At 41.1% G+C, this 60948-nt stretch overlaps 1 protein-coding gene across 1 annotated transcript; it reads right to left on the minus strand.

Annotated features, from left to right (window-relative positions):
- Positions 1–11572: 11572 nt before the first annotated feature.
- LOC133122809 (CD109 antigen-like) lies at positions 11573–57020 on the minus strand. Its single transcript, XM_061233042.1, has 35 exons — positions 56941–57020; positions 51130–51253; positions 48713–48949; positions 48284–48409; positions 46549–46585; positions 45416–45497; positions 44867–44951; positions 44208–44349; positions 43106–43233; positions 40034–40261; positions 39510–39561; positions 38722–39383; positions 35596–35790; positions 35164–35265; positions 32863–32925; positions 31806–31982; positions 31381–31533; positions 28490–28570; positions 28201–28267; positions 27142–27232; positions 26327–26441; positions 25736–25849; positions 24784–25002; positions 23639–23780; positions 22655–22831; positions 22266–22347; positions 21581–21815; positions 20503–20674; positions 18233–18423; positions 17167–17322; positions 15146–15211; positions 14151–14287; positions 13681–13837; positions 12594–12696; positions 11573–11760 (listed from the first exon to the last, which is right to left on the minus strand). Exons 1-35 carry the CDS (start codon positions 57018–57020, stop codon positions 11573–11575), a joined length of 5166 nt encoding a protein of 1721 aa, XP_061089026.1.
- Positions 57021–60948: the final 3928 nt, after the last annotated feature.

Consider the following 60948-nt stretch of genomic DNA (forward strand, 5'->3'; position numbering starts at 1 on the left):
AACAGAAGATTGTTCCATTTTACTGGCAAAAATCTGCCATTTCCACCACCCTGTTGCCCTCTGACGCAAACGACCATGTAAATTAAAATATATTTCACATCTCTATTCTCACATCCTGGGATACAGAACACCAGTGTGTACTAGCAAAGAGGTCTTGTTATTTATTTTTTTTAGGCTTTCTCACGTCCTCGTTGCTATGGTTCATTTTGTTCTTCCTCGCTTAAGTAAACCTACAGCAAATTATTGATTTACTACATCAAATTATTATGATGGATGCATAAACTAAGGAGAATATATTAGGTGGGAATATTGTATTAAACGAAAGGAAAAGGGTAACTGTTTTGGCCATAGTTTCTGGAATCAACTTCATATGGCGCATTGGCATGGTCACTGGTGAGGTGCTTGGCGCACTGGATGTAGCTATTGAATGTCGCCATTTTGATCAAGTCCAATACGGCAGCCAGGTTGACATAACAGGTTGTCATGTTTTGAGATTTACCAAGGTATCAGCATACATCAGAATCAGTATTTTTATATGCAGTACTGTGCAAAAGTTTTAGGCAGGTGTGAAAAAACGCTGTAAAGTAAGAATGCTTCCACAAATAGAAATGTTAATAGTTTATTTTTTTATCAATTAACAAAATGTAAAGTGAGTTAACAGGAGAAAAATCAAAATCAATTCAATAACAATTCATTGGCCTCCACTGGCCTCCTATTGCCGCACGCATCCGTTTCAAGGCCCTAGTGCTGGCATTTCAGGCTGCTAAGGGGACTGCCCCACCTTACATACAATCCTTGATCACTCCCTACTCCCCAGCTAGACCACTCCGGTCTGCCAGCTCTGGTCGCCTTATGGTTCCCTCTCTGCGTGCACCTGGCGATCGAGCTGCACGTTCACACCTGTTTTCCGTTCTGGTTCCTCAGTGGTGGAATGACTTGCCTACCACTGTCAGGACAGCAGAATCCCTCCCCCTATTTCGACGCAGACGCAAAGCCCACCTTTTCAAACTCTACCTTAGTCCTCCCTCCTGATTTCCCCCGCCCCTCCTTTCTGATATCCCTATCCTTGTCTAACCCCCCAAAAAAATAAATAAATAAATAAATAAAGTTGCACTTATGATGACGACTATGTTTAGAACAGCATTCCATGTGTGTTTTCCTAATTCTGGATGTGATGCTTTGACTTATGGTAGAACCTATGCACTTGTAAATCGCTTTGGATTAAAAGCGTCTGCCAAATGACAAAAATGTAAAATGTAAAAAAATATAGTCAGGAGTGTGATTAACCAATTATACCAAACAGGAGCTCATCATGCTTACTTCCCTTCGCAATCAGAAGATGTCCAGCAGTACCATCAGCTCAGAACTGGCATAAAACAGTGGCAGCCAGGTACACCCATCTACTGTGCGGAGAAGTGGTCTTCATGGAAGAATTGCGGCCAAAAAGCCATACCTCCCACGTGGAAGCAAGGCCAAGCAACTCAACTATGCACAAAAACACAGGAACTGGGGTGCAGAAAAATGGCAGCAAGTTCTCTGGACTGATGAGTCAAAATGTGAAATATTTGGCTGTAGCAGAAGGCAGTTTGTTTACCAAAGGGCTGGAGAGCGGTATAAGAATGAGTGTCTGCAGGCAACAGTGAAGCATGGTGGAGGTTCCTTGCAAGTTTGGGGCTGCATTTCTGCAAATGGAGTTTGGTCAGAATGAATGGTCCCCTCAATGCTAAGAAGTCCAGGCAGATACTTATCCATCATGCAATACCATCAGGGAGGCATCTGATTGGCCCCAAATTTATTCTGCAGCAGGACAACGACCCCAAAAATACAACCAATGTCATTAAGAACTTCAGCGTAAAGGACAAGCAGTCCTAGAAGTGATGGTATGGCCCTGATCTCAACATCATCGAGTCTGAAGAACTGTGGCTAGTTCTCCAAGATGTTTGGAACAACCTACCTGCCAAGTTCCTTCAAAATCTGTTTGCAAGTATACCTAGAAGAATTGATGCTGTTTTGAAGGCAAAGAGAGGTCACATCTGTTATGTTCCTGTGTTCTGTGTGTTAGTTCATCATTGTTTATTATCATTATTCTTGTCATTTATTATTTTTCATATTCATGTCTGGTGTTCTGTTTATATTCATTAGTCTTTGCACTCATCTTCCCCTGTGATGTCTGAGTCTAAATGTTTACTAGCCCAGTCACTCCCTTGTCTGCGTGCCCCAATATTCGGGTGTTTATGGTAGTTCCGGGGTTCAATCTTCCTTCCAATCTTGCATTTCTTACTTTCTGCTTTCTCTCCATTTCATGTTTGTACATAGCACTAATATACTAATCCCAACTAACATAGAATTTGTACAGTACTAATTATACTAACACACTAATATGTTTGTCAAAATAACAAACTAACATTCACTAGTTTTGGGTATTTGTAATTTAAATCACTTAACTAACTTACTAACTCATCTCCAGTTTCAATTCTGTTCTGTAACTCTGCCTCCCTATTCTATCACTGATTACTTGCTTAGTTTCAGCGAAGTATTCGCACCTGTCTCTCTGTATCTCTGCATCTCCTGATTCTCTGCAATTGTCTACTATCTAGTCCGGAGCTGTTTGTATTACATGTGTGTCTTTGTGAATCCAGTCCGTGTTTTTGTTTCCCCCTCGTTATTGTCCTATTACCCTTTCATGTGTCTCACCTGATGTTTATTTGTTAGACCGCCCTCACTCCCATGCCCCGCCTAGTTTGTCTCATTCCCCTGTGTATTTATACCTGTCCTTTTCAGTTGCATGCTGCTAGTTCGTCTTGTCCTGTTTTGAGTCCTGAGCCCTTCATCCCTTCCCCCAGTTCTAGCCTCCTTGCTTCCTTGCCCTTGTTTCCTAGTCCTTGCCTTTGTGTATTTTTGTGGATTTCCTGTTTTGACCCCTGCCTGCTTCCCTGGACTATTCTTTGTGTGCTGTGGATTTCTGTACCTCTGCCTTATTGGATTGACCCCCCGGTTTTTGACCCTGGCCTGCTTTTTGACTACGCTCTGTCTGCCCCTTCACCTGCTAGTAAACCTGTCATTTTCCACACCCTGTGTCTGCTTCTGGTTCCCCCGGCCGTAACAACATTGATTTGATTTTGATTTTTCTTCTGTTTATTCACTTCTTCTGTTCATGCATTTTGTTAATTGATAAAAAATAAACTATCCAAGTCATCCAAGTCAAATATGTTTTTACTACAGCAAGCTTTTAAAAAATAGTATTAAAATGTAATGCTTTTTCCACATCGGTCTTCCAAATCGTATATTGCAATAATCACAGTCATGCCTTAACAGGATGAACCATCCAGCAGCACCAGCAACATTTTAAAAGTAAATACGCTGGGCTCCTATTTCTCTTGTGCTGAAACATTTTAATTATTTAGCCTAACTAAAAACATTGAGTCATTTTGATCACTTAGCCCAAACTAAAACCATTAACCAGAGATATCTTCGGCATGTATTTATGATAGCATGCCAAATCAGACATTCTGCATAATGTAATTTTTGTCATAAACAGCAGATTAACACATCCTATAACAGTTATAGTTAGCTGGCATACATATTTATGACTGTTTATATAGGATTCATTACATTGTTAGGCAGTGCTTGTAAAGTTGTTATCAGTGCAAATAAATATTTTAAGTAACTGTTATAAAGTTGTGATATTCTCATGTAGTACCCTTCATAGAAATCCTGTTAGTCACAGGATACTAATAATAAATTAGCTTGAGGGGTTTAAGCCTCCTGTTTCATTCAGGTATCCGCAGCTCTAATGACGTAATGTCTGCACTAACTTCATGACCTGAGTCAGCAGTTTCAGAGCTGAGGTAATAAACTGTTTGCAACTGCATGGAAAACTTCATCTCACACCCACCTCCAAACAGTTAGGTTATTAAAGGACACTATATAGTGTATTGTCTATGTGTGAACGTATGTGTTCCCTGTACGTTCATTCACGCTGACATTGAAGACTACAATACACTCCAGAGTGATGAGATGCAGACAAAAGGCCTTTTGTATGACTTGTACAGTAGTACAGTCAGCCACAGTTGCTGCTTATGCTCAAGACTCCTGTTAAGTTCAGCACGTCTCCAGACTATGCTCGTAACATGAGTAAGTGAGGTCAGCTGCACACTGTAAATTATAAAAGAGAGCATGTCATTATTTAATGCATAATTATAGTGGGGTTTTCTCGGTAATCTATGATTTTACTGTCCGTCAGAGCTCGCAAGAGCCAACTCAGCTTGTGAGAAAGCACCTAAATAAGTCTTCGGGGGACTGATTCACATACATTCACAGACGGGAAACATGGAGAGTTGGGAGAGAGAGGATAGAGATGAGTTGCAGGGGTGGGGGCTATTAGCATTTTTCGTTTGAGATTCACAATCTTTTCACTTCACTAATGGTGATGTTCCACCAAGTGTGAACAACAATTTCTGTTGGAATATGTATCTTTGTAATCTTGTGTTTGGGAAAGAGAGTGAGGTAGAAGAATCATCACATCTCTCTCTCTCCCTCCCTTCTTCTATCTCCCTTTCTCTCTCTCTCTTTCTCAAAGAAGAACAGAGTTGTGAGGGAGGTATGTATGGAACAAATTAGCGCGTTCCATCTGTAGCTCCCCCCTGTCCTTTACAGACCAGAGAGGCTAGAAGGGCACCTGTGGATCAAAATTTAAAAAAATTCACCGTGTAACCCCCCCCAAACACGCACACACACACACACAGAATCAGGCCTGAAGAATTTATGAAGGGGCTGAAACAGATGATATACAGTGGCGGGAGTTACAGTGGCTCTGACTCCACTGACCCCCCTTTCCATCCAGATGGCCCCCTGATGTGCAGCTCCCAATAATTTCTAGTGTATTTCCAAATGGAAACCATGCATCTCTTGAGCCTCCTCAGGCTGTGGGTTTGGGGATTAGGAAATCTGAGCCAAAATGGCTGTCTTACCTCACTTAATCCCATTCATTCAGGCAATTCCACATCTCTGTGTTTTACCGCGTCATAGAGAAAGAAAGAGATTCCCTGGAAGTGGAAAAGCACCAGTGTTGTAAGCTTTGGCTTTTTCAATCAGACTGAACAAATTCTCCTCGCTGATTTCACACGGACAAGTCAACTGCCATTTCAGCTTTTTTTCATTAAATGAATAACACATCATTTGTATGGTAATAGCTAAATGGGATTCTTCCTGAGCAGGAAAAGTCATGTCTGGATTTGTGTTATGTCTTTTTTTCTGGAGGGTATTTCAGATGTGTATTGTTGAAGGGATTAGGCCATTATGGCTGTGTGACATCATGGTTTTGGCTTTTGTGGCAGACAGATTACATCACTGATTTTTATATCAGCCTGGTAAACCTGCTATCCTCACTTTATTGCCCAATCTCAGTCTAGTTACGGTCTTCAGTTTTGTTAAACAGCTTCATCCTGGCTGCTCTTCGCTACTACTCTTTTTTTGGGGGGGCCACTGCCAACTGCTTACAGTAATATGTTACTTTTTTTAAATTAAATACGAAAATGTCTCTGTAAAATGTAATCTTTTGGAAAATGAATATTTAGAAATCTCAAATGTGTTCTTTTATACTAACACACACAAAAATATTAACATATATATAATAAAGTCTAGGGTGCCTAAGACTTCTGCACAGTACTGTATATACAACTGTTCCTCTCCCTCTTCCCATTTTATTTTAGTTACATTTTAGAAACACGCATGCATATACACAGGCACAGACAGACAAATAGAAAGATACCGTAGGCATTTTATAACGAAATTTCAGAACTGATTTAAGCCTGCCATCTAGTGGTTGAAGGTGAGAACTGTCAATATGTGAACCTGTCTGTGTTTTCCAGTCAAAAAAGTGCGATCCCGGATGAGGAAAGGGGGGCTTGATTTTGATGCTGGGGTGGGTCACAAGGGACACGTTTTTTATAATACTGTGCAGTAAAAAAGGCACATTTGCTGTTTTAGGGCTGGGGCCATTTGCTTCAGCACATGTTGCTGTACACGTGTCTGATACAAACAAAGACATGCAGCCATCAATTTTGTGAATGACCCAGCATAAATACATCCATCCATCCATCCATTATCTGAACCCGCTTATCCTGATCAGGGTTGCACGGGGGCTGGAGCCTATCCCAGCATACATTGGGCGAAAGGCAGGAATACACCCTGGACAGGTCGCCAGTCCATCGCAGGGCACACGCACCATTCACTCACACACTCATGCCTACGGGCAATTTAGACTCTCCAATCGGCCTAACCTGCATGTCTTTGGACTGTGGGAGGAAACCGGAGTACCCGGAGGAAACCCACGCAGACACGGGGAGAACATGCAAACTCCGCACAGAGAGGCCCCGGGCGACGGGGATTCGAACCCAGGACCTCCTTGCTGTGAGGTGGCAGTGCTACCCACTGCACCATCCGTGCCGCCAGCATAAATACACTTTACATATAATCTTTACATTTTGGCGGTGTGGTGGGGGTGAGTTAGAGCTGGTCAAGCCATATAGAACTGGTAAACCAGCTACCAGCTGTTTCAAAATCTAGCTTTAGCTTGGGTTTTTTCAGCAAGGTACATACAGTAGATGTCTGGCGAGTTTAGCTTAGCTGAACTGGGGGCCCGTCTTTCCTCTCTAGAAATGACTCTGTCAGACAAGTGTATTTGCTTTTTCCACAGTGTTTCTTATAACTGTATGCAGGTATGTAATAGTGCCATTACTGACTGACTGACTCAAACTGGTGGAGTTTACTGTGAGTGCTCAAATCGCTTTAAGTCATTTGAACAATAGTTGTCTTCCCTTTTTTTGTTTTATTTGTTTTCCTTGCCAAAATTTTGAAAGATGGTTTTAAAGGTAACAGTAAATCGAATATAAAACAAATAAATTCCCCCGTGTCAACAATGTGACAGTAATACCATTAGCCGTAGCTGAGGTTTCCTGCCCTGGCATTGAATTTCACAATGGGGTAATCAGAGGAAATTCAGCATTCTGCCAGTTCAATTTGCAGTTCAGCCACAGGGTCACAAACACAATTGTTCTTTTAAAAAATAAAATGAAAAAAGAATCCTTTTTTTTCTCCTATGTCCTATTCGATATGTAGGCTTGTCTTGTCTCTCTAATTTCCTTTGTCAGCCTGGGAGACCATAGAAAAGCCTGCACTCTCCACTGAAGTGCATGCAGCTAGCTATTGTTTTACTTTATTGTCCACCGGCTGGACCACACACAGTCATTGGCCGCAAGAGTAGGCTGACTGCACTTACGGGATTGACCAGTAGAGGTAGCTAGAATGCGATAAGATGGGTCCCAATGACTGTGACCCTCCTCTCCCTGGGTAACACAGTAGCCCCACAGGATAGGTTATAATTGGCCACCACTAAATCACCATAATCACAATGTATTGTGTCACAGGCTATTTTATCCCAAAAAGAGAGAGAGGGAGGAGCTTTGGTGGTAAAGAAAGTTGATTAGGGATACATCACACAATACCCCATACAGCAGAATAAAACGTTCACACAATAGACACGAACAAAACTGAGTTTCATTGAATTTATTGATGTAATTGCATTAGGCATTTAATCTTGGGCTTGGAATTTGGAGGCAGGCCACACCTGTTTATGGAGCAAGGTTATTGAGAGGAGACAAATTAAAAATACAAAATAATGAAATTACATTAAGGTGAGGTATAGGGATTGCTGGAAAGTAAAAGTAGAGTATAGTGGGTGTCATTTTAAACTCATGAGAAAAAACTGCTTGTTTTTCCGTTAAGGTAGGGACCGAACGATCATTTCCCTCCAATCATCTTAAAAGAAATCCATTTCAAACTCCAGCAGATTTTGTCTTTTGAATGCAAACTCCATCTTTAACTGGGAAATTATCATTCCTGAGTCCTGAGACCCTTGCTGTTCAAGTTTGGCTTCTGGGTGTAAAGAATAGTCATTTTTCATTTGGCCCAAAATTAAATAAAAGAACAGTGCTTCGGGCATTCTTTTCTGTACCCCAAACAAAAAACACATTTTGGAGAACCCCATCCCATTTTGCTCCAACCCACTAACATGAGGGAACATGGCAAAAACTGGGACATTCCTCAAATAAATTACTATTGAATGTTCTGTCATGAAACAAAAGGCGAGAGAGAGAGAGAGAGAGAGAGAGAGAGAGAGAGAGAGAGAGAGAGAGAGTATGTATGGAAACAAATAGAGCGGTAGGTTCCATCTGTTACCCCAGCACCCTTAGCATCTGGTTGAGTACAACTGATCCCCTCCCAGCCATAACCAGGACCGACAATTTTATGAAGGAGCAGACAGACACAGGTGGTATACATAAAACTATGGTACATATAAAAACTGCAGGGAATGTCATTTCTCTTCTGTTGTTTCCCCAATCTCATGTTGATAATATAATAGCCTTGTTGCATGGCCTTTCTGAAAACAGACCCGGGTCTGAACTGAACGCAAGCCTTCGATGTCTCTACAGGTCAGCAGTACCAGGAACATTATCGTGGCAGTGACCAAACACTTCTTTGAAGAGAATATGTGGAACATTAGTCACAGAGATAACTGCAGTGGCCACCATGTCAACTTAAAAACACCCTTCCCTGGTGGGGAAAGGTCAAATCGGTCCCACCACTGGGTACGCTCAGTCATGCATGGCTGAAATCGCAAGAATAAAAGGCCCACATTCATATTGCGTTTATTGTATTATATTGCAAACAATTACATAAAATTAGGTTAGATGTTTTAACCGATCAAATTAAAGACTGAGGTGAATCAATAAGCTTGGTTTAGTTTGCTGGCCGCAGGTTTTTAAATTCTTTAAAAATGTTTCCTGTCAACTTACTGACACAATGCAGGCTTGGCTCATTATCATTTTGTAGTTGAATGCTTCCTACATTATCTACCAAATGGCTACTTTTCAGGCCAGGGGTCCACACTTTCACTAGCTAGGTACCTGTTGCTTTGCCTCAGTCTTGAATTTGTTCACTTACTCTCTTTATGTAATTGTTCACAAAATGCATAATGGCAATATGGGACTTTTATTCTCCATTGCATGTATATCTATTTCTGACTTGGCTTAAGAGGGTAAATTATCCTACTAAACATGACAAGTACTAATTTACAAAAATTAAAAATCTGGTATTCTGATTGTGCTTGGAACGAAAACCAGCACACAAAGGGGACCCCCAGGCATTTTCTTCATTATAGCAGCAGTATATAAATTATATATGCATTATATATTTGTATATTGTATTTGTATTCACAAAGTTCAATACTTCCCTTTAGACATGAGTATGTATTTACTTGATAAAATAATCCAGAATGATTCCACAGTGGCCCAAATCATAATTAAAGGTTAGTAAGAATAAGGGCAAACAGAAAATCAAGGTAAAAACTGAATTAAGATATAATTATACAGGAAAGAAACATGTATGAAACATATGTATGTATCAAAGAGATGCATTTGACTATGAACTATATCAACCCATGAATGTTACATTGTGCATAGAGACATGTATGGTTTGATGCTAATCGATCCATTACGTCTATCATACTAAAAACCTTTGGTTAGGATGGTCTAGATTACATAACATTTTAAGGAGGTACAGATGTTTTGCTGACATATGTTTATCCATCTTCAGTGCTGTCCTGTATTTTGAGAAGGATGACCATATCTTTATAGAGCTTTGACTGAAATCCAAGTGCATTCAGAACAGGTGAGTAAAAACAGCAATTCTCTTTAAACTGTAAGACAGTGTGTCCAAGAGGTGAGCTGGACTTTCAGAAAAAAAAGAGAAAAACATCCTCAGCCATCATCCTCAGACCTTTGAAGTTGAGTGAGATTACTCACTACACAGGTTAGATACCATAGATACCATACAGTTAAAGGAGATGCTCATTCAAGTTGTAAGATTTATGAAGCTCTAAGTGACACTGCTTATTCACGGCCATTTTGAACGAGAATTGTTCATCACTCTGAGTTAAAACACATTGAGCCACAGAGTGATTCTTTTGAAGTCGGTCAAGCAAAATAAAGCAGATTTTTGGTTATTTATCATCTTGACCAAGCAGGTCGGCAGTCTATTTTCAAAGGATCGGAGACATGTGGGGCTTGCATACTGTCGACCATTTCATGGGGTGCCAATCAAGACAGGACCAAACCGAAGTCACACAGTTTTGACAGTTTCTCACTTGAGTTAGATGTAAAGAAAGGACATTAAAAAAACATTATTCAGGTAACCTACTGAGACAAGCATATACAGACATGATGGCTATGTTAGAAAATTGGCTCAATCAATCTCAATTAAAGTAGGGAAACACCCCACTTCTGTCATTTGGTTTATTGCAGCAATTTTACATTTTTATATTTTTATATATATCTTTTGTAATTGAGGTCATTAAAAAAGTATAATTTAATTGAAATAAAATGCTGTGGTCTCAAGACTGAATTCAACTAGAACCAAATGCTAGTCATGACAAGAGCAATTCATGTGTTCATGTTCTAAAGTTAATATGCTTTTCCCTGCTAATCATGAACATTTTCCATCTAGAATCCTAATGATAAATATATATATGTATGTACAGTGGCTTCAGAAAGTATTCAGACCTTTTTGCACGCTTTATTATGTTGTAGATGTAATTTTAAATTGATAAAATTGACACTTTTGCCCATTAATCTACACCCACCAACCCATAATGACAAAGTCAAAACATGATATTAAATCATCTAAAACTGAAATCTCTAATTTATATAACTATTCAGAACCTTTGCTGTGGTAGTAAATTTGCTTTACAGTAATTATCATTGAGATGTGTTTAGAATTTGATGGGATTCCACCCATGGCAAAATGAATTGATTGGACGTAGTTTACAAAGGCACACTCAATGACTTGAAGCATATAGCCAAGACAACACTGGAGTGGATTCGGGACAAGTCTCTGACTGTCCTTGACTGGCCCAGCCAAAGCCCAGACTTAAACCCCATATGACCTCTGTGGAGAGAGCTAAAGATGGCAGTTCACAGACGCTTCCCATCCAATCTGACGGCGCTTGAGAGGACCAGCCAGGAAGAATGGGATAAACTGCCCAAATCCAGGTGTGCAAAGCTAGTAAACACTTATCCAAGAAGACTCAAAGCTGTTATTGCTGCCAAAGGGGCTTCTACAAAGTACTGAATTAAGGGTCTGAATACTAAATATAAATTACAGATCAGTTTTTGATTTTTAATAAAGTTGCAAAAATTTCTGAAAACATGTTTTCACTTTATGGGTTATTGAGTGTAGATTGACAGGCAAAAATGATAATGTTATCAACTTAAAAGTAAATAGACGACACAATAAAGCGTGCCAAAAGTAAAGGGGGTCTGAATACTTTCTGAAGCCACTGTAGAAAAATTACACCACATTTCTCCCAGTGCATTATCAAGAAAAACTATCTATAAATCTATAGTAAAACACTACTCAGTACATGAAAGACATACTACTTTGATCTGTGACAGGTAAAATATTAAGCATGGCTTAATATATCCAGCGGGGCACTGGATATGGCCGCTGCTTTCCGTCAGCGCCCGACAGCAGCCAGGATGAGCAGCGCCCATGCGAGGCTGCAGATGTTGTCTCGCAGCAGGCGGGAGACAGAGACGCCGCCAGACCCCACGTCCCTGCACTTGCTGCAGTCTTCCCCGCAGAATGCGCAGATGGACGTGTGACGCATCATTTCTGAATTGTACTCCCTCTCTACCTTCCTCCCTGGGGGGGAAAGAAATAGTGAAGAGTGTTTTCTGGGTGAACAGACACAGAGGGATACGTTTTATTTTGAAAGGGGAACACCACAAAAACCAGGGTTGTAACAGGCGCTACTGCAGCGCGACTGAACTCTACATCCTGCGGGCCACAGTGTCTGCAGGCATTTGCTTCAACCATGCGCTACACCACCTGATTTTACTAATTAGCTTATTATCTGAACCAATCAGAGAAAATAGTTAGTGAAATTGGGTGGTGTAGCGCATACTCGGAGCGAATACCTGCAGACACTGCGGCCCGCAGGACAAGTAGTTGAGTAGTGCGGGACTACTGAATATGGTAGCTGCAGCCCACTTGCTATATTCTCTCATTAGCGCGTTTCCATCTAATGGCAGAGTAAGGGTACTGCAGTCACATTGAAGGGAGCTGTCTAGTCATTGAGTGTATGAGAGGTCAACACTTCTGTTGTTGAGTCATGGCTTTAATGAGGGTGGGGTAATATAAAGATGGATTTTTTTACACAGCCCAGACTGCGGAAAGAATTGTCATTGGACATACAGTAGGTTCCCCTTTAAAGTATTAAATTTCAAATAAATATTAAAGTCAACTGTATGGGCTTGTCCAGCACCCTGTGTCCACATTCCAACAATCCAGTTAACAAGAGGATTTGTGGATTTGGACAGGCACCAGGCCTCTTTGTGTCTGGGAAATACCTGCTAATAACCTGCTTCGACTCAAAAAGTGCAATGTAAGATATTAGGGATTAGAATGGTGATTGAAATATTTTTTTTGTTCCCCCTTCTATTGCAATGCCTATGTTGTGAAAGTGAGCTGCTTACGGGGCTCATAGTAGTCACAGATGACGACACTGCCATTTTGAACCTTTGCCACTTTAAAGTCCCTCACTGCTGGGATGTTAAAGCACACACGCGCTGTGGTTAGCTGCAGAAGAATACAGACAAAATAAGAGAATTAAGCATACAGGTAAAAGTCATCAAACACACAGCACTTAAAGTGATGTATAATTTTTTCAGATGAACAATGCCATATTTAACACATATTCCCACAGGCAGTTCTCTAGTAATGACCATTGAGAAGAAGTACATTGTTTAATTTCATTTCTATATATTAAAATTGTAAGTTAAAGGAGGGCCCGCCACTCCCTTCTTCTGTGTGGAAATGTACACAGGGAAACCACCGGAAGAAACAAGTATTGCTAGTCTGGAGATGTGTAGTTTGTGTGGCTTCTCCTAGCAGCAGTAATGCAAGAGAGTTTGAGTAGCATACACACATAAACATTGAGGATTTTAAACACAGTTGTCTTTTGTTTGCAGCAACTTTACAACAATGCATGAAAGTACAGGTAGTAAAGTGACTGAAAAAAGGAAACCACACCAACAATAAGAAGAAGAGAAGGAGTGAGAAGGCTGTATGTCGCAGGGACTTATGGGAATTTAATTGTAGAGTCATGACTGCCAGTCACCTAGGGTAGCTGGCACCAAAACCAAGGAAATCATAGATTGCCACTTTAAGTGCTTCCAGTCTATTTTAACCTTGATAACTGGGGTAGATGAATAGTCTTATGAGTATATAGCAGGGGTGTGCTGTCAATTGGCAAGAGCGTAGTAACTGTACATCCAGGGGGCGACATGGCTCAGGCAGTAAGAGCAGTCGTCTGGCAGTCGGAGGGTTGCCGGTTCGATCCCCCGCCTGGGCTGTGTCGAAGTGTCCCTGAGCAAGACACCTAACCCCAAAATGCTCCTGACGAGCTGGTCGGGGCCTTGCATGGCAGCCAATCGCCGTCGGTGTGTGAGTGTGTGTATGAATGGGTTAATGGAGAAGCATCAATTGTACAGCGCTTTGGATAAAGGCGCTATATAAATGCCTGCCATTTACCATTTACCATTTACATCCCAGTCAACTCACCGAATCCAGGTAAAGAACCACTTTACCGGGGGGCGTTTCCACTTTCCTCACAATATCATTAATTTGGATCCCACCTTCAACTGCCGTGAACCCACTGAGCATGCTCACTTCCACCAGTGCCATGCCCGTCTGAATAATATGCAGGCCATCCCGCAGTCTGGGGGAGAGGGAAAAATAAATGTTCAAAATGTTCTGGAACCTTCCGATTCTACCGTTCACAAACCCAGGAAGGGATGCATTTATTATTATTATTATTATTATACATACACTGTTTAGGTTAAAAGTAATGTGAATTAGACACGACAGCAGCACTACTCAACTTGTGTGTAGCGCACGGGAGAGGCAAATAGCTGCAGACACTGCGGTCTGCAAGACGTGGAGTTAAGTAGCGCTCCACTGCAGTATAGGCCAAAAGGTGACAAACTGACAGGTAGCATTAGAGTGCGATAAATGGTAGTTGTCATGCTCACTGAGTGCATATGGTCAGGGAGATGTGGTCCAGGTCCTCCTCTACGACATCAATGTCCAAATCGAATGCCTCGGCATCCTCATGGCCACTGCGAGGCTGTGACACCTTGCGGCCGTCCAAGTTGTAAAAGACGTTCAACTGTTTTCCAGGATACAGTACATTACATTAATGGCATACGGCAGACACTCTTATCTACAGCGATTTACAGTTGATTAGACTAAGCAGGAGACAGTCCTCCCCTGGAGCAATGCAGCATTAAGGGCCTTGTTCAAGGGCCCAACAGCTGTGTGGATCTTATAGTGGCTACACCGGGGATCAAACCCCCAAACCTGTGGGTCTGAGTCACGTACCTTAACCACTACGCTACAGGCCCCACAATGGAAAGCAGTGCGGGGGAAATTAATCTGTAGTTGTTCACCTGTCTTGCCCCCGATTCAAATTAATGAGCAAGGACAATGATCCTGGTATTTGTGTCTCCTCCAATTCCGACAATTCACTATTGTCCTTTGTTGATTACAGTATATATTTGCCCGTAAAGTACCATGCCTACATCACCCTAAGCACTGTTGCTTGTGTAATATCAGTAAATTGAACTTTCTTGGTTACTGAAATGTAAACCTCAAAGTGAGATTGCTTGCTTGAATAATTAAGCTATGCATGAGCAGGCCTGTCCGTCATTTTTACATATGACCCAATCCCAATGCATAGGATGTTATTTTTGCATTACATTACATTATTGGCATTTGTACCAAGTACCAACAAGAAAAGTCCTTAGACATGTTTAGGCCACAGGGTGAAATATTCACAAAATGGTATAACTAAAAATAAAAAAACATTATGATACAAAGAGTTCTTCTGCACAATGACACAGTAACATGTCAACATAATGCCTTTGCCCAAATAATTTGGCTTTATAAATTATTGAGGCCTTATATTGGACAGGATACAATTGTCAATTTGCACTCCACATTACGCATGCTGTGACATCAGCAGTACCTGAAATAGAGCAAATCCTCTTCCTTCCAGAGCAACAGTTAGGTGTATATCATTCCCAGTTTCAATCTGTAGAATAGGAAATATTGTTATGATTTTGTGCCAATACAAAATATGTGCCAGTGAACATCACTGGCACATACTTATATCCTTTGTTATATAAGGATAACTTATAGAGTAACTGAATGATGGATGTTAAAGCTGACTGAATGTGGAACGATAAGCACTGGGTGATAAGACATGGTATGAGCTGAAATGTTTTAAACCGCTAGTGTGCTTGTTCTTTCTCCTTCAAGAATAAAATGTTGCGATTGACAAGGTCATTGTATTGCATTGCAGTGTTTGTGTTTACATTGTATAGGATTGTGATGTGTTGCATTGTATTGAATTGCATTGCACTGTTTTTAGTACAGTATTTGTATTGTACTATCTTGTAGGCACAGCTGCACCATATTTAATTGTTGCATTCTTACAGAATACTGTATATAGTATGATATTTTATTGTGTCATATTGTAATGTGTATTGTGTATTGTGTATTTATATACAATGGCTTGGCTGAATACTGAAATCTAATTGGCTGGGAGGTGTGCCCAGCTATTAAGTAGCAAATCTTAATCACAGTTATAAATTCATTCTAAAATAAATCAAACAATTGACTTGATATAGCAAAAATGCTAGCAAGTCACATAAGGGATGCATTCAGCCACTGCCTGCTCAAGCATTGTCAGCTCGATGTCCATGAACTACTGTAGAGTAGCTAGGCTAGTTATAGTGTGACTTAGTTGCATAATTGGAAAGTAAATAAAATTCCATATTCTTAAAGGACCTGTTTTTTTCTTATGTATCTTTGAGAATGCCCATCTCGACTTGACATCTCGTATAGCCTACAAATTCCATATTTTCATTCGTGGAAGTTGGTACAATTATCATGTACCTTGATAATGTTTATAGTTTAGTCTCAGCTTTGAATACATAATTTCATCACTGGCCAGTTAGCTATCCACGATAACAAACAATCAGTGAGACCACCTAAAAACCAAACAGAACTTTAACCGTTCCACTTTGACCCCAAGTGGGCAATTTCTACCTATTTTGTACAAGTTCTATAAAAGTGTCAATGTCTCAAAAACTATTTACTGCACACACATGATTGTAGACTTAAATTAAAGAAGAGGCTTGTACCATTCAGAAATTTGAGACATAACAAATTTATTGCAGAGAATGTACATGAGTGTACATGAAAGATACACTAAAAGCACTGAATCTTTTTAATGTATTGCCCTGTTTTGCAAATTAGATGCTGATAATCATCTAAACCACTGTTCTCGCTAGCGGATTATTATGTTGCAGTTTATATTATCATAGAAATAGGAACAATAATTTGGGACGTCAAAGACTCAAGGTGGCAGCAGGCATAGGGTTAATATTAGGTATGTGAGTGATGGTGAACCAAGCAAAAAGCTAGCTTGCTATCTAACACGGTGGAAAGAGGGACTAGAAAGATGGGTTTATTGCTAAGTGGTATAGGGTTTGGGATATTTGCAGGACTCCTAATGTTTCCATTGCAATAGAATGATCTATTTTGAAACTCATCTTTTGATTACAATTATGCTTTTGTTGGCTTTGCCTCAGGCAATTTACTACCTTCGTGTCAGGTATTCAAACCGTACAATACTCAATACTAGCCCCTTGGTCTGTTGTAATGTGTGGTTTTTTTGTGCTACTGTCACCTTCCTGTCAGCATTTACCAGTCTGGCAATTCTCCTTTGACGTGTCTCATTAACAAGGCGTTTGTGTCTATAGAACTGCTGCTCACTGTATTTTTTTTTGTTTTTTGCACCATTCTGTGCAAGCTCTAGATCACTGTATGCATTGCACTGCTGCCACACAATTGGCTGATTAGATAATCACATGAATAAGTAGGTGTAATGACGTAGGCTCCTAATAAGGTGCTAAGTGAGTGTATATAGTATTGTATTGCGTGAATTGATGGTATATTATATGTAGCATTGTATAGTATCACCTCTTGGGTCTGCAGCAGCAGAGTGTTTTCAGAATTGATGTTGAACATGGCCAGAGTGTAAGAGTCCTTGGTGCTGACTGTAATCCTCAGGTCAATGGCATCTGACCCGCTGAAGTGTGCATATTGGGACAGGGCTTGCAGTGCTATTACAGTGTCCTGTATGAATGGGGGAGGGGGGGGGGGGGGGGGGCAGATAAGTCAAAAGGGTGTAGACATTCACCAAAGGGGAGATCCGCATCAATGCCACAACAACAAGAGTGTCAGTTACATTTCCTCTAGGGCTTTTTGGCTGCAGTATCTTACCCATAGTTAGGCAACACATTCAACAGCAATTTAGTCCCTGTGACTCCAGTACAAATATATACAACATCTACAGGCTGCATGCTAACTGGCTTAGCACTATGAAATTGGTATTGATCTTACTGTATTGTCTAAATGAGCAAGGTGGCCATTGCATTACATTACATTACATTAATGGCATTTGGCAGACGCTCTTATCCAGAGCGACGTACAACAAAGTGCATACCCATAACCAGGGAATTGCATATGTCACTAATGGAGCGCCATTAGTCAGACCTCTCCTATGCTGCTCAGTGCTTGTCCTCATTGCACAGCAGCTGAAACAATTGCTATGCTAACAAATGTTTTGTTGCTCACCCTCCATTACCCCAGCTTCCACCTGTTGCTTGGATATGCTTCTATGTACTAGGGGGGTTTCGGTATATCTCCTCTTTATTAGGGGAGATTTAACATGCTCTCTGTTTGATAGGTTAGTGAACATTGCTGTATGCACATGAAGCAAAACCCTAATAGATTTAGCATATCAATTAAAATATACAAATATGTGAGTTTTCCTGAGTACATTATGGGTAAGATAGGCAAAAAATGAATTTCCCAAAAACTTCCCTTTCAGTTATTTTTGTCTTCACCTAATATCCAAAAATCACATGCCCTAGTCTAGCGGCCAGTTGTCGGCAGGGAAATGGCGATAAATAGTGGGAACCATTTTTGTTTTGGGGGAAGGTATTTTGGACTTCACTAGCAAGCCTTTGGCCAGGAACAGTACCTGTGTGGAGCCATACCCTCCCAGCTGGTTCCTCTGCTCACTGAGCCACTTCATGAGGGGGATGCCCTCCACCACCTTGGCCTGGGTATGAAGGGACAGCAGCGCATAGGCCACCATCTCTATGTAGGCCGATCGCGGTTGCCAGGAATCCTTGAGCCCCCCGCCTGGCAAACTCCAGAACACCACGCCGTCTGAGGAGTCAATATCCCTCTGATTGAGTCTCAGGGAACCAGACAGCTGCCTGGTCTCAAAAGCCTTTCAGAAGGGCCTTTGAGAAGTGCCCTCAAAGTAGAGGCTAACATATTCACCGGACAAAGTTTTAGTGTTTGTGAGCTGACAATTATAAGGTTCTAACTGATATATATTTTAATGAGTTACTGTCATAACTATGTTGTTTATAGGGCACTGAATACATACGTATGTGAAGTTTTATACAAAAATACTGTTTACAAGTATGAAAAAAAGAAATTTTTTAAAAATTGTATCTGCTTGGAGCCCATTCACTTTGGAATCTTCGAAGCTCAATATCAAATCTCTCAGAACACAGATAGAACCTTCTAATTCTCAGTTCAGGTGTTGAAAACTGAAGCATGCAGTCAGAGAGTTAAATATTTTGAGTATTTAAAAATGTTACTAAGTTTGTTTGACATGAGTTTGCAATAAGAATAGTGAATCACTGTCCTATTCATGTCAACAGGAAATCTTCAGGCACTTAGTTTACATGCCAGCCAGCCTCACTAAATTAGCATGTCATGTCCTAGCATGTCATGTCCTAAGCATTTCTTGGAAGTATTATTATAGAATTAAAAGATGCTAACAAAAAATATATATTATTATATAGTTTAAATAGGCTATGACTTTCTGTTGTTATTGAGTATTTTGGAAATAACCTTTGTATGTTTTCAAAGAGAACAATGCCGAATACGCCAAATGTTATTAATAAAAATAAAACAGTAAACTTAAATAGTTGATTGATTATTTAGCCTGAGTTTTATTAGGGTATTTTTCTCGCCACTGTTGTCCTAGGCTTGATCTTTGGGGGTTCAGGCCAGGGTATTCTGTAAAGCGTGTTATGACAATTGTTTGTGAAATGCACTTAATTAATATAATTTCATTTGATTATAGTGAGAAGAGGGCGGCACGGATGGTGCAGTGGGTAGCACTGCCGCCTCACAGCAAGGAGGTCCTGGGTTCGAATCCCCATCGGCCGGGGCCTCTCTGTGTGGAGTTTGCATGTTCTCCCTGTGTCTGCGTGGGTTTCCTCCGGGTACTCCGGTTTCCTCCCACAGTCCAAAGACATGCAGGTTAGGCTGATTGGAGAGTCTAAATTGCCCATAGGTATGAGTGTGTGAGTGAATGGTGTGTGTGCCCTGCGATGGACTGGCGATCTGCCCAGGGTGTATTCCTGCCTTTCGCCCAATGTATGCTGGGATAAGCTCCAGCCCCCCTGCGACCCTGTTCAGGATAAGCAGGTAAAGATAATGGATGGATGGATATAGTGAGAAGAACAACACGAGGAGATGCGGGACAAAACTTTGCCGGAATGGGATCACTTCAATGCGGGAGTGACAGGGGAATGTTCAAACTACCTAGAAAGTACTATAGTATATTGGGGTACTCATAACGAAGTAATTATTCCTTCAAAGTAACTTAATATTAAACCAGAGTATCAGATCATTCAAAAGGCCAAATATGAGCAAGAGTTAACTTAAAAACAAAAGTTAACATAATGGCTTCCTTCACTATCATTGTTATAATTCTGTTGAGAAACATGTTGAGAAACAACAATAACAGACTCCAAAGGCAATCAAAAGCCTAGAATCAAGAATAAATACTGAAAGCTTATAGGTTCTTATATCTGCACTAAGGAAACGACTGATTTCTAATCTGAAACAGCCGAGAAGCCAACTGTCAAATTACTTTTGGTTCCCTACAATAGAAGGACTATGTATAAAATGATGAAGTAAAGTGATCAAATTATGTAATTCCTACAGGGATCACCCAATGTGGATGTAAACACCCTCAAATTAAAGGTGACATCTGCTCTTTAACCTCACATTGATTGTTTCAAATGTGAGGAAGTACAGAGCCAAAATAACTAATAATAATAAAATAAATTATAGAAAAAGAACACTGTCCAAATACTTATGAATTGCACTGTATATGTCTGTAAATGCATGTTCATTTTCTCTAGATGCACATTCTAACAAATGTCCCCTACTGCGTGAGACTTCATTAAAACAGGAACAGAATGGCAGCGCAGTTATTACCTATTATATCTGCTCTTCCCAGAAGCTCATGCAGGGCAGTTTGTGCACTGACACGTAGAGAAAGGGACAAAGCGTAGGACACCAGGCACAGGCTGTAGTTACTGGAGATCCCTTCAGTGAGCTTGCTCTCCAGGAAGAGCAGCGCGTTTGTCACGGTGTCGGCGTACAAATCCTGACAGTGAAGGATAGCAAAAGTCAGTCTGAGAAAGTACAAAATCACATTGGTTAGAATATTTACAAATCATTCATTTCTAATAGAGAGGGATGAAAAGGTGTGTCTGTCATTGTCGATGGCATTCGTACACACAAAAAACAAATGACATCCTTGCCATAATGCCATGACCGGCCAGTGCACAACAAATCCTATGAAAGGAGGAGGGTCTTCTCGAACAAGCCTTTCAGTTCAAGGAGGAAAAAGTGTAACAGAACAAACAGAAGATGGAATACATAGCATCAGAGGAAATCAGAAGGGATCAGAGGGAATTTCAATATTGTCCGGTTGGGACCACAAACCGGACCAGAGCAAATTATTTAAAAACCAGACATTCCAGTTAAAAACTGGGCTTCTGGCAACCCTTGCATGACAACAGCCTGAGGTAGGTTATTGGGTGCGTTCCTAAATACGCTCTTAGAGTGCCTGTGCACACCCGGGGAGCTCAGAGTATCCCTGTTTGAAAATTCAGAGCACTTTGCTCTGGGAGCACTCAGAGCACACACTCTGACTGAAAAGACGGTTTATTCAAGTGTCTGAACATTCCAATCTAAAAATGGCGGACGAAGTCTTTGCAAAATGCGATGGTTGCGGCATGATTGGTACTGATTATGATTCAACACATCTACATGTAACAAAACAGGTTATAATCATGTTTACACATGGGATGAATTAACGTTCATTTGAACAACTAGTATCTACTGTCAACATCACTAACGTTAGCAACAGAAAGCTACCTAATGTTAGCTAATGTCAGCATTAATATTAACACGATTAACTGACCATTTGAAAATGAACTGATTTCAGAGCGCGCTCATCAGAGCAGATTTCCAGAGTGAATTAACGAATGCACCCATTGTGGAATACCTTGTTGGTCTGGTCCTCTAGCAGGGCCATCAGAACGTACGCGGTCAGAGAGATATTACGGGAGTGATCTTGGCCTCCCTGAAGCTCTGTGTGAATGACCCTCCCTGGCTCGTTGAAGGCCCCGTCGGGCCTCTGCTGTTTGACCAACCAGGCTGCTGTTTGGGAGAGAACGTTGGCATCGATCGTGATGAACTGTCGCGCCTGGAGGAAGCACCGTAGCACAAACGCAGACAACCTGCCAGAGAAGACATGTGTCAGACAAAGAGAGATGTGAGAGAGAGAGGGTGAAAGAGGGGCAGTGAAATAATGTGAGATAGTATGAGATAGTGGTAACGTAAGGGGATGTAGTGTGAGATGAGGTGTCGGCTCAAATCAGCTTGAGCTGGCTTGAGATAGCATGATGTTGGGTGAGACAAAGAGAGATAGGGTGAAAGAGAGGCAGTGAAATAATGTGAGATAGTATGAGATAGTGGTAACATAAGGGGATGTAGTGTGAGATGAGGTGTCAGCTCAAATCAGCTTGAGCTGGCTTGAGATAGCATGATGTTGGGTGAGACAAAGTGAAATGAGGGTCCGGTGACTTAGTGTGAAATAAAGTGAGATAGTGTGAGATAGTAATGTAGTGCGAGATGTGAAATGAGTGACCCCGACCACACGATGACCTCCAGTTGTTACAGGTACACACCATGTGCTGCCAAAGGCATCATTGTCCCCAAAGGCACTGAAAGAGCCATCCTCCCTTTGGTAGGACAGCTCATTCTGGTAACCTGAGTGGGGGCATAGGGACATCATTTTGGATATGCATATTTTATTAAATGGTTAAAGGGCAAAGAAAAAATACTGAGGCGATGCAACAGTGGTAAAGTAAGCATAAATGTAGGTGGCTCAGCTGTAAAGGATGTAACCATGTAAACACAAATTTCTGCTTAGATTTTGGTATTTTCAAGAACTTTGATTGCATTTTTTAAATTGGAGCTTCCCAGACAGAACTCTGAACAACGTTATGTGAGGGTTTCAAGTAGATCCAATTAAGAGCTAGATGACTTGTTTAGAATTAAAATTCTAGTAGATGACCTGTTGTCATGAAGGAAATGGCTCTGTTGTAGATCTCGTCCTCCACCTGACCGGTGACGGTAAGGAACTTCAGGACGTAGATGTTTGGGGCAAAATGGATCATGTTCTGCTCTCCACAGCCATAGGGCATCTGTATGAGGGACTCCAGCCCTGAGAGGGTGGGCCCCAGGATGTTGCCTGTTCACAAGGAAAAATGGAAGAGACAGAAAGAGTGCTCACCAAATGGCCCACCGTGCACACCCACACAACACAGTATAGTAAATGAAAACAGTCCAAGATGGACATATGTATCAATGCAGGAGGGGGGAGGGGAAGGAGGGAGAGAGAGAGGCCTATTTCGGTTGGCCTATATGTCTGTATACTGCATCACCACATCTTTGTTTAAATTACTTAAAGTAATTTAATAAAGCCCTATTTGTGTGACAAATCTGTGTCACAGATATGCTGCTCTTGGCCTGTTCACCATAAAACATTAAGACCACACACTGCCGAACATATAATTTCCACTTCCCATGTCAAATATATTGTCTGAAGGCTATCTTTTTGTGCCATGGTTTACCATGGGTGTACTTCAAACATAAAAATTCCCACCCCTCCTGACTGAGGTAAACACTCTGAGCAAACATACAAGCCAAGATGGGGTGGGTACATGGTCTCGTCATTGAAAAGTCTTATTGTTTGTATTCATCTGTCATTTGAAAAGTCTTATTGTTTGTATTCATCTATTACATTATTGGCATTTGGCAGACACTCTTATCCAGAGTGACATACAGTTGCTTAGACTAAATCGGAGACAATCCTCCCCTGGAGCAATGTAGGGTTAAGGGCCTTGCTCAAGGGCCCAACGGCTGTGCGGATTTTATTGTGGCTACACCAGGGATCGAACCACCGTCCTTGCGGGGCCTAGTCATGTACCTTAACCACTATGCTACAGGCCGTCCTTTCATCTCATCTCTGGGAGAACCAAATGAACCGCGGACATACCGACTGCAGCCACTTCAGCCCGTTGGCTGCCTGGCACCACATCTGGGGGAAAGGTGAAGGTGATATCTTTGGAGTGGTTATCCGCGAATGGGACCAGCTCCAGAAACAAAGACTTGATGAATGATTCCTCAATGCCCTCAGACTGAACAGAATCAACAGCAAAACAAAAGCATGTTACGCAATGTTGTCAAAATGGCCAGTAAGGCAATAGGTAAACAGCACAGCCAACTGAGTGATATCTTTGGGGGTCAGGTACTTAGTAGGGCCAGGATCATAGTACATTCAGTTGCTTCCCTCAGGGTGGAAATTTATGGGATTTTAGGAGGTTTTAAGGGGACAGATTTTGGAATGAACTGGGATTAAGATTCCCATCTTCGTCAGTTGTTGCAATCAGATGTAACGCAGGACAATAAAGAAGTAACAAAGGACACACTGTAACCCTGTTTAATTATTGTAGTAACGCAATTAAATGAAAGGCAAAAAAGCATGCTAATTATTTCTGTGATGGCCCAAAGTGTTTAAATGTACCAGTCTATCAATGTGTTTTACACAGATTTGTTCCCACTGCCAATTGCCCACTGATATTTTCTAAACTTCAAACAACTGTAAGTGTTGCATTTGTGCATGTCATTAAAAGTTTCCCACTCTGTGCAAGAGATCCACCTGTTCCAGATCCAGCAGCAATACTCGATAGGCTGTGGAATTCAAGCAATGATTGTTTGGTATTAATGGGCCCAAAGTGTGCCAAGAAAACATTGCCCACACCATTACATAATGGCCACTAGCCTGGACTGTTGACACAAGGCAGGTTGGGTCCATGCATTCATACTGTTGGTGCCATATTCTGACCCTACCATCTGCATGCCTCAGAAGAAATCGAGATTCATCAGACCGTCTGGCACCAACAGTCATGCCACGATCGCAATCACTGAGACCACATTTTTTACCCATGATGTGAACATTAACTGACCCGTATCTGCATGATTTCTGGCATTGCACTGCTGCCACACAATTGGCTGACTAGATAATCGCATTATTAAGTAGGTGTACAGGTGCCCCTAATAAAGTGCTATATATATATTTACATTCTCTTATCTTTTGGGGTGTTTTTTATTTTTAATTAATCTCATAATTGCACATTGTACCTTGACCAGAACTGTGCTGGTAACTGTGTCGGAGCCAAAAATGGACACAGCCTTCACTGTCACAGACATTGTGCCGAGGTCCTTGGGCCTAATGGGAAAAAGAGCGGTGGCGCAATTCCCGCTTCGCACGAACAAGTTCCTCGGCATGCCGTTCTGAGATGACTGGTTGTCGGCGTAGACAAATTCAAACAAATCACTGTCCACCACAAACACCAAGGCCTGCAGGGGGGGGGGAAGCGAGAGTCACACAAGAAGGGCAGTGCGGACATATCACTTACCTCATGGGAAAGGCCACACAGGGAACAGAACTGACTGGGAATTGCAGTCACACTACAGTTAGAATGGATCGTGCAGAATAATACAATTACGTGTTTTGTGGTCTGCTGTCACGTGTGTTAAAGTCAACTTGAAAGCCTGGCATAATAATGTTGCAATATTTCACAGAAAGCACACATGGACAAACGTTATTTACTAAATCATCAGAACAAAACTAAAACTAAAACAGCAAAAAGGTTAAGATCACAATAACTGCAAATGCATTTCATTGTTTCATTGGAATTGGAATTTGGAGCCATAACTCTTGATCAGCATTATTGTAGCAACAATGGAACCAATGAAACCCCTCCCCCTCTCTCCCTCTCTTGGTAGCTTGTTACCTGACAGAAGCATGGATCAGGCTAATATTTCACATTTCCACACACTACAAAAGCGCCAGGGAATTATATTCAGTGTTTTTCCCATTTTTATGTCCTTTGTCAATTGTCCTCTTCCAGTCATGGCTTTAAATATCAATTGAGCTGTACAGCCATTGCATATAAGAACGTAATTACTTGTTCCAATGTGAACCGGATCAAATTTATTTTTGCCATGAATCAGAAAAAGATCACGTAAGTTCAGTGGAAGGTCAGTAGACATGGCAGTGGGGGGTGGGCCTGCGGTTATGACACCTCACCTCCAGGTCCTTCTCAAAGTTGTGGCATAGTTGGACCTCCAGGACCAGCTGTTCTCCACGGATGATGTAATGAGGGAGGTCCAAAGACACAAACATTTTCTGGGACACGGTCAGCTGTGGAAACACTTAAGGTCAGCCCCCTGGATCAGACTGTTGTACCTACATAAGCCTGCACTGCCCCCTGGTGGAAGATTATGGAATTACTACCCCTAGTGCTAGGACACCACACAGATTCTCTATATTAACCAGATGCTCAGCTCCTGCTTTCCTTCAGTGGTGGCTGCTGAGATTAAAACTGTAGAGGTAGAAAACATCCCCTTAAACTGATTATTGAACTGAACTGTTTTCAATCATTTTCCTGAATTGTCAAGTTTGCCAATGATCTGAATACTCCATTAGCAGGTCAACATGCCATGTTAGGGAGATTAAATAATAAATTAAATTTAGAAAGAAATGTTTTATTCACTACCCAGTAAGCACTCTTCATTGCTGTGATGTCTGCACAATGTAATCAATTGAATCAAGACAATGTTATATTAACAGTGTACACAAATGGTGCACAGTTTATGGTTACATGATGGGAAGTGCTACCTTCGCTGGCGTAGACATGAGCCCCAAACCCAGATTGTCTGACACTACAAAGGCACTGGCATGCCAGGAAGTGATGTGATCAGGCACACTGAAGGAAAGTTTTGCTGTTGTTGTGCTGTGAAATATGAAACAAAATACCATTAGTCATATCGCATCACATCGCATTACAGTCATATCACAACTGAATTAGTTAGATTTGCATCTGAGAAGACCCCAAGGTTGAACGTCACAGTTTGTTTTCCATTTTCCATTTCAGCATTCAGCAGACGCTTTTATCCAAAGTGACTTACAAGTTCATTTAGACCAGTGGTGTCCAATCTTATTCTAAAAGGGCCGGCATGGGTGCAGGTTTTTGTTTTAACCCAGCAGTAACACACCTGATTATACTAATGAACTAATCGTGGTCTTTAATCAAGACCTTGATGAGTAGAATCAGCTGTCTTAGTCCTTAGTGCTAAAACAACAACCTGCACACACCGGCCCTTTCTGGATAAGATTGGACACCCCTGATTTAGACGAAGGAGACAATCCTCCCCTGGAGCAATGCAGCAATGCAGGGTTAAGGGCCTTGCTCAAGGGCCCAACTGCGGTGTGGATCTTATTGTGGCTACACCGGGGGTCCCAGTCATGTACATTAACCACCACGCTACAGGCAAGTCAGGGAAATTGGTAAGATATGGCCAAAACTAAATTGATATCTGGCCCCCAAAAAAGTTTATCTGTTATGTGAACTGTATACAAAACACAAATCTTTGAATTCTACCAGCATTTTACTCCCTAGATTATTGTTCTATGTACATTTTCCTGCACTCTACCTCATGTTCTTCTCCAGCCATATCCAGTCCCTGCATGCCCCAGGCTCCCAGTCCACATCCACACCCTTGGATTCATCCTCCATTTCCTCCTCTGCCATGGAGATAAAGGGATTACTGCCAAGATCCCCCCCACATATCATTTAAACACGGCCCTTTCTCCTATAATTACAAGAGCTGCACCTGCACCATACCGGGCAAGAAGAAAACCATATGGAGCCAGTCATGAATGTAGTGTTACAACAATCAGAAGTCAAACCTTATCCACTTATGTATGGGTACGTATGTATGAGTCTGGGTTATACCCCACACACTTGTTTTCCATTGTTTTTATTAGGACATAGCAAAGCCAGACAAGGAGAGAACCATGGGACAAAAGCACTTTTTTTTTGTACAGCACAAAAATATGTTGATATTATTTTAACAGAATATGTTCGTATGCTTTTCATCAGAATGAGAGTGAGTTGGGGTGTCTCGGTGGCGCAGCCTGTAGAGCACTGATCGCATGCTCATTGCGAGCCGCGACGTCGGTGGTTCGAATCTGACCGTCTGACATTTGTCGCATGTCTTCCCCTCTCTCTCGCTCCCATTCTTCTTGTCTCTCTATACTATATACTGTCCAATAAAGCTGAAAAAGGCCTAAAAAATATCTTTAAAATACTTTTTTTTTTAAAGAATGTGGGTGAGCTAGTTTTTAAAGTAATAAAGATCACCAAAAACTAGTAGGTGATTCCATTTCATGTCATGTTGTCACAATGGTAAATGCAATAAACCAACTCTTGCTTTATTATCTTTAGCAGAAAATAATCCGCTTGGGTGGGATCCAATGTGACTTCAGGGCCATAGGTCACATTTCAGAAACACAATATAAACCACGGTGGCTTCCTGGTTTTGGTTAAGTTTAATGTTACAGCTCTCTTTCCATAGTTCATGGTCCTATTCTGCGACCCCATATGACAGTAGCACACAGAGTGACAGGTTTATTCAAAACATGATCATATATGTCACAAGATTATCAAAAAAACACACAAGTCTGAATAGTAATAGTAATTTTAATCTTACCAGCAACAGGCCTTTTGACCTCACTCCGAGGTAATTTGGCATCTGTTAACACTATGATGTTGCAAGTCTTGAGAATGGGGAAAAGTAATGAAAATCAACAGTATGAAAATGATATATTTACTGTCATGGCAGGTAAAATATATGTACATGTACAAATCCATGGTGATTTGGAGATCACTGTTCTGGATGCTACAAATCACTCTAGCAGTTACATTCATTCAAAATATGAAGACACACAGGCAATATCCACTTCAGTGTATCAGCTTGATTGTCAGCATGCCAATGCTACCGTGAAAATGGAGAAGGGGTCACCGCTCTTCAGAGGCAGACTGTCTTCGTCCATATTGTCCTCAGTAAGTCCCTCAAGCACCTGCAATAGCCCACACCCACATCCAAAAAAGACAACTGTTAGAGTTTCTGAGAAAGGGTGGAACAAAAGAAGGGGTTACATTTCAACTGGTCAGTCAGGTTTCAACAAGTACATTCATACTGCTTCTGATGAAACTACATTAAACAACAGGGAAACGACATCGGACATTTACAATTTTTACCATAATCAGAATGGACTGGTCAATAAAGAAAAAAGGATATGTATGACTTTTTACTTTTTCATTATATAACAGGATAACAGATCCAGTAAAAAAAGCAAATGTAAAACAATGCCATTCAATTAAGTTTGAAGCCAGCATAAGTATTGGGACAATTTAATGACTTGACTTTAATGGCAAGGTCAGTATTTTGTTGCATACCACTTGACGAGTGTATGAAGTCTGGGACTCATTCATGATCTTGATCCTTTCAGATGCTCTGCCTTGTTTTACCGCTGCTTTTTTTCAATTGCTGCATGTTTACTGGAGATTCCGACTCGTGGAAGTAAAAAGCATGTTCAATGGGGTTTGAATCTGGTCACTGGCGACTGACTGGCAACTTACTGAACCCTCTAAAACACTTTTTTTTTTTGTGGGGCATTCTGTCCAAAATCAATTACTTTCTGATCTCACAGACATTAGATTAAAATTCTATACATGTTAATATAGATGAGAGTTTGATTAACCAGAATCAACTTGGGGTCAATTTTGAGGGCCCCTGTCTCCTGAATGGCTGGTCATTCTAATTAATTAAATGTTTCCAAATTATATTGCTCTCTCATATACAGTTAGTTATCATGTATAAAACATTTGCTCAACTTTAAAAGGGTGAGCACGTAAAGTAATAGATCTGTGATGGAAACCCCCCTTGGTAATTTTTCCTCTCTGAATATTCTGCACCATGCATCGTTCTGCGATACTCTCACTCCCAATGTATGGAAATCATCAGCAATGACTTATACAGACAATTTTGGATTTTTCTTGTGTAATCACTTCAGCAGATCGTGTGTTATTCCTCCCGTAGTTAAATCATTCTTTAGGACATTCCATACTGTTGACTGTTCAGCAATAGCAATAATAGATTTTTTATTTTCTTTCATCATGCCAATAGCTTAACTGTGTTATGTACGGCACTGAGGACCCAGACGCAGACCAGTGGGTAATCCAAAAACGTAGTTATTTCATCCGAATTCGAAAGGCAGGAGATCCAATACAAAGACAAAAACAGAAGGCAAAAGAATGGTCGAGAAAACAGGCAAAAAGGTCAAAAATCCAGTAAATCAATAGGCGAAAGTACAAAAGGGCGAAGGCAAAAACCAAAGTCACTAAAACAAAGCAGATAATCAAAAACCAGGAAAACAGAAGGGCAAACAAAACAAGAGGGCAAGGCAAGCTCGAAAATCAAAGTCAAAGTGGTGTCTTTTGGAATCTCAAGAAATAGGCGTACAGGTAACTCGGCACTATAACTGATCAACGTTCTGACAATGGTAGAAACGGAGACTGAGGTTTAAATACATGAGGGAAGGTGACAATCTAGGCGGGGCTGGGAAAAAGGTGGGCTAAACAAATAGACAACAGGTGGGGAAACATAATAGGGTAATAACATCATAACAGGAGGGAGACAAAAACGCGGACTGGATGCACGTAACGTAAGTAAAACATACGGCTCCAGATTAGGGAGTAGACATTTGCATAGATTGAAGACATAGTGATAGTCAGGGACAGGTACGAACACTTCACTGAACCTAAGCAAGTAATCAGGGATAGCACAGGGAGGTGGAGTTATAGAACAGTGCAGAAACACTAAGAGATTGCGTTAGTGAATTAGTTACGTGAATACTTCTAAACTACCCAATAAAAGTGGCTGTTAGTTAGTTAGACAGACAGTAAGTGTATTAATCGGATTAGTACTGTACAATATCTAGATTAGTAGTAGTTAGTAAGAATAGTGCTTTACAACATTTAACTACCAAAAGAAGCAGGAAGTAAGAATCACGAGTTTGGAAGAAATGTTTGAAAACCCGAAACTACCGTAAACACCCGAATAGTGGGACACGCAGACAGGGGAGTGACTAGGCTGGTAAACATTCAGACGCAGACATAACAGGGGATGACAAATGAGAACTGTAATGGAAAACAATAACCAAGGATGTATGATAAATGAATAAATAACAAGAATAAACATAAATACACACAGGACAGATACAGAAACATTACAAACTGGCTGTCATGCTCAGGTATCTGGCCCTCAACTGCAGTCTTCTTGTATTGTATCTTTTAGCTTATAAAGTAGACTCAACAAATCCTTACAGAGGATATAGTAACCCATGCCCTGAAATTAGAAAAATTTGAAACATTTGTCCCAATACTTATTTGGAATTCAGGGACTTGACTCATTGAATAGCAATGTTGTAGTATAGTTCAATGTCTGTTTCAAAATACACATGAAATAAATTGGTATTGCTTGATTTGAAAATACTAATTTTAGTGGAGAGGAAGAACAACCAATTTGACACATCATTCCCAATATTTATGCATTTAAATGTACGTATACAGTATATTTATTTGCCAAGATATGTTTGACAGTTAAGATACTTCTCAAGGTATAAAAGTTATAAAATCATGACCAACGTTGTTTTCTTTTGGCCTGGATCCATAAACCTTTGTCCGTATCTTTCACTCACAATTAAATGCTGGGTTGAATTCAAAGTTAAAGGTAGAAAATGATTTAATCCAGGTATGTACAAAGGCATTATGGCTTTTTTTCTGGACAATCCACTGTTTTTCTATCTGACCCAATGGGATTTCTCACCTCTTCTTCAGTGAGGCTATTGCACAGCTCAGGGCAGTTTCTTGTGTTGTCCACGACCTGAATTCCAACCAGACTCTCGGGTTCAGAGACCGTCACTGTGAGTGACACTTCCTCCCCTGGCTTCACATTGGCCTGACTCCAGCTCAGAGATACCTGCAAACACAGTACATTGGCTACTACCCTGCATTGTTTCTGGAAATGTTGTAAAGCTCATACTGCATTCTGACATGAAAGACGCCATATAGTCCAGCAATCAATAAATAACAGGAGTATAAACACATTACAATGCGCATAATGTAATGATGAACAACAATTAATTTCAGGGGGAATTATGTGGATATTTCTTTTCAGTGATCATCCAAACCAGGAAAATATCCAGATCTAGATTCCATTTGTCATTTATTTAGAGAATTCACAGCAATTACTTCGTTCCTCTGAAGCTGGTTAACATGAAGAAATATTGCATCATTGACGATCTCGCCATCTGAGCGGATGCTGTAGATCACCAGGTGGGCCAAAGGGGCCCAGGAGTCCTCGGGTGTCAGGGAGAAGGACATGGAGGTCACCGTTCCGGATGCTACAATGGTGCCCCTGGCCATAACCTGGAAAGAAACAGTGGTCACCAGCTGATGCATTACATTACATTACATTAATGGCATTTGGCAGATGCTCTTATCCAGAGCGACGTACAGCTGATTAGACTAAGCAGGAGACAATCCTCTCCTGGAGCAATGCAGGGTTAAGGGCCTTGCTCAAGGGCCCAAACGGCTAAACCGGGCTACACCGAGGATCGAACCTCCAACCTCGCGGGTCCCAGTGTGTACCTTAACCACTACGCTACAGGCTGCCTTGATATGATGTAAAATTGCTCCATGGTCCAGTTCTGATGCTCACATGCGCACTGTAGGCACTTTCGGCGGTGGAAGGGGTCAGCATGGGCACTCACGAATGCGGCTACACAGCCCCATACACGGTAAGTAGCTATGCACTGTGGGCTCTGACACTTTTCTATCATAGCCAGCATTCACTTTTTTCAGCAATTTGTGCAACAGTAGCTCTTCTGTGGGATCGGACCAGACAGGCTAGCCTTTGCTCCCCAAGTGCATCAATGAGCCTTGGGCGCCCATGACCCTGTCACTGGTTCACCAGTTGTCCTTCCTTGGGCCACTCTTGGTAGGTACTAACCACTGCTTACCGAGAACACCCCACAAGTCCTGCCATTTTGGAGATCCAGTTGTCAAGCCATCACAATTTGGCCCTTGTTAAAGTCCCAAAATTTAGCTAAATGTGGTGTCAAATGTAACCCTGGTTTTATTGTCGGTCAGTTTGACTAATTTGAGAGCTTAATTTCTTAATAAAAGAGATAAAAAGAAAAACAATAAGAAAGAAATCCAATATTTATAAATAAGAGAGTTATTCAACAAGGATTAAAGGGGGTTTTTGACCCCAATTGGCATCATCCGTGTGGTTGGATATACTTACCAAATAATGAAACTCTGACAATGGATAACTACTCTCTGCAGTGAACCAAAGAGGAATCCCAACCTAAAAGATACCAGAAATTATATGAATTGTATTATTTGCTTGAATTGTTTGTAAACAGCAGTTTTAAGCCACATTACATGTAAGAAATCCATGACAATGTGGTTATTACACAGTTGTAACACACAATGCAGAGGCGAAGAAATCGTCTTGGGCCATACATTACACAAACATCACACAATTTAGCCAGCGTCTCAATTTTGTGCTGGTGATAGCCAACAAAGCAAAAGATTATAGCTCATTGATATTTTCTGTTTCCAAACAAGCATTTCAGCACGTCACATAATAGCTGGTAACATTAGCAATCTACCAAAATATTAGAGAGCTTATTGCTAGTAGCTCAATCTCAATATGACGTCATTTGAATAGCTTCGCTGATCTGATCAAAGTTAACCATAACAACATGTTGAAACAGTAGCCACCTTAACAGCCTGAAGTAGTTAGTGCCAGCAAAAAAAACATTTTATTTTAAGGGTGAATTGGCCAAAAATATTGGCGATCCATGCTGATATTTTTAGCTTTGGTAAAAGACCATGATATAAGCGGAATTATCCACCCCGAGGTGGTCATTAAGCTGTTTTAACACACACCACGGAGGCAATCTGCTTTGTGTCAGGTGGTTCTTCACCCCCGCATTGTGTGTTAAAATTGCATAATGTCCACCTAGTTGTGGATTATTCCATACATATAATGAGTGGAATAGGTGATGATGATGTAGAAAAGACTTTCTACTTGATGGTGTTCTTTAAACAGTCGCCTCAGACATGCAATGACGCAAAATGAAAACTTTTTTTCTTCACTAACATAAATATGGAGTCCAGTGTAGGGACTACAACTTCCACATTCCCACAGGAAAATTCTGCGACGTCCACCACGAATGTCGTCTAACTTGGTTCAGCCAATCCCGTAATGGCGGGAGCAATAAACAGTCCCGTATAAGAGCAAGACACGTTCTTGGGATCTCTCTTCTGCCTCTTCTGCTTTTTCTGCTTCTTCTGCTTCTTCTCTTCGATGCACCCGTTTTGGCCATTCGCTTCAGCTCATCTGCTCCGATACTCGGACAGAGGCTGAATGCTGCACAGCGCACTACCAGGCCTACGGACACACCCAGTTACCTTGCGGTAACTTCGTGGCCTATAGCGAGTGGAAACTGGTGTACGCGGAACACTACATCAGTTTACCCTTGCAAAGCTCACCAAAGAACAACAGCAACAAACTTTTCCACCCGGAAAAGGGACCAACGAACATCCTTCCAGCAACCGAGCGGACCAGACGACAACGCGCGGCTAAGACGCCCCAGCCTGCGCATCTCTCCAGGACACACATTCACAGCACCATCGCGGCTCCTACAAGGACAGCACGTCTTTTGGATCCAATGCGTATGGACTCAGTAAGAGAACAAACATTCAGGCATAGCCAGTGTTTAGTTTAGTCTTAACTGCTTTTGTGAATCTGTGTTTCCATATTTGCCGTCTTATCATTGGAATGTATTTTGTTAGCTATATATGTACGTGAATTGATTTGCCGTCTTTTGCGCATATATAGAGTAAACTACGCAAGTAGTCTTCTCACAGGTAACAATAACTAACACACCCAGAACTCTAGCTTACCCAAGCTAGCTACTCCCACTTTACCTTTCCTTTGTTCAAGCGACACACGCACACACACATACCCAACTAAATTTCCTTACTAACTTCCCGTTAGTTTATCTGTTCTGTGTTTTACGTTTGTTTAATAAATATATCTTATTAAACCCCGGTGTCCGTTTTGGAATCACATAGACATGAGAGCCGAGTTAAAGCAGTCTTTCGAAGAACTTCCAACCTTCAGGTTATCGGTATGTTTAATCATTAATATTGGTTATTTTAATTATTAATTAAAATACTAAATTTGTGGTTAGATATTTCTGATAATAGTAATTTTATGAGACTGATTACTTTTTGCAGTTATACTGCTACACAACGTTTAACTGGCGCCCCGGTTTCATAGAGAGTAAAATCCCTGCGTTATTTGGCGGCCCGTGCGAGGACCCTACATAATTTGGAGTCCCGTGCGAGGACCCCTACACCAGCAATCACAACATAATTGATGAAATTATGTGCGCTGAAGAAAATTATACTTATATTTATCTGTAAGCTAAAGGCTCAGTACACTATTTACAGAATATTGGGTGATTGATCCAAAACAATGCATTTAATTTAATAAAATTAATCATCAATTATTGCTTTTTGTCTGACTTACATGTGCAGGAGAGCTGGACCTGTTGATCTGGATGTAGGAACTGCTGGGAGAAGTGTAGTGCCTCATTAGTTCCAGGAACACAGCATTCTTCTGAAACTCGGCCTAAAAAACAAAAATCAGTAAGCACTAAACTAGACAGCTACTGGTGATTTAAACCAAACAGCAATACTGGTATTTTAAACCAACCCAGACTGCAATAACCAGGTTTACAAAACAAAGCAGACTGCAATAGCATGTCGGTGACAAAGAAGGTCTGTGAAGCACTGGTGTCCTGCTCAAGGATTTAAAATGTAATTTAAATTTCTTTCAGATGGATACAGCTGTTTAAATGAAGAAGAGAAGCTGTATCTTTTCATTTTGTGATACTAGTTCTATAACAACACTTGTAAACAAAAAATATCAAGGTTGTTTTTTAAAAAGTCTTGCACTCACCTGAAGGACAAGCATTGACACCTGGTCCAAAACTGGAAAGCTGAGGTCTATTATCCCATCCTCTGGCACAGGGAGGCTCAGCTGCACCAAGGACTCTTTGCGCCCATTATCTTCCACCTGCCTCATATCGATTGTAATATTGTTCATCCGATCCATTGGAGTCAATGTACTTTGGTTGTACAGCAACACCTTCAGCTGCCAACATAACAATAAGGTATCATTGAGCATTCAAAAAAAGCCATAATAATACTTAACATAAGTGGCTCCTATCCCTTCGGTCAGTCTGAATAAGATTACAGGGACAAGGGGCTCATTATTTACATCATCAAAATATCATAATCAAAGCAGTGAAGAGCCTATGCATATTGCTCAGGATCCTGTGCCATTTGAGATTTCCTTATCTGGCTTGGGTAATCTTTCAGGGAACTAAAGGGGCCAATATACAAAGAAAAATAAGTCACAAACAAACATATGGATTGAATTGTATCTGTTGTAAGTAGGGCCACCAGTTTGTCTCTTTGCATCTTGATTATCCTCGGAGTCCTTGGCACTCAAACGGAATATTTGAGTGAGTAAAAATGAAGTTCAATGGCTTATTGTGACAATTATGAAAATTATTAGAATGATTAGAATGATAGAGTGTATTAATCCCCAAATTCATGGGGAAAGCATGTGACACAGCAGCTTAGCATAAAAACAAGTAACAAATAAATAAATAGTGTGTGGTTAAAGTGCGTATTGTCAGATTTTATTCTGACAATGCATTTCTATACATTTTAGTTTCAGCATGGAGAAATTACAGCAGTGTTTAATCCCCCCATTTCCGGGCACCATAATGTTTGGGACACAGCAATGTTATGTAAATTAATGTAGGCATGTTTAGTATTTTATTGCATATTCTTTGCATGCAATGACTGCTTGAAGTCTACAATTCATGGACATCACCAGTTGCTGGGTGTCTTCTCTGATGATACCCTTCCAGGCCTGTATTGTGGTCATCTTTAGCTCATGCTTGCTTCAGGGGCTAGTCTCCGTAAGTTTTCTCTTCAGCATATGAAAGGCATGCTCAATTGGGTTCATATCAGGTGACTGACTTGGCCACTCAAGAATTGACTATTTTTTAACTCACTTGTTGCTTTAGTTGAAAGGGAGTGGGGTCGGAGGACCAAAAGTTTGGTTCTAAAAATTACCCACAAGACGTGAGATAACCACTAATATTTTCTGGGGGGCATCCCTAGAGACAAGGGATACACCCCAGTGGAGGAAGGGGAAAACAATAAAGGGAATAGATAACTCCCTGGTACTTGGCCAACCAATAAAACGACCAATCAAAATGGTTGAGAAGTCTAATCTCAATCGAGCAAGGAAATAACAAATCTCAGGTAAACTCAACCTCACGTCCCAATGATTACGGTGGCCGTAGGAAGTGGGTACACCCACCCAGGACAGGGAACGGCAAAGTGAGAACAAAAGACAAACAAGACATCCCGTCTCTAATTCCATTGATGAAGCAGGCATATTAACCCTCATCCTAACATACACAAAAAACATTAACACGACTTCAACTAATGAAGCAGGACACTTATACAGAGACTAGAATACATGAAACAACATTATGCCTCCAAGTCAAGTAACGGAACAGGATTATTTATACATCGGCAAAAAGTGCACATGAACAGCTATGGGGTCTTCAGACAAAGAACCCCAGCTATCAGGAGTATGCAAGGCTCTCAACTGAGAGGAGCTGACTCCAACACACATGTACACTGTGTGACTTTATAAAAGCTAGCAAATAACAGATTCACCAAGGACGCTCCCTTCTCGGCTCCACTGACAGTACAGGAGACTTACAAAATACACAAGATGCCACAAGGGTATCAAACACAGAACCCCTGGCTACCGAGAGTCACTGTGCTCTCCAACCGAGAAGGGCAACTAACAGACTTAGTGAAAAGCCAAGCTAACAGCAAACATACATTAACCCGTTTAATCCCAAATTTTTCCCAAACATGAAAATATCCAAATCAGGTGTCATTAGCAACCCTTTGAAATAATCAATCTTATTTTTTTTTTATTTACACTGAGAAGTGGGCGAAAAAGTGTATTTTATGGTTGGTCACAATTGTGACCGGTGGGATAACGTGTTGTATCTACATTTATAGATTGACTTACCATATTCCTCTCATGCAGTTATTAAATTCCTTATCGATGAAATACTATTCATTAACACAAATTAAAACTCTGACACTGTCAGTCCCAGCATTGCCACTAAAATGCTCCATCACATTGTAGTGTGAATATTTTAAACATCAATAAGCCTTATATAACCCCAATGTGAATACTGAGAGCACGCACAAAAAATATAACTACCAAAGTTCCAACATTGTGACTTTAGGCCAACATTAATTTTAACACATTCCTTTTTAGTACAGCATTCGCTAACATTGAACACTGAAAATTCACATTGAACATGTAGATAACATTGAGGATAGAGGTAGCCTGTAGAATATGCTTTCAAGTAGAGGCCTACACTGAACAAAAACATAAAATATGGATAACCTCTTCTATATGTAACCTCTATATATAGATAGACTTTAGAACAAAGTGCAAAATAATGTCTGGAATTAATTGACTTTCTTTTCCAGAAACATTTCAGTCATTTTGATCGTCTTTTTCATCAACTTTCTTTCCTTGAGTCCATTCCTGTACTGCTTTGTGTGTATCTGTATGTGATTGTGTCTGTTTTTGTGTGTGACCGTATCCTTGTATGTATGTGATCATGTCTTGTCTATATGTGTATGCATGCATGTGTGTGTGCTTCTTGGGCCGCTTCTATGGGCCTATTTGCAACTGTGTCTGTTTTTTCCCTTTGTAAACTCTTCATTTCTTCATAGAGTCCATTGTACAGCTTATTCTCCCTTCAATGATGTTTATGTTGTTCTTTTATCCTTTCAGCCCTTTTTCATTCTCTCTTATCTACACTCCATGGTATATCTTGAAGCACTCAATGTGCAGTGGTGCTTTGCATTTCTCACATGCATAAGTTGTGTGTTTGTCACAAAGACGACATCTCTGGAACCGTTGCATCGTGTTGACAGGCCAGTGAGAAGCTTTGTCATATCTTGCCTGATCTTTAACAGTGGCAGCCAGTCGAGATCGCCTTCCGTGGCTCAGTGGTTTTGTGCCAAACCTTTGCACAAGACTCTGTGCCAGTATCCGTGAGAAGGTGAGCAGGTCAATGGTCCCTCCCATAACATCTCTGTAAAAGAGATGGCTGTTTACAAGTGCACTGTTGAGAGACCATGCAAAGATGGGCCACCACCACTTCTTAGACCTGATTGAGATATGGTATCTTGAAACTTGTAGGTCGTGAAGGTCTACACCACCCATGTGCTCATTGTATTTGGTGATGCATTTTGGTTGTTGGACTTTATCAAAGGCACGCCGCTCCTTGTTCCATCTCTTGACAGTGACCTCACTGTATTTCTCCTCCACGTTTGTTGCCACTGTGACAATGTTATTGTCTTTCCACCAGACCAGCAGCTTCTCTCCTTGGGTCAGAACCTCAGCGGTTCCCCGAGGTAACTTCATGAAGTCCTTCTGTGGCATGAAAGGGACATCAAACAGGCGATTCTGCCTCACTGTTCCAGAGCTCCCATATCGTCTTTTTGTCATCTCATCAAGGAGTGCAAGTGATGTGAAGAGGTTGTCATGGGTAAATTTGCAACCTTGAGGCACCTGAGCTTGCTCTGAAAGACCAAGAACAACGCTGGGTCCCTGACCCAGCCCTGTTTCAGGGAGGAGAGTGTGGGATCCACCATATGGTTCCATGTGATACATGTAACCACTGGATGAAGCGAGGCTCCATAGCTTGTAACCAAACCGGATTGGTTTACCTCTTATAAATTGCTTACATCCATGTCGGCCATAGTATGGGACCATGCTCTCATCCACTGACAGCCATTCCTGAAATGGCATGATTTTGTATGACTGATTCAGTTCAGAGAAGATGGGTCTAACCTTGAAAAATGGGTCATCAGTGATCTTTGTGTTGTCAACCACATGAATTGAGGCCATTATTTCATCAAAGTGATTTCTCCGCATTGCACCTGAAATGCTTTCATTGTGCACATCATTGTCGCTTGACCAGTACATGTGTCTTCTTGGAACAGAGCTGTACCCACTTGTGATAAGGATCCCATAAAAGGTAAGGAGCTCATCCATACTCAGATTCAGTTGCTTGCCCTTGGTCTGGGTTGAGTAGAGATTGGACATTTCAATGGCCTCTGGTAGCTAGAGGCTCTTGGGTCTTCTGGCTGGCCCCGCAGGTGGCTAGAGGCTCTTGGCTCTTCTGGCTGGCTCTTCTGGCGGCTAGAGGCTCTTGGGTCTTCTGGCTGGCCCCTCTGGTAGCTAGAGGCTCTTGGGTCTTCTGGCTGGCCCCTCTGGTAGCCAGAGGCTCTTGGCTCTTCTGGCTGGCCCCGCTGGTGGCTAGAGGCTCTTGGCTCTTCTGGCTGGCCCCGCTGGTGGCTAGAAGCTTGTAGTTCTTCATTGTTATGGAGGAGGGTAGGGGAGCAATGGTGGTGGGTGGGGGAGGGGCTCGGGTGAGGGGTAGGGGGTGTGGTGAAGGGGAGGTCATCTTCATTGGCAATGTTATTCCACTCATGATCTGTGTGCATAACTTCAGCATGCGCATTCAACAGCCTGGCTGGCAAATGGCCTGCATCCCCCCCATAGTCCCCATCTGACCAATCACTATCGCAATCACTGAGGACTGCATCTTTCTCATTTTGAGGGATAACTGCAATATTGCATGCCTTGTCTAGGAAGTCCTCTCGATCCAACAAATCCAGGATTTCAGACATAGTTAAACTAAGAGAAAGAACACAGTAGAAAGTTGGGTAGTACAATAACTACTGTATTGTGTATACCAAGAGACACTGTGTTATCCCACCGGTCACTATTGTTGCCGTTGACATTTGTACTCATTCTGTGACCACACTGAACAAAATTGAGCAAATTAAAATACACATATCAATACTAGACACCTCAATCATGATGTCTACCAAAAATCGTATCCCTATCTTGATGTTAACATACTTTACTAACCTTTTCTTTGAGAGGTTTGATGCTGCCTTCCTCTTATCATGGTGTAAACAGGAAGTAAACAGCTCTGGTCATGTGACAAATTACAGTGAACATGTGACACTGCACAAATTTCATTGTGACCCTTTATTCTTTCAATATTTGTTGGAACTGCATTGATACATCATTCAGTGATATTTATGTCTTATGACTGAAAAAGTTTTTTTCGGTCACTATTGTGACCGGTGGGATTAAATATTGACACAGCTACAATAAGCTTCACAGCTCCAACGCCAGTGTGGGAGACCTAAGAGTAAGCGAGATAAATACATGAACAGCAATGAAGATCTCCCGTTTAGAACTTGGAGATTCGCAAAGCACCAACCGGAAGGAGCAACACTCCAAACTCGCGTATTTAACATAGTGTCACACATAAAATAGACCTGCACTAAGAAGAAAACAAAATGCATAAGTATCTCCGCCAAGAGAACCATGCGGAAGTAACCCAACTACACAACCCACCACGATGACCTCCTACTTAGATCCCCGGGTACCAAAGGTGTGGAACTCTCTCTCTCATAGGGATGTTACCTCCGACAATGGTGTATAGCCTTAGTGCAATACGTACAATAACCAACACTAAACTATGACAAGAACGAAAACAAAGTGTTTTTGAATGGGCGACATGGCTCAGGCAGTAAGAGCAGTCGTCTGGCAGTCGGAGGGTTGCCGGTTCGATCCCCCGCCCGGGCTGTGTCGAAGTGTCCCTGAGCAAGACACCTAACCCCCAAATGCTGCTGACGAGCTGGTTGGTGCCTTGCATGGCAGCCAATCGCCGTCGGTGTGTGAGTGTGTGTATGAATGGGTGAATGAGAAGCATCAATTGTACAGTGCTTTGGATAAAGGTGCTATATAAATGCCAACCATTTACCAAGAAACACCTCACAATAAAGAAACAAACATAAAGCAGCTGTCAGCCTTGGAAACAGCACGGCATGGCAAATTGACACACTGCAGCACCAAGAGAAAGTTCCACATACTAACAGGGTGAACAACGTCCTCTCCCTCACACTTGCCACAGAAAGTCTGAGCCAATCATCTTAATTACAAGCGGGCCTCAGTACTTCCACCATCCACCTTAAACAGCCTACCGCTCCTTACTTCACAAATAAACTAGGCGGACAAACAGTATATGAGAGCAAGCGTGCAGCACAGCATGCAATAAACTCCCACCCCAACACTTGGCCTAGACAGAAGGAAGATTCTGTTGTAAAAAAAAATCATCACGGGTAAATGATACCAGTCCGTCCACCCCTCACATTAGTGCACAAACAAAAATTAAAAACTAACAGTGCAAAAGATCAAGGAAGAAGTAACAAACAAGCATCAAGTCTAGGACAGACTGGGAGCCTAAGCTCATCACAGAGAGGATGGGAGGATAGCAGGATAGACAGAGAGCCCATACAAACAGTGTCTGAGACATACTGGCTGTCAAAATCTCTGGAACAACTAGACCAGCTGAGACGGCCATCACTGGTCTTGAGAGCATGGATAAGACCATGCTCCCTGGCAAATTGAAGCTCTGGTTGCGACAATTCGATCTCCAACCCCGTCTACTATCTCCAAAGTTGGCAAGCTGGAGAGGATGATTAGGTCTTTCTCAAGAAAATGGCTAGGTCTCTCCAGGAGCCTCAGTAGCACAGGGCACTACAGAAAAGGGATCTTGGAACTTCCTGTCTCCTGTCTTGCAGAGGAGTACAAGTGCACCAAAGTAAGGCTGGAGATGATGCTCCCCTTGATTTGTTTGTAGCCCAGATGGTCCTCATGCTGTCAACCACATCTGGGGCAACTCAGCTGGTGGAGTCAGCCGTCAAGTGAGAGGAGGCCTTGGCCGTGGAGAGACCAGGCCATCATGGTACAAGGCAACTCCATCCCAGTGCCGATGACTGGAAGAGGTGCATCATCATTCAGATCCGTTATCTTCTTGTTTCAAGTTTTTGCAAGGAGCACATATTTCTCACAAACAAGATCTGAGAAATACCAACCACCTCATGTGCAGTGAATCATGCAGGGGGACCAGTGGAAAATGGCCTTTACCACCCCTAGTGGCCACTACAAGTACCTGGAGATGCCATTGGGGCTTGCTAACTTGCCACTATCTTCCAAGCCCTCATTAAGTAAGTGCTCTGGGACTTCCCTAATTGCTTTGAGTCTGTCTACCTGGATGATATATTAACCTTTCCCAAGACCTCGTTGAACATATACAGCCTGTCCACCTGGTGTTACAGTAACTTCTGAACAAACTGCTGTATGTTTTCACATATTCAAAATAACATTTCTTGGTTTCATCATTCCACAGGGCAGGGTGCTGAAGGACCTCCTGCTTTGGTAAAGCTCCCTTATCAAGTCACAACACAAGTAGCCCAACTATAAAAAGTCTTCCTACCTGTGCAGTGAAGTTTAGTGATGTTCTCAGCACTCTGGGATAGTTGAAGAATTCAAGGTGATATTTCTGGAATACCACTTTCACTATTGTTTTTCTACTATATTTTAAACCTTTGAGAAGAGACAGAAACAGAACATGTCATGTCAACATGTCAGCGCACAATTTGAAATATTAAAATCTGATGTACAAAATGGCAAAAAACCAATACTAGAAAGCAGTCAATGTTATGAAAGTCAATGTTTCAATGGGAAGTATAACTGTGCTCATCAGAAAAGGTTTATAAGCTTTATTTTTCAACATGTGTAAAGTAGTGCACTTTATTAATGATTCAATGGAATCAACCAAAGAACAGGTTCCACAATTATTGGCACCCCTATTTTAATACTGTGTGCAAACCCCTGGCAATGATGACAGACAGCCATAGGTCTATTCCTGTAATTTGTGATGAGGTTAGAGAACCCATTTGGACAGATTTATGACCATTCCTCCATGCATAATCATTGAAATCCTTTGGATACCCCCCTCTTCAGTTTAGACCACAGGTTTTTCAGGGAATTTATGACTGGAGACTGAGATGCCCATTGCAGAACATTAATTTCTGTGAGGAGTCGTTGTCCTGCTGGACAATCTATCTACAACGAAGACTTAGCTCCCTAGCTGAGGCAACCAGATTTTCTCCCAAGATTTCCTGGTACTTTGTTGAATTAATTGTGCCATTGATCTTATATTATGACGCTGGACCACTGGCAGCAAAACTTCTCCAAAACATCAATGACCCACCGCCATATTTGACAGTAGGTTGTAGTGTGCTTGTATGCATTCTATTTTGCCACCAAACATGTCAATTGTGTGTATGGCCAAAATCGAATCCGACTATAACAGTCCAGTCATAATTCCAATGAGTTTTGGCAAAAATTATATTTATAATTATATGCAGCCTTTTTGTTATATGCAGCCCCATTTTTATTAAGGGTGCCAATCATTCTGGAGCCCACTTTATGTACTGAGTCTAATTTACTGTGTATCATTTAGATATTGAGATGGACATTTTAATATTTGCCAAGCTCTCTCCTGGTCGAAATACCTGTTAGAGTCTCCGTAACCCAGGCAATGACATTAATAACAACCATATCATCGCCTTCCTTGGGCTTCACAGATCGTTTAAATAGGCCAAAGTGGTGTGTGAAGTCAGCTTTGCTGAAGACAAAATCGCCCGAACCACTGATCTGGAAACATATGCGTAGATTAGTTAATGTGATGCATAAGCAAGAAACAACTTCCTAGAGAACTGCTCCCCCTTCTACACAATTTCAAAAAAATGTCTTCTGGGTGGGTAGAGTAGGGGTAACGTATTCTCTAACCAATCAGGTGGCAGCAGTGTTCCATGTAGCATTGATGCATAACAGGTGGCTTTCTGACTTTGAAATTGATTGGATTGTAATCTACATGACGTAGTACCTCTAAAAAGGTACTCTTACTTGACAATTGGGGTGGCCGTGGGTCCAGATTGGACCGTCTCTGACCAGTTTTTTATGCCAAAATAATATTATTTAATACATTTTTGGATTGGATTAAAATTTGTCAGCTAAATAAAAGATTTTTTTTAAAATCCTTTAATTAAAGGTCAGAAATGAAGTGGAAAAAAAAATATATATATCAAGACCAATTTGAACTGTACAGCTCTGCGCTCAAATTTTTTCATGTTCTCCGGAAACTCTGTAGCACAGAGAGAAGAAGACTGACCTTCTTGGTCTTATTAGCACTCATTCCGTTAAATAACTCAGCCATCACTGTCATTACTCCATGTACCAGTTTCCCGTTCGGGTACCTGGAAAATAAATGTTTTGAATTTCATTAGCTTTAATGTACTGGAGAAGTTCCCAGTCATTAAATACAACATTGCAAAAAAGTTGCATCATCCTACTATCAACCAGATCTGGGTGAAATACGGAATGGTTTTGGATTCAAATATTCTTCTATGTTTTACTGAGCTTGTCTGGTGTATTAGAACCTATGAAATACTCTGAAAAAGTACAAACCCTGCTTTCTGGTCCTGCACAAGGCAAGGTCAAGTGAGCAAGTAAATTTAAGTAATTGAATCCAAAATAAATATGTATTTCACCCAGGTCTGCAAGATTTACTGCCTTGATGTAGAAATAAGAGAGTTCAGCAAATCAGCCTGAAGTGACTGAGCAAATCATTTTTTACAATGTATTAATTGTGTATCTTTTTGCCAAACATCAATACATGGGAAAACTAGACAAAAAAAAATAAAAAATACATTTGACTTACTGGGCATTGACCTTTCCAATCAGGTTATCTTCATAATGAATGATACTGGGCACATTTACCAACACTTCAAAATTTGGTTGCACTGCCAGACAACAAGAGTAAATTTCAGTGTATACAGAACAGCAACAGGTCACAGTTGGCTTAATAGCAATGCCTGTATCAATATCAGTTCCACTCCAATTATGCAATGCGTCTGCTGTCTGTGCTAATTGTTATTGGTTGACATCCAGATCCTATCAATAATCAGAATCACTCAGAACAGTACATCACAGCTTCCAAGAATTGTCTATATTTTTAAATTTATCATTTTCATTTATAACATTAAAGCTTCTGAGGCATTTCAGGCCTTCTTTATCACCTGATATGAATGTGTATCGACAAAAATATTTAACAATATCATTAACATGAGTGATTGTGAAGTGCAAACACTTACATATACACTCAGTGAGCACTTTATTAGGTATTTATTAGACTTATTTTTTAGACTTCTACTGCTGTAGCTTATCCACTTAGAGTTATGATGTGCTGTGTGTTCAGAGATGCTCGTCTGCATAGCACTGTTGTAATGTGTGGTTATTTGGCTTACTGTCACCTTCCTGTCAGTTTTGACCAGTCTGGCCATTCTCCCCTGATGTCTCTTATTAACAAGGCGTTTTTGCCCACAGAACTGCTGCTCACTGGATTTTTATTTTTTTTGCACCATTCTTTGCAAACTCTAGAGACTAGTGTGTGTGAAAATCCCAGGAGGTCAGCAGTTTCTGAGATACTCAAACCACCCTGTCTGCCACCAACAATCATTTTTCCCAATGTTAATGGTTGATGTGAACATTAACTGAAGATCCTGACCCATATCTACATGATTGTATGCATTGCACTGCTGCCACAATTGGCTGATTAGATAATCGCATGAATAAGTAGGTGTAATAAAAGAAAAATGTTTACAGTGAATATACGGTGTATATCCCCCCAAAGAAATCAACCCACAAAGTGAACCAAGAAACAATGCAAGATACAATGCAAGAAACAGAGGAGTAGCAAAGATGGGCTGAATGCCCTGGTCTCATCTACGCTAAATTGTTTTAAAAACCTATGCTTCAACAAATTACAGATCTGCTGTCATAGTGAAGCCTTACCATAGTGTTCCACCATAAAGTTCCTCTTGATCACCTCCTGTAGGAGAAGAGACAGACATTAGGATCTGCCTTCAATACCAGAGATATAGTTAAGAAATGCTGTAGATACCGTACTGTTGCCTTTGTGCGGGAAAATCCCAGAAGATCAGCAGCTTATCAGATACTCATATCTGCATGCTTGTATGCATTTAGTTGCTGCCACATGATTGGCAGATTAAATATTTTCAAGACACCTGACATGTTGAGTAAGGTTATGGACCCATGAGCTTAAATTTGAGATTTTTGGAAGTAAGAGATTGCAGTATGTACTCCACCTAAGCCATGAACGACTCTTGTAAATATGTTAGCAACCATCCAGCCTGGTGGAGGTTCAGGGGTGAATAACAACACCTGGACTTAGAGCTGTGGCTTTGATTAAAGGTACATTAGGTAAGATTTTTGTCTTCCTATCATTGAAAAAGGCTCACTTACACGTTGGCTCATCCTCTGCCTGTGTTCTTAAATTTGGATTTCAAAATATTCACTTGACGGGCCAGCACTCTGTACTAAAACAATGTATAGCTGTACAATAATTCAAACTCATTGGTTGAAAATTGGTTCTAATTGCCACAGCCAATGGCATTTCAATTTCAGCGCGTTCACATAGAAGGGGTAGAATAAATAGTGTTGTGGTTTGAGAGTGTTTGTTGCTGTAATTCCTTTCTTGACCGTTAGAAGTCTGAAATGACCTATTGTACCTTTAAAGGCATCGTGAATGCTGATAAATACAAACAAATCTTAACATACAAAGCAACACGATCTGGACAATTTTGATTGGGGGAAAATTAATTCTACAGCTAATGACCCCAAGCACACTGCTATAAGAAGACCCTGCTGGGGTTCTCAGAACAATGGACTGGTCACCCCAGAGTTCAGATCTTAACATCACAGAAATAGAAAATGCAACCAACTTCAAAGAAGCATGGGAAAATATCCTATCTTAATTGACAATGTGTGTTAACATAAAGACAATCACATGATTACAAATAACCTTTTAATGATAATCCTTATACTATTAGACCACTTTCTGAATTGAAATTACTATGAGTCTTTCTCTGTCTCTCTCCAGCAGACAGACAGCTTTTCACCTTAATGTCTCTGCTTCTCAGCTAGCACATTCTGGTCTTACAGCAAGGTCAACAAGGGGTATTCAGAAGATAAAATACTGATAAATGTTTGTGGCCAGCTTCATGTCTTTTTTTTTTTATAAAGCCCCCCCTTCAGGAAAAGTGTGTATAAGAGTCTTACTATGTCTGATTCAAATCAGAAAGCCGGTAAGCTTTCTCACTTTCTTTCTTTTTTTGCAAATAAATACGAAAGTTAAAAGGTATAAGAATAGCTATTGTTGTGTTTTTACTGGTTCTGTGTTATCAGACAATGCTCACCTGTGATATCTTATTTGTGCATGTTAAAAAGGGAATTTTTCCCTGCACACTTGACATATAATACTTCTGCAAATATTTCTGTATGTCACAAAGAAACAATTCCAAAGGAATTATTGCATTTTTACGATAATACCACACCCAAACTATAGAGAAAACTAATTCAAAAGCATTTCCTTACTTGCTCTTTTAGCAACAGAGGAAAAAAGTACAACACAATACAACTCTCAATAATCAAATGAATAGCCCAATGTATAACAAGACCATTTAGGTCACAGTTGAATGGTTTTTGTAAATGAATGCTTGAGACTTACATTAACCGTAACCAATATGGTCCACATGCCAGGGCGAGGATTTTCTGAGAGCTGTAATTCCCTAGTCGCCACACCCAGGTAGCTCTCAACAAGCTGCCACCGCTGCACCAAGTTTCCTTTGGGATCCTGACCATCCATGGGGGAAATCAGCAAGAAAATAAAGATGAGAGTTGAGTTTCAATGTCAAACATATTGAATGTTGCTGCTTTTCATCTCACATGTCCACTACATAACATTAATGGCATTTGGTGACTTACAGTCGATTTTAGACTAAGCAGGAGACAATGCAGGGTTAAGGGCACAACAGCTGTGCAGATCCTATTGCGGCTACATGGGGAATCAAACCTGCAACCTTGCGGGTCCCAGTCATGCACCTTAACCACTACGCTACAGGCCGGCTACGCATACCCGTGCTCGACATTTACCCACCTTGATGGTGATGTCAGCTGGGCCTTTGTACGGCTTGCCGTCAGAGTAAATGGAGATGGCCCGGATCTTCACTGCCTGGCCGGGCTCATAGCGGGATTTGTCAGTCTGGATGAAGGTAGTGAAGCTCAAGGCCTTGATTTGCATGATGGTTGTGTTGCTGAACACCAACATCTTCCCCACATAGCCATTAACCACAAGCGTGTATGGAGGAGGAGGGCTTGCAGCACTGTCCAAAATCTAGTAAATAAAAGTAAATAAATGATAAAATATTACTGTATTTTAAATTAAGAATCAGTAAGAATCAAAAGTTAAATCAAGATCAAGACTAAAAGATATGGCAAGGCAAGAGATTTTCAGGTGAATGTGATGTTGCTAGAGACTATTTTCCCACATGAAGGATCCACAATGTAATTGGACATTGTGAGATAATAATAATAATAATAATATGAATAATATGAATAATAATTATTAGTATTATTATTTGTGAAGCGCTTTTCCAAGCTCAAAGCACTGTACAGTAACAAATAAAAAATAGTAAAATACAAAACACAACCCAAATAGCAAGAGTAAAAACAAGTGCAAGCAATAAAATGAATGAAATGATGTTGTGGTAAGCTGTCCTCTGTGAGATCAACCTATCAAATGCATAGTTTACATAGTGAACTTTTGTACTGTCTAACCCTCCGACCAAAGGTTTAAGTGGATTTAGGCCTGTTTGTTTTGTTTTTTTTAATGCCTCACATATTTATGGAGCACCAGAAATACCCAAAAAAATATTCAATGTCACAGAGGCTCCAATCCAGGGCATTCCATCAAAGCTGACAGGTCTCTTTATCATGCCTACAAAGGGCTTGAACCAGCATCCTTCTGTCATGTACCTTAGCAACTAAGCTACAGGCTGCTTTATACAGTATATACGTATATATAGTATGTATGTACTGTATGTATGTATGTATACACTCACTGAGCACTTTATTAGCTATTTATTAGACGTATTGGTGCTGTAGCCTATCTGCTGCTGTAGCCTATCCACTCAGAGGTTTGACACATTGTGTGTTCAGAGAGTGTTGTGCGTGAAAATCCCAGAAGATCAGCAGTTTCTGAGATACTGAAACCATACTCTCTGGCACCAACTATCATTCCACGGTTACATTTCTTCCCCGTTCTGAGTTTTGGTCTGAAAAACAACTGAATCTCTTGACTGTGTCTGCATTTTGTTGCTGCCACATGATAAGCCGATTAAATATTTGAATTAACATGCTTATGTACCTAATAAAGTGCTCATTGAGTGTACAATTAAACATATAATGTAAATAACTTCTTCAAGGGAAATAATGTACCAAGATTTCAAAATTGCAACCACTGAGATACAAGGCCCATTCTCTTGTCATTACACTACACTGCATTGAATTTTCTAGTGATTGGACCCCCAGGCCTGATACATGCAAAGCATGCACTCTAACACTAAACTACATCCCCTTCCAGAACATTCATGCTGACCGTTTTGTGGACTTCATGAATGTAGATCATGGCTTTCTGATGACTTAAGTAAAGTCAATGATTTTGCCTCAAAGTAATTAATAATCTATATTCATTAAAAGTAAAATAAAATGAGAGTAAAAGATTCAACTACATTTTATCACTTCATAAATATACTCACAGATGGGAGTGTCTGTATTCCAGTTAGACCTTTGAATAAAACAAACTTTAGATTTAGACAATTGATACATTTCAGTGTCACGGTGTCCACTATATTCAAACGTTTTCTCAGAGATAAATTACTCACCCTTCCTCCCTCATCCCTCATCAAGTGAGAGCACAGTGAGGCAAATAATACAATGCAGCTGGCACGCCATATGTTATCTGAGCTGCTGATGCTCTTCCTCATGCTCTACAGTTACACAAGCATTTTTTGACTTTGCAACAGAGTTTTATTTGAATTTGTCACTAATTACATTATCTTTAATAAAAAATGGTGTCCTACATGGTGCTTGTGTGAACTTTTCTGTAAAGAATGGCGCAAATGTAAAATTAAGAATCATTTACAGCTGTGATTGATGTCAAAGTCCATGCACCTGATTTACTGGTCTGAGGAAATGGAACCACTAGAATAGCATAAAGCAGGCAATAAAATTTATGTTTCACATCCAAACAATTGATAAAATAAAATAGCTTTCAGAAATCAAAATGGGATTCTGAAATTAGAAAGAAGTGAAAAACATGAAACTGTAGGTCAGTATCTGAAGGGTGGAGACATAGTTGGAGGATAATTTTACCAAACGGAGTGATGTTATTTATTTACTGATCTAGCAAAACAATCATCAATTAATTCACTGGAGGATTTCACAACAATGAAACTCATTGACAGTACAGGGAGAATGTTCACCTTTTTTAAATGTGCCTTTTGTCTTCACTACACTGGTGTTATCACTGAAAACCTCTGCAGTGACACTGACAGGAGAATCGATTAGGACTGTAACTGACAGTGATGTCGGCACTCCTAGTTGTATCTCGCTAGGCACTGCAACCAGGAATGAAGGGCTGGAGAGGAAGATGGAGAATTGAAAGAGTATGACTTTTTTATTCCAATGACAAAATTAACCAACAATACTTTATTATTGTATTCCAAGATAAAAACAAAAAAGAGAACAACAAGAACAGATCATATCAACAAAAAGGCGGCTTCCTCTTTTTCTATGAAATTGTATTCACACAACCCTCCCCCCAACCTGACAATCTTCTGCATCAAGGATATTGGTACAGACTAAAATGCTTGCATGGAATTAAAATTACACTACATCACAGTAGAGCTTTAAATAATAGCTGCCCAATTAGACCAGGAAAATGATTATGGTAGTTTCAATGATTGTGCAAGGATTTATTCATTATTTACTTCATGTTTTGCTGCTCTGAAATTGCCACAGCCAATGGCGTGGGGGCTTATTCTGATTGTTCGGGGAGCTGCCCAAATTGCACTCCAGACAAGCAATCACTGAAACTCTGTATACTATTGCTTATTATTATCCAAGCAAAGACTACATATCTAGTTATAAAACAATACCAGTTTGTTATCGGTAGCAACAATATAATAATATTTAGCTTGATGAATTTACAAATATCCACTTACGATAAAATATAGGCAATACAAACATAGTAGCGATTGCACAAGCTTTGTGCTTCAGGTGGATATTTGTAAATTCGTGAAGCTAACTAGTAATAGCTAATTTGCTTGTTGTTACTGATAGCGAACTGGTATTGTTTTCTAACTAGATAAGCAATAGTATACAGAGTTTCAGTGATCGCTTGCCTGGAGCGCAATTTGGGCAGCTACTCATTCCTTTTATCCTTTTACGAGTTCAATCATCTGTGTTTAGCTAAACCTTTAGTTCTCTCAAACTGTCTCTCAAAAAGTTGCATCGTTTGTGGTAGACTGTCATATCTTAGGTATATAAGCAACTAGTTATGTAGCCAAATAACTTGCTTGCTCACAATATAGTTAAAAAAATATAAATAATGTGGTGTAGCACCGCAAAGTCAAGATTTCATAAATTCACCTGTTCGGCGAACATTTTCTTACTAGAACACTATGAAAAGACAGCAGGCTCTGTTGCGTTTGTCACTGTTAGCTTTCAAGAACAGTGCACGAGAACACTGAACTGTATAATAATGCTTTATATTACGTGTTATAAATTCATAGACTGTGGGAAGCATAAACAGTGTTGTGGTTTGAGGTTGTTTGTTGTTGCAATGTTCTCTTGACCTTTCTTCTTTTCCTTTAATCCTGTTTTTATTGTATTTTCTTTTAAAGGAGCTCTCAACTGGGATCTATTTAAATGGAGGTTCTGTCTATCTAAGCTGACAACCATTGACTTTTATTGAAAGAAAAACAGTTTATTTGTGGTATTATATGGACTCCAACTAAAGGGATCACATTTCAAGTAGAAATAACAGCAGATAGAACCTGTTTTGCAAGACATTGCTTGGCCATCATGCAGCCACTCTCTGTATGCACGCACTTCTGTGCACATGCCAGGATTCAGTTTAAATAACAGTTAAATGTTTTAAACTTTTTCTCTTTGGCTGAAGAGACACCAAAGGGCAACAAGTCAAATCTCCATTTGGCTATGCCAAAACCAGCAAACACAGTGAGTTCTCAGGACCAGGGTTGAAAAACACTACCATTGGAGAGTGTTTCCCAACCTTTTTCCTTCCGTGGTACATTTTACAAATTACAGAATCTTATGGAACACCACTTGCAAAAGCGTGTGACATACATTGAAGAGAAATGTCATCAGTAGGCCCAAATGTTCTTTTGTGGTTTTAAATTTAGCACTTCTCAATTCTAATGATATTCATTTTGGCTTTTGTGAAAGGGATTAAAAGTTTCCCACCGAATATTGGGAAGCTGTGGTGAGGGGACCCGGACTGTCTAATGTTTTAAACCATTGTAACCACATTTATGCCGATGAAGCCACCAAATAGAGAACTCAAACAATTTTGTCTTCTCAAAATGCATTCTGGGCTGATGGCTTGCGGAAGATGATATGCAGGACTTGAGCATATCAGTGTCTACAACCTTGTGCACACCTATAGGAATGGATGGTGCTAGCACATAGTGAACTTTCATGCTTATTAAGAGAGAAAAAACATATTTTGGCTTCATTCCAAAACTGTAGCGGAACAAATTAAACTATTTATTATTAAATAGTTTAATTTAATCAATTAATTAAATAAAACTATTTGTTTGTCATGTTTTATTTTGTAATTCTTTTGATTTTTTTGTAAAAAAATTTTGTTTCTCATGGAACACCTGACCTAACCTGACCTAATGGCACACCATTTGGCATTTTCTGCTTTAGGGAACCAAGAGGGAGATTTTAACGTTAATATCACACTTTGTTTCAAACTTTTAAGAGCATCTCTCTCATTGTACCAAATATATTTTCCTATGGGCCAACTTCACTCGAATTGGTCATGAGTTTTTGCAATTTGTTTATTTTTATTCATGCTTTTTTTAACTTTGATTTTGTGTTTCAAAAAATTATCCACCACATATTAATTAACTTAGTAAGTAAGTAAGTAAGTACATTTTATTTATATAGCACCTTTCACAGACAGAGTCACAAAGTGCTTCACAGGATAAAAAATAAATAAATCAATAAGTAATAACAATAATAATACATAAAAGAACAGTCAATAAAACCAACAAATCACAAATAAACGAACATGAAATAAATGGAAATACAGTCACAAAAATGGCTAGATGAACGCCTGTCTGAAAAGATGTGACTTTAGCTGCTTTTTGAAGATTTCCACAGACGCCACAGCTCTTAAGTCCGGTGGAAGAGAATTCCACAATTTAGGGGCCACCGATTCGAAGGATCGGTCACCCTTAGTTTTGAGCCTAGTGCGAGGGACAACCAGTGAGCCCTGGTCAGAAGACCTCAGAGACCTGCTGGCAACATATGAGTGGAGGAGATCACGAAGTTAAGCAGGTGCCTGACCATGGAGGGCTCTACAAGAACCTTGAACTGGATCCTGGAATTGACAGGTAGCCAGTGTAAGGAGACCAAGATTGGAGTGATATGACATGGTCAGCAGCCTGGCAGCAGCATTTTGGACCAGTTGTAAGCGGTCTAGAGATGATTTGCTGAGGCAGGTAAAAAGCGAGTTACAATAGTAACGGAAGAAATAAAAGCATGAATAATCATTTCCAGCTCAGAGTGTGATACAATAGACCTGAGTTTAGTAATGCTTCTAAGGTGCAAAAAACATGTACGGGGCAAAGACTTAATGTGCTTGTCAAGATGCATAGCCTGATCAAAGATAACACCAAGATTTCTCAATTCCGAGCGCACATTTGATTTAAGAGACCCAATACAATTTACAACATTAGAAACAATATTATCAGCAGCAATGATGAGGACTTCAGTTTTGTCTGCATTTAACTGAAGAAAGTTACTGGCCATCCAGTCCTTAATAGCAGACAAACAGTCATGCAGTACATTAAGTTTATCAATCCTGTCAGGTTTAAAAGAAAGATATAACTGAATGCCGTCCGCATAGCAATGGTATGAAATACCTTTGAATTTGCTAATAATGACACCTAAAGGAAGCATGTACAGAGAACTGTATGTATTTCCTCTGATGCAGTCAGTGACAATGACTTTGTTATGAGCGCTGAGGGAGTACATGGGATTGATTTATAAACCGCAGTCAAAACAGCAACTAGTTTTCTATTATATTCAAAATCCTAACATTGTCGTTCAGCATTTGGTTAGCTTGAATAATGAACATTTATTTTTCAACTAAGTTAAATAAATAAAATAAATAGATAAATAAGTTGCACATTACATTACATTGTAATCCCTTTGTAAACACCCTTATCCAGAGTGATTGACAGAAGCAGAAAACATCACAGGTAGTCTCGGGAATACAAAAGTTCAGGTAGGGAAGGCCCACTCATAGTCAAACAAATAGTTTTGTTAACAATACCACTACGCATCTATTTACACAGATATAGCCTATCATATTACTGTCCAAAAGGAAATAAATCCTTATAAATCCTTCTAATGAAATTTTGATTGTAAGGTCTGAAGGTCTGAATAAATATACATGCACAGTACAAGACAATAAGTTAGCCTACCTTCCTGAGCTGAGTTCCTGAGCTTTGCCAGGAAGCAATATCATGCAAACACAAATGAGCCGAATGCACTCCATCTCCCAACACTGCTAAACCACTCTGGTCTGTGGGTCTGAAGGTTTGTTGTGGGACTTTTATACCTGCTCACCTTTTCCAAAAAAGCCGCGCCTACAACCAGCCCTCGGGGGGGCAGATTGTATCCCATATTACAGCCGTATCGCACTCATTTTCACAAATACTTGAATATTTTTGTTACAGAGAATAAGGTGTAACATAAGCTGAGGATTTACCTTGAGGAAATGGTGACATATTAATCCTTGAATTGTCTATACGCATTACATGACAAACTGTCTTTACCTCAATAAATCATTATATGTGGGATATGTAATGATTTTTAATTCAATATGCCTGCAGCGGGTAGTATAAACTGAACCGGATGTAAATGTTATGATTGGATTTCCTCAAGTAGGAAGGCAAATCTAGTTTAAGGAGGTGCATTGGTCATAATGAGATAATGTGTTGTTTCAGGTAAATGTCTCCTTTTTCATGCATTATACAGATTTACCTCAGCAAAAGAAGAAAACAAGGCAAAGATTGAATTGGTGCCATTTGCCTAAAGCATTTCAAACATACAATTGAGACCTGGGTGTCTTCCACAGTGTATTAGGTGTCATGGTATTTGCCTCAGAGGATGCCAATACCCTCTGTGGGGGGCTGTTGTTGATCCGGGTTGTTGGCCAACTTTAGCAATGAATCCTTTTGCATGCTAGGGAATAACTTGTTGAACAATATAAGAAATAATTAATAATATATTAAATTAATAAATCATAAAATAAGAAAGAACACAATATATAGGAAATGAAGCCCTGGTGTAAAATCCAGCTATGACCAGTGTGAAATACCAACTACCAGCTGTTTCAAAACATAGCTTGAGCTGGTCTAACTGGTAAACCAGCTATCAGCTGTTTCAAAAGCTAGCTTGAGTTTTTTTCCAGCAGAGAGTATATATAAAGGTGCTAGAATAGTTAGATATTGCACATGATGGGCTATGTACAGTGGCTTCAGAAAGTATTCACTTTTTTTGCACACTTTATTGTGTTGTAGCTTTAATTTTAAATAGGTAAAATTGCCATTTTTGCCATAATCCTTAATGACAAAGTGACAACATGTTTTAAGAAATCAAAATTTAAAATCAAAAATTGAAATCTTCAGCACTTTGTAGAAGCCCCTTTGGCAGCAATTACACCTTTGAGTCTGCTTGGGTCTCTGCAAGCTTTGTACACCTGGATTTAGGCAGTTTATCCCATTCTTCCTGGCAGATCCTCTCAAGCACCATCAGATTGGATGGGAAGTGTCTTTGCCATGTTCAGGTCTCTCCACATATGTTCAGTGGGGTTTAAGTCTGTGCTTTGGCTGGGCCACTCAAGGACAATCAGAGACTTGTGTGGAAGCCACTGCTGCTGCAGTGTGAAGTTGGTTGCTCTCGAGCGGGTTTTCTTCAAGGATCTCTCTGTATTTGACTGCATTCATCCTTCTCTCAATTATGACCAGTCTCCATGTCCCTCCTAATGAGAATGAGAATTACCTCCATAGCATGACGCTGCCACCACCATGCTTCATCATAGGGATGGTATTAGCAAGGTGATTCTGGCTGGTGTCACACATAGTGCTTGGAGTTCTGCACAAGGAGTTACATTTTTGACTCATCAGACCAGAGAATCTTTTTCAATGCCTTTTGGCAAACTCAAAGTGGGCTGTCCTGATTGATGGAGAGCTGCTGAGATGGTCATCTTTCCAGCTGGTTGTCCCATTTCTGCAGAGGTCTTCCAGAACTCTGTTAGAGTGACTGTTGGGTTCATAGTCACCAAGGCCCTTCTTGCCCGATTACTCAGTTTGGCTAGACGGCCAACTCTAGGAAGAGTCCTGGTGGTTCCAAACTTCTTCCATTTCTCAATAATGGAGGCCACTGTGCTCCTAGGAACACACAATGCTTTAGAAAATGTTTTATATCCTTGCCCTGATCTATGCCTCACTATTCTATCGCAGCAGTCTACAGAGAGTTCCTTGGACATGGCTTGGTTTTTTGTCCTGACAGTGTGAATTGTGGGACCTTATATACACAGGTGTGTGCCTTTCTAAACTATGTCCAATCAATTCAGTTTGTCATAGGTGGACTCCAATCAAGTTCTAGAATTAATTATCTCAAGGATAATTAAAAGGATGCACCTGACCACAATTTGGAGTTTCAGAGCAAAGTGTCAGAATACTTATGTAAATGAGAGATTTCAATTTTAGAATGTTTTTTCATTTACCAAGTGGATTTTGACGGGTGTAGTATCTCTCAAGTGATGGAGATGTTATGATTGACAGCATTGAATGGGTAAATTTAAGGGCTGGATTGAAAATATATTATTTGGCTTTTGATGTACGGGCTGCCCTTAAACAATTAACTGTCTGGGGTGCCCCTCTAGTGCAAATACAGTACCATCTGTACCAATATACCATGAAATGCCTTTTATTTTGTGAACAGGAATTTGGCCATACTATTTGTGGATGGGTGGCACGGATGGTGGTTAGCACTGCCGCCTCACAGCAAGGAGGTCCTGGGTCCTGGGTTCCGTCGGCCGGGGCCTCTCTGTGCGGAGTTTGCATGTTCTCCCCGTGTCTGTGTGGGTTTCTTCTGTGTACTCCGGTTTCCTCCCACAGTCCAAAGACATGCAGGTTAGCCTGATTGGAGAGTCTAAATTGCCCATAGGTATGAGTGTGTGAGTGAATGGGGTGTGACCTACGATGGACTGGCGACCTGTCCAGGGTGTATTCCTGCCTTTTGCCCGGTGTATGCTGGGATGGGCTCCGACCCCCCTGCGACCCTGTTCAGGATAAGCAGGTTAAGATAATGGATGGATGGATGGCATTAGTGGATGATGAAAATAGAGAGTCTACTGAAGAGAATGGAGCAGATTGGATTAAGGAAGGGCCAGCGGATTTGATCCAGGAAGAGCCAACAGATTGTATCGAGGAGCCAACAGCTTGGATCAAGGAAGAGCCGACGGATTAGATCCCCCCCCCACCCCCCTCATCACTCACACCTGATGACTTTGTCTCCTTCTTTGAAAAGAAGGTCGATGCTATTCGCAATTCCTAATCCCAACCCTCCACCCCTGCTGACCCTCCTACCCTCCCCAACTCCCTAACCTCCTTTTCTCCCCTCTCTGACGCCGACACACTGAAACTCCTTACTTCCCACCGCCCAACCACCTGTCCTCTTGACCCCATCCCCTCTCCCCTCCTACAATCTATATCTGATGACATTCTCCCTTTTCTCTCCTCTCTAATCAACACCTCCCTTCCGGCACCATGCCCTCTTCCCTGAAGAGGGCCAGAGTCACTCCCCTGCTCAAAAAACCTACTCTTGACCCCTCTGCCCTGAACAACTACCGGCCTGTCTCTCTTCTTCCCTTTCTCGCTAAAACTCTGGAACGGGCGGTCTGCTCCCAACTGTCCACTTATCTTCTCCAGAACAATCTCCATGACCCCAACCAGTCTGGCTTCAAGAGTGGCCACTCCACTGAAACCGCCCTGCTCGCGGTCACTGAGGCACTCCACTCTGCTAAAGCAAAATCCCTCTCCTCTGCCCTCATCTTCCTCGACCTGTCAGCCGCCTTCGATACAGTCAACCATGAGATTCTGCTCTCATCGCTGTCTGGGATGGGTGTCACAGGTTCTGCACTCGCTTGGTTTTCCTCCTACCTCTCTGGTCGCTCCTACCAGGTGACTTGGAGGGGCGCAGTCTCCGACCCTCAACCCCTACGAACTGGAGTCCCACAGGGCTCGGTTCTTGGGCCTCTCCTCTTCTCGCTATACACCATGTCTCTTGGTTCTGTTATCTCTTCCCACGGCTTTTCTTATCATTCCTACGCTGATGACACCCGACTCTTCATTTCCTTCCCCCCCGACACCCAAATCACCACACGGATCTCTGCCTGCTTGGCTGATATCTCTGCGTGGATGACTTCCCATCACCTGAAGCTCAACCTTGCCAAAACTGAGCTTCTCTACATTCCTGCTAAGTCCTCTCCGTCAATCAACCTCTCGTTGACTGTTGAGGACTTTGTAGTTTCCTCCTCCCATACGGCAAAGAATCTTGGGGTGACTCTTGATAACTGCCTCACCCTGGCTCCACAAGTATCCTCCACTGCCAGAACCTGCAGGTTCTTTCTGTATAATATACGCCGTATCCGTCATCTCCTGACTGAGAAAGCCACCCAGCTCCTAGTCCAGGCGCTCGTCATTTCCCACCTGGATTACTGCAACTCCCTCCTAGCCGGTCTCCCAGCATGTGCCATCAAGCCCCTCCAGCTGGTCCAGAATGCTGCAGCCCGCCTGATCACCAGTCAGCCCAGGTCGGCTCATGTCACCCCGTTTCTCATTGGCCTCCACTGGCTTCCTATTGCCGCACGCATCCGTTTCAAGGCCCTAGTGTTGGCATTTCAGGCTGCTAAGGGGACTGCCCCACCTTACATACAATCCCTGATCACTCCCTACTCCCCAGCTAGACCACTCCGGTCTGCCAGCTCTGGTCGCCTTACGGTTCCCTCTCTACGTGCACCTGGCGGTCGAGCTGCACGTTCACGCCTGTTTTCCGTTCTGGTTCCTCAGTGGTGGAATGACTTGCCTACCACTGTGAGGACAGCAGAATCCCTCCCCCTACTTCGAGGCAGACTCAAAACCCACCTTTTCAAACTCTACCTTAGTCCTCCCTCCTGATTTCCCCTGCCCCTCCTTCTGATATCCCTATCCTTGTCTAACCCCCCAAAAAAAAAAAAAAAAAAAAAATGCACTTCTGATGACAACTATGTTTAGAACAGCATTTCCTGTGTATTTTGCTAGTTTCTGGATGTGATGCTCTGACTTATGGTAGAACCTATGCACTTTTACATTACATTACATTATTGGCATTTGGCAGACGCTCTTATCCAGAGCGACGTACAACAAAGTGCATACCCATAACCAGGGATAAGTTCGCTGAAAGACCCTAGAGGTAAGTACAATTTCAACTGCTACCTGTACAACAAAGTTAAGGACAAGGGGCTTTTTTTTTTTTTTTTTTTTTTTTTTTTTTGAACGAACAAACAAACAAACAGAGCAAAAGTCACCAAAGACAAGTGCACTTGTAAGTCGCTTTGGATTAAAAGCATCTGCCAAATGACTAAAATGTAAATGTAAATGTAGGAAGTGCCAGAAGATCACCAGGAAAAAGGGATCAAATACAAAGGGTAATTTTAACACTCACATCTTTCTTGTTCTACATATTGCTTATTACACAAAGACAAAAAGGCCTGGCGCATGGCTAAAGCATCGGACCTTCATGCAGGCATCAGTTTGTTGCAGTTGCACAGCGAGGACCAGGGTTCAATTCCTGCTGAGTTTGGTCCGCTCACATGGAGCAAAATAATTGGCTCGCCGCTCCGAGGGTTGGGGGAGGACTCAGCAAGGGGGGTTAGTGAGATTGTCACATACAACAGCACCCCAGGCACCTCAGAATCACCCTCTCCTGGATACAGGTGCAGAAGTCTACCATACATAGAAGACT

This window comes from Conger conger, chromosome 1 (genome assembly GCF_963514075.1).
Source record: "Conger conger chromosome 1, fConCon1.1, whole genome shotgun sequence".
Classification (NCBI taxonomy): domain Eukaryota; kingdom Metazoa; phylum Chordata; class Actinopteri; order Anguilliformes; family Congridae; genus Conger; species Conger conger.

Bases quoted from the DNA above. Each gene is read 5' to 3' on its own strand.
- LOC133122809 (XM_061233042.1), bottom strand. From the start codon at position 57,020: ATGTGTGACACCAGCCAGAATCACCTTGCTAATACCATCCCTATGATG. The intron at 39,562-40,033 runs GCCAGCCAGAAG...ATGCCATTTCAG, and splicing joins AGCCTCTGGCTACCAGAGGG to GAATGGCTGTCAGTGGATGA. The intron at 39,384-39,509 runs GTAAGCAATTTA...TCCCTGAAACAG, and splicing joins ATACTATGGCCGACATGGAT to GGCTGGGTCAGGGACCCAGC.